This window comes from Mercenaria mercenaria, chromosome 6 (assembly GCF_021730395.1).
Source record: "Mercenaria mercenaria strain notata chromosome 6, MADL_Memer_1, whole genome shotgun sequence".
NCBI lineage: Eukaryota > Metazoa > Mollusca > Bivalvia > Venerida > Veneridae > Mercenaria > Mercenaria mercenaria.
Window position 1 is genome coordinate 53,279,592 of NC_069366.1, and position 72,089 is coordinate 53,351,680.

At 34.5% G+C, this 72,089-nt stretch overlaps 1 protein-coding gene across 1 annotated transcript; it reads right to left on the bottom strand.

Moving 5' to 3' along the window:
- Positions 1-35,446: 35,446 nt before the first annotated feature.
- LOC123548871 (uncharacterized) lies at positions 35,447-58,246 on the bottom strand. Its single transcript, XM_045336483.2, has 5 exons — positions 57,613-58,246; positions 43,709-43,867; positions 42,709-43,002; positions 42,092-42,170; positions 35,447-41,815 (listed from the first exon to the last, which is right to left on the bottom strand). Exons 1-5 carry the CDS (start codon positions 58,171-58,173, stop codon positions 38,487-38,489), a joined length of 4,422 nt encoding a protein of 1,473 aa, XP_045192418.2. The 5' UTR covers positions 58,174-58,246; the 3' UTR covers positions 35,447-38,486.
- Between the last annotated feature and the right edge of the window lie 13,843 nt (positions 58,247-72,089).

The following is a 72,089-nucleotide window of genomic DNA, read 5'->3' on the forward strand; positions in this document are numbered from 1 at the left end:
TGACTATGAACAGTGATGCCTGTCAAACTTGAGTCTATTTTATATAAAATTCTGTTTAAAATATTTATGGTTTTGCGTGCTAAAGTGTGGCACGTGGCCGTTATCTATTACCTATTGTAATCAGGGGTTGCATACACAATAAAATTTGAATAGCCGCGGAGCAGGGCTTTAATCAAATTTCAAATCAGTGAAGGAAAAAATGGATCCGATCTCGTAGAACTACCATAAGCATCATACGGGAAAGAGATTATTTGCAAATTATACAATGTTATATAAAGCAGAATATAACAGCGGGTAGATGTGATCATTCTCGAAAAAAGTAACACGGTCCTATTCATATAGATTCTACCCTACTTAATATTTATATAGATCAAACGCCCTACGGATTGCAACGATATTTTCAAATTGACGTCATTAAATGTATGTCGTGAAAATACACAAAAACTGTCATCCGAAACAAAATAGGTGCCTATGGGAAATCATCTTTTCAAAAATAAATTTTCCCCAATGCAGCTTTTACTGAAACTTCTCTGTCGGAAATATAAGCTACGTATATTAAATCAAATGTGTAAGTCCGTGTGTTTTTATATTTGCCTTAAATTGTTAGATCAGCGCTTTTCAAGCTGGTTTGGAGACACTATTTAGAACTATTTAATATTCTAACAATTTTAATATTATGTTTTATGTTTAGAAATATAATACTGTTGTCGTTTTCAGAACTCTACTCATGGGGTTTGCCATACAAGAAATTAATTTGAATCCGGGCTTTAGCCTATGTAATGCTAATACATTGTATGTCTTACTTCCGGTTTATCAAATTTTCAGAATAACCTTAACTGATAATGCCTTTTGTATGCATCAGGTTAGATTGTATTCCTTTTTTTCAATTAAGGTTTAATGTCTTACAGTTATAATATTTAATTAAAGTAATGAACTAACTAACCGTGTTTTACGCACTTTGTGATGGATATAATTATAAACAAAAACAACAGTACAATAACTACTCCAATCCACTATTTGCTTTTAAACTTTGTGTGCAGGACTTTTAATCGAATTTATCTTGTTATAAATCCTAAAATATTGTCTTCCCTAAGAAAGCTGTCAATCTGAACGCCATATGTCCATATGTTACACCATACACATTGGTTAATGTTAGCCACACATGTGCTCAGCCGTTCCTATATGATTTTGCAGATCTGTTTTAACTGGTCTACAGCCTCGCGGTAAAAGTTTTTAACTGCTGATTGTATGTATAGACCATATTTGTAGTTGAACAACATAGTGACTGCCTAAGAGACGTCTTTTAGGAAGCATACCTGCAATAATGGTAATTAAGAGTGTGGATGTTCTCCAACAAAGTCGTCAGTGTGGATGTTCTCATTTTAATAATTTTGTTTGTTTTGAATACAATATCGTCGGAAATCCTTGAAAACAGCAAAACACAACAATGGTTGAGTATTATGCTAGTCACTGGTATTTAACGTGCGTCAAATCTGTCTTCATTTCACGAAAATACGATCAAAACTCACTTTCTTAGACAAAAGTGTGGTACTGCTCATGCCCTCTTTGCCAACTGTTCGCGTTTTCGGGAAAAAACCAAGCTATACGTACAAGATGGAACACCACCGCAGAATAGTATACTCCAGGCCGGGTACGGTGCTCTTTATCTCGAGTCGAAATTTGCAGTAATAAAGAAGTTACAAGACTTTTCTTACCTGAATCGGCGTAAATTTGTGTGTGGTCAGCTCATTTGCGCTGGTTTTTGATGACGTTGCATTCTTGGTTTCCCCATCGTGGATCTGTACGTAAGACGATACGGTCTGATAATCGCTCACTAGCATCGAAGCCGTATAGACGAAAGCAAAGTGACAGTAATACACGCGACAAAAACCGGGTTTTACCCAGTGCTAAAAATAGACAATCTTTACCTGTCGGTCACTCAGAGCGTGACGGTCATGTGAACGAGCAGTCAGTCACCGACAGATTGTCACCTATGGAGGGCAATGCGGGACAGTAGGCCACCACATACCAGAGGGTACCGCTGAGATGTGCGCTACTGAACGTACAGGGACTAGTGACAAAAAGGACAAACAAACTATCATCTCCAGAACTTAAACGTGTTTTTGATACGCATGATATAGTGTTATTGACCGAATCTTGGGGAAATGATTTTACAAATTTTGATGTTGAAAATTTTGAGTATTTTGCTGTACATAGAACTGAAAATAAATCTACTGCCAAAAGGTCATCTAGTGGTGTAATAGTGTATATCAGAAACTCATTTGTCTCTTCAGATACATTAGTTTTTACAAGTTTTTACAAGTTACGATGATATATTATGTATAAAAATTAGTAAAGAGAAGCTTGGTTTAGAAACCGATTTATTTGTATGTCTATGCTATGTCATACCTGAAAATAGTACCAGACAATCTGTTGTGGACTCGCATACTTTTGATAGGTAATTAGATAAAATCACAGAATTAGACTCTAGCTCTGAAAATGGTATAAATTTTCTTCTCTGTGGAGATCTAAACTCACGTGTATCAGAGAGTGCAGATTTCGTTGTAGATGATACTGTATCAAATGTTGATGTATTGCCAGACGATTATTGTTCAGATAAATACTTGAAACGGGTGTCGCAAGACAAAGGTCATTTAAATGGAAATGGTTTATTATTGTTATTTGTGCAAACAAACTGGGCTCAGAATTATGAATGGACGCTTACAAAATGATGAAAACATTGGAAAATTTACATTTGTTGGATCCACGGGTTCTTCTGTTGTGGATTATGTTATAAGCACACCTAACATATTTGATTTTGTTGAATATTTTAATGTTGACGATCCAAATATTCTATCTGACCATTGTATGATTGATTTCACCTTTTGCTTTAATAAACCTATTCGTAAACAAGATATTGTAAACAACGAAAAGAGTTACGACAAAGTAAACGTTAAATACTCGTGGAACAAAGATAAAACACTCGTATATAAAGATATGCTAGAACAAAATTGTACTAAAAATAAACTAGATGATTTTAAGGCAAATGTCAGTAATGCAAAATGTAACTCAGATATTGATAATTGTATTGACCAATTTAGTAGCATACTCGACGGTGTAACCACGCCTTTGTTTAAACGCAATATTACCAATGCCAATAATAATTTTTATTCTGTACATAATGATAACAAATGGTATACCACCGAATGTGATGATAAGAGAAAAATGTTTTATAATGCATTGAACTGGTTTAGACAAGATAAGACAGAAGCAAATAGAGTGAATTCGGTAGCCAAACGTTCTGAGTATAAATGGTGCTTACGTAAGGCTAGATATGACTATGACAAAAAGAAAACTGATAAACTGATTGAATCTCGATTGCAGAATGCTAAATTATACTGGAAAATGTTAAAAGAGAGTGCAGGAGTTATGAAGTCAAATATACCTTTAAATGTATTTGAACAATACTTTAAGTCGGTGAATAACCCAGACGACAAATTTTTCACACCTGATGATGATATTTTTCATTTTATAGAACGTTATGAGAACAATGAATTTCGTATTATGTTCGATGAACTGAATATGCCTTTAAATATAGACGAACTTCTTAAATCTGTTAACCAACTGAACTCCAATAAAAGTGGAGGTCCTGACTTGTACCTAAATGAGTTTTTCATTCACGGTAAAAATACTCTTTTGCCGTATATAGTGTTGCTATTCAATAAAATTTTTGAAAATGGATACTTTCCAGACAGTTGGTCGGAAGGGTTTGTTGTTCCCTTACATAAAAAAGGAACGATGAATGATGTGAACAACTATAGGGGAATTACATTGCTTAGTTCACTTGGAAAATTATTTACTAGAGTTTTAAATAATCGTTTGTGTACATGGGCCGAACAATATGGAGTTTACATTGAAGCACAGGCTGGTTTTAGGTCAAAGATGGGTACAGCAGATAATGTTTTTGTTTTACATGGGCTCATAAATCATGTTATAAATACTGGAAAGCAATTATTTTTTGCTTTTATTGATTTTAGTAAAGCATTTGATTATGTTAATAGAGACTGTTTGTGGTCAAAATTAATCAAGTTAGGTATAAGAGGAAATATTCTGAACATAATGAGAGTAATGTATTCCAGTGTTAAATCAAGAGTTAAGTATATGAACCAGTTAAGTGATAGTTTCGAATGTCAATTAGGTGTAAGACAAGGGGAGTGTTTGTCTCCCTTTCTTTTTGCTATGTTTTTAAATGATATTGAAGATATGTATGCAACCAGTAATTTAGATGGTGTTGATGTTGACACTTTTAAAATGTTCTTGATTTTATATGCAGACGATATTGTAATGTTTGCTAATAGTAGAAATGAGCTTCAAAACAGTCTTAACATGCTATATGATTATTGTAACAAATGGAAATTGTTAGTGAATGCATCCAAAACAAAGATACTTAAATTTAGAAAAGGTGGTCGCCTACCAACAGATATTAGTTTTCACTATGGTGAACATAACATAGATATTGTTAACCGATTCGTATATCTTTGTGTTGTTTTTACAACAGCTGGTTGTTTTACAGACGCACAAAATACTCTAGCTGGTCAGACTTTAAAACAAGGGACAGGACGTGAAGTGGTTGCGCACTTGGTTCAAGCGAGCGAAATGGTTGCAAACTTACAAAATGGCGGATATTTTCTGAAATCATCGCGTGTTCGCTTGTTTTTTTAGGTAAGTGGGTTTCTATGGTATTTTGAACTCTATGGATATGTGCATGCATCAGTTCTATGTCTACGTCACACTCGGTTATGCGTTTCAGGGTTGTAGATTTCGAATTCTCGAAGTTATTGAAGTTATAAAATGGTCATGTCAATGTTTTGAAATTTGAATTGCGTCGTTTCTTGCCATTATTTACATTCTAATGATCAAACTAGCCTGTTTTGAGGCCCTTAAACGAGACAAAACAACTCATTGTGAAGAATTCTATAAACGTTTGGCTCTGCATGTTTTCGGGGTAGTGCTATACCCAAATAAATTTTGTTCAAGCTCTTTTTGTTGCAAACTTGTACTTCAAGCAATTTCTGTTGCAAACTTTTTTCTGAAAAAATAGTGTCCAACTCTCAGAGAATGTTTATTGTGCAACTCGTGTACATTTCTTTTCTGTTTAGGGTCGTACATTTTTATAGCATCAAATGGCCCTTTGATATTTTAATATAACTGTTGATAAAAAAACACCTTATCATGTTTCCATGAAACCTGGTAGGATAAGGGTTAGTTTTCCTACAGAATTTTAACCTCTTCCCTGTCTATAGATTCAGCTGTCTAGATTGCAAGCAGAAATAAAATTAAACTTTCGGAGACATTGTCTATAGGTACATTTTGTCTTTTGGATCTATACACACTATACAGACAACTACTTTAACATACAGTTGTTTTCTTTCAGATCTTTTCAGGTCTAGATGCTATGAACATCAGACGCTATTATGACCCGAGAGCATGAACACGAATCTTCATTAGTTGAACAAACTACGCTAACACGTTTATCAGACATAACCGTTAGGTAAGAGTTATTGGTATCAAAGACAATTTATAAAATTGTGTAAGCCTTTTAATATTATAGTACACACATGCAATGTTGGTTACCAACCAGTAATGAAAAGTAAATTAATGGCAGTGCCATAATACAGAAGACATATACGTATTGCTACAGAAATGAATGACAAGGACAAACATTGAAATGCCTTTTACTTGCAAAATTTATTTTAATTGTTAGAAACAAAACAAAAGCGTCAAGAGCAACAGTGTATAATGTTGAATGTTCAGTTCTTTATATTATATATTGTTACTTTTGCATTACAGTGCAACATATTAAACAATTTACCAGTGTTACTTTTTATTGCAGAGACCACGAGTTTAACCGAAGGAAAGGAAGCGTACCAAAGTATGGAACATTAAGAAAATTGAATGATATATCAAAGGGGTGTTCGACCAGTTTATTCACATTACAGAGTTGATGAGTCCACTAAGACTATATTTTGAGCGAACTCACAAATTAAAATACAGCGCAACAGTTACGCTGTATACAGTGGATTGAAATTGATAAACTATAACAAGAAAATGTTCGGCTGCGATTAAATCCGTCTTCTCTGAAAATGAACAAATATAATTATGATGTTTTCTGTTGATTGCCACCACAAATTTAAATGCCAACTCTACTGTTTTCAGTCTTGCCTTAATAAAGTTGCTTGTGTCCAAGATTACATCTTTTTGGATACCGTGCAACTTGGGTTTTGCCTTTTCCGAAGTTGTTTGTGGTACTTCTTCTTTCTGTTTAAAACCGTTCAATTTTCCAATCAGAAACTTTAAACGACAAAATTAAGCACGTGATAAAATGATGGGAACTACATTCATGTTTCAGCAGATGTTACACTGTAACAGAGATGAGAAAAACATTTTATCTCAGCTTTACTTTCATTGTACATCGTCCATGTGTTTTAGTGTTAGTATCGGATTATTTATTGTTTTGATACACAGTAGTATGACTTATAAGATATTCAAAGACGACGATTTATGTTTCAGAAACAAAATATGAACTATGCCCATGTCCGTAAAGGGGTATTTTACATGTACCACCAACACTCAATAGCCTTGATTCGTATTATGATCATGTTATATCGACACAAGATTGCGCAGGTGGATAAACAACTACTATAACTTCTAATGAGTTCAAAACATTTTGCATCAGAATCATATCTTAAGACTGGGATATATTTTTGTACATTTAATCTAGAAATGAAACATAACGTATGCATTAATGTCATTATGTTATTGCATCACTGTTGTATATAAATGTGTTGTTGTTTTTTCTATCAAAACTACATGTACTAATATTTTACGAAAAACAGTTTTTATGAACAAATCATGTATCCTGGTAGTTTGTTGTTTCATGTGAATGCGTTGAAGCACAAACTGTGAACGGGATTTCTTTTCGCAAATACCACATTCCAGAGGAGAATTCCCATCGCTGTCTCAGTCTTGCGTTTTTGCCTGAAAAATAAATTGAACAAGGAAATACAATACTGTAGATTTCAGATCGATTGAAATTAAAACATATGTTTGCTATATATTAGTTCGATTATAATATTTCTTTTATGTAAAATATCTTTAACAAATTTTCTGTCAGTTATAAATACAGGTCAATGAAGATGTGAACTTAAAATTGGGACTAAGAATTGAGACGAGAACTTTTCAGATCACCCGATTTGCATTAAGTAATTTCTTGGGCAAGATACACACAAGGCTAGTGCACACCATAGCAAAACATCGACCATATTACTTTTTTACTGATCTTCCAAAATCACTAAAAGCTAAAATTAAGTCTCTGTTTTGTGCCCAAACGTCGTTATACGTGATTAGAAATAGAATTATAAAATTTCGCGCTATCTGCTGCAACGTTGAGGAAATTTAAGATTTGCCTCTTCAACCAGTTGCACAATAAACATTCTCTGAGAGTTGGACACTTTTTTTTTTTCAGAAAAAGTTTGCAACAGAAATTGCTTGAAGTACAAGTTTGCAACAAAAACTAGCTTGAACAAGATTTATTTGGGTATAGCACTATCCCGAAAACATGCAGAGCCAAACGTTTATAGAATTCTTCACAATTAGTTGTTTTGTCTCGTTTAAGGGCCCCAAAACAGGCTAGTTTGATCATTAGAATGTTAAAAACGGCAGGAAACGACGCAATTCAAATTTCAAAACATGGACATGACCATTTTATACTTTCAATAACTTCGAGAATTCGAAATCTACAACACTGAAACGCAAAACCGAGTGTGACGTAGACATAGAACTGATGCATGCACATATCCATAGATTTCAAAATACCATAGAAACCCACTTACCTGATAAAAAAAAACAAGCGAACACGCGATGATTTCAGAAAATATCCGCCATTTTGTAAGTTTGCAACCATTTCGCTCGCTTGAACCAAGTGCGCAACCACTTCACGTCCTGCCCCTTGTAAAAGCTATCTTTAAAATGAACAAATATTTATATAAATTCACCAATATATCTATTAAACATAAGTTAGAATTATTCGATAAGCTTGTGTTGCCTATTCTTAGTTATTGTTCGGAAGTATGGGGTTTTCATCACGGAAAAACGTTAGAGAGAGTACACTTACAATTCTGCAAACGATTGTTAGGTGTTAAGAAAACTGCTCAAAATGATTTTGTTTATGGTGAATTAGGCAGAATGCCTCTACAAAACTTAAGATATTTTAATATAATTAAATTCTGGATCAAGATATTACATATATCTGATCACAAATATATCAGAAAAGTTTATAACATGTTATATAATGATGCATTGCAAAATCCAAATAGAAAAAACTGGTGTTTACTGGTAAAAAATCTACTATGTGAGCTTGGTTTTATTGATGCATGGTTGTTCCAAACGGTGGGAAATGTTGATATATTTCTATGTAATGTTAAACAAAGAATTAAAGACCAATTCGTCCAAAATTGGCAAGGTAGATTGAATGAGTCGTCTAGAGCACTCTTCTATAGACATATTGCTAATTTTCAATTTCAACCATACTTATGTTCAGTTGTCATTAAGAAATTTTGTGTTAGTATGTCACGCTTACGTATGTCATCACATAGATTATCTATTGAAACTGGCAGATGGAATCAGCCAAGTATACCTGTTAATGATCGTAAATGTTCAGAGTGTGATGCTTTAGAGGATGAATATCATTTTGTGATACAATGTAGATTATACAATGATTTAAGGAGACAATTAATACCACCTTATTACTGGAGATCTCCCAATATGTACAAGTTCATAGAACTGATAAATTCAGAAAATGCAAGAACGGTTAAGCGTCTAGCGTGCATTTAAAATAAGATCGAATGCATCATACAATGCCAGACAATAATAATAAAATGTTGACATATATCACTGATATATAGACTTATAAGGCTAGTTGAATGATATGTGCATTCCAAATATCTTGACAGAGCTTTAAATTATCAGTACATCGTATACATTTTTATTACACATTTTGGTTTGGTGCGTACCGTTTTTATTGTATGTAAATGGAAATAACCATTATTACCTTATTTATTCCAGTACATTACGTTATAACAAGTTATGCAATATCATAAATTTATATATGTCATATAGCAAACTATGCAGCAATTTAGTACATGATACTAAAGCTCGATTACATGCTGATCTATTTGTAACTTAGTTTTAAGTATTAATGTCCCATGCATGTTTCCGTATATGTGTAGGGGAAGTTTCTATACATCAACCATGTGATCACAATCCACTTGTCAACCTTTTTTTCGGACAAGATAGACATTAAAGTGGACACCGACACATTATTCTTATCAATATCTTAGTATATTAAACTAGCAAATGTTCCAAAACATTATGATGTTCCAGTGGCCAACCTTGAGCTATCCAAGGAAGACAACAGTGGATGCACAATTTGATCGCTATTTATTAATGGGAAAGACATTTATAATGCTAAAGTTTCTTTGTTGTTGTATAAAACCATCCCAAAATTAAATCGGTTGTGTAATTAGATAGATGTATAAAAATGCTATAATATATCCATGTAAGTGTATCATACCGGCAATGAAAGTGAATATTATGTTGTACAGGGGAACAGAATTTCAAGTCTCAGTCTGCTCATTCCCTCCCTTTGTATAATAATTGTATCACTTGATTCGCTATTGATTTGTGATATTTAGTATGGTCATGTTCTATAAAAAATGCTAGAATAACTATGCACGGTATATATATATATATGTAAACGTATGATTTTATTAGTAATGACAAGTGCAATTTATAATACGGTCTAAGGGAAACTATACGTTTTCTGTTGAGCTGATTTTTATTAATGACAGTGCTAGCTTTGATATAATTTTCTGCTATTGTCTTCATTAGCCATTGCTATTTCGTATTTTGGAAATATTATTACAACTTTGTATTTATATTGAACACTTCATGTGCAGTTGTACGCCATATTATCATGTAAATGTTGCCTCATGGGTCTTATGACCTTCTGGTTGTTTATAAAATAAACTCAAACTCTTGAAACTCTCTATTTCTAATCAGGTTTACAGTTAGGGATAACCCCTAAAGTTTACTGCATTTTATGCACTATTTCCTGCTTAGATAAATCGTGTTTCAGACGTTTTATAAAAAGTGCAATTATTTGTATAAGTAAATGGGGTTAAACCATCTGTCTATATTCATAAAGCTGTAAAATTAATTTGAATTTAGATATCAAATGACAAATCTCCCTCAAGTTACTGTACTACTGTATACTACTGTATAAAATGCAGCCGAACTTCTAGGGGAAAGAGGTTACCCAAAGTTGTCAGCTTTATTCAAGTATTGTTGACGATAAAGATTTGTATTTCCTTCTATATATTTTTGTAATCATAAGGACCATGATCAATTTGTTTCAACTATTTATGACCTTTCCAAAAATGTATAGCTCATGTGCTTTCTACAAAAAAAATAACATACGCCTTTGAATTTCAAAATGCTTTCACTTAATATATTAGATAAACTCTTTTTTTTAAAATAAATTTAATCTTAAATATAATCACATTTTAATTCATTTGTTAACAGAAATTATTAACCGCCATTAAAATTATAATAAAAGTCTTAATTCGGATAAAAGTCGTTTCCGGAAAATAAAATGTGAGGCATCATGTATCTTTAGTAAAATATAAGATATATTTTTAATATTTACCACTTACTGCAATGCCTGTTATGTTATTACTATCGGTCGGTAAGGTATTTGTGATACCTAAACAAGCACACATTTACTACTTCAGAACAACTACAAGCTATTGCTAAATGGCTCGACAACTGGAAAACATGGACATCGAAGAAAAATTAAATGAAATAGAAGAAACAGCAGGCGAACTGTACGACCTCTATAGAGAAAAACAGACGTATGCACCTTTGGTCACTTTCTGTAAACGTTTTGAGTCTTGTCGTGGTTTGTCTTTCGCCGTTTAAGAAGTTGTCGAGTTACTTGACATGTATAAATTACGTTGGCAATTCAGCCATGTTCTTAAGAGCGCTGCATCAGTGCAAAAAACAATACAAAATCAGTGAAAAGAAACGAAAGTGTGAAGAAACACTTGAAGATGTATACGTCCTGATGAAAAACGGATTTGGCATCAGTTATAAAGATGGCAATTTCCGTAGTGACGAATACCATGAAGTTAATCCAGGTAGACGTGTACCTTCGACAGATATTCCAGGAAAAAAAACAATTGGTTGTTAGTAATGGGCCAGCAAATGCTAAACGTTTATACTTTGATATTTCTTAAACAGCCTGTACATTTCCGATTACGTATTTCGGATGATGTAGGAAATGCTTCGAGATTTTGCAATAGTATTATTGTTTCAGTTTAAACAATTGAAAGGCTTACTATTGAAATATACCACCTCAAAAGAAGATTCAACTAAAGCTGTCGAAAATATTAATATGCGATCCTGCGTGATGGTTGGACGTCTGCGTTACACAAATAGCACAGTAAAATGCATGTATCTATTTCCAGTGCCTGGATATGAACACATTAAACTATTAAAACTAATACAAAAAGGTCTCGTGGAATCAAATTTGCCACATTCTTTGATCAAAGTTGAAAGCCTTGTTTCGGCTTTTGTATTGCTATTATATCCTGGCTTTCTGACCATGAACAATAAAATAAGCGCATTTAATCATGAAATTAATACAATTATTCAAAGTGCCAAACACTGTCTAGATGTCGCTAAAGTACAGAGTGATATAATCTTCAAAAGATATTTTCATTCTAGCAGAGCTAGGACAAAATTTTGCCACAAATGGTTCTGGTCTGCTTGAGAATTTATATAATATCCTTACTCAGAAAGGAAGTCTACAAAAAGCTGCTAATGTGGACATGGCGATAAAACCGGCCCAGAAAGAAAAACTTGTAAGCGATTTAACAGTGTTACTTGACAATGTCACACAAGCTTTAAGTATATCATCCAATCTGAAACAATGGTCCATTCAACTCAGTGCTCAAAATGCATCAAGGCTTTATTTGAATCAATGGACAACAAAACTATCAGCTCTAAAGGTAGATGAATTCCCTGTGAAATCTGCTGCAGAAAGTGCGATAAAGCATATAATGGAGGTAGAAAGTAAACGTAGCGCGATATGCGATTCTTTCTCTGACTCATGGACTGCATGCATCAATTTGGAATGGATACCATTGTGGCGAGATGCTGTTCAACGTTTTGGATCGGTATATAAAACATTAAAGATGACTATGTGCGCTTTAACCGAAGGGACTGAGGCAGTAGAAAATGCTTGTGAAAGTTTAGACAATCTGAGCGTAGACATGATTGATAATCATCTTACTGCGATGGCAGAAGAAACATTGAAAATCTATAGCAAAACAACGATTGAAATCAAAAAGTCCGACTATATTGAGGCACTAACCACTGGCAAAAGCGGAAAACCAGATACCTTTTTAAGTGAAGCACTGCTAACAATGGCAAAAATGCTAAAGACGTTGCACAGCAGGTAAATGCAAAATTACCATCGGTAGAACTCACCAGATTTGACAAATTTTACTGCTATTGCTTTTTACTAAACGAACAAATATCAGCTTGGTATCAGCATATTTAATATTTGTGTAGATTTACTTTCCTTGTTTAAGATCAGAAAATCAGAGTCAAAAGAATGAAGGAATCGCGAAAATAAGGACACCTCACGTATTCTTATGGCTTAAGGCTGATGTTTATATAAATGTACTCAAGATGAACTAAAGATGAAAGGTATATATAGAGGATATTTGTTTGTTTTGAGTGAATATGGAATATATCTCACTGAGAAGTGAGAAAATTTCAAATATTTTCACGAGCGCGTAGCGCGAGTAAAAATGTGAAAATTTTCTCACTTCGAGGTGAGATATATTCCATATTCACGAAAAACAAACAAATTTTCTTTTTATTTTATGCTCAATTACGTTGAGAAATGCATTTTGCAACTGTTTCAATCTCAGCGCGGGAAACAGACGCGCGTAAACAGACATGACGTCAGACGTGATATGACGTTATAAAGACGCATGCAACATAAAGTTCCATTTTGTTTTATATTTTGCTACATAACGGTATGAAATTCTCTTTAAGTAAAATAATTTGAATCGAGAAATATACTATAAAGAACAAAGTGCGACTATAATTTTCATCCTGTTTTAAGCAAATAATTTAAAATTCATACACAGTGTTTGAGTGCGCGGAGCTCATATCTCTCACAGTGTGAAAATATAGATTTCATATTTTCACAGTGTGAGCGATGAGATATGAAAATATTTAACTGATAGAATACAGTATTTCATTAGTTAGCATAAAATAAATGTATATTTTTAACATTCAATAATCTTAGGCTTGCAACGTAAATGGCGAAAGCATGACGTAATGAGTTTGTGTTTTAAGATTGTATTTTTTTTCAACACACTACTGTTTTAAGGAGGTAGGTTACCTTGTTACAAGGGTAAATTCAAATTAGTTGAACCGCAGCATCTTTTTGTATTTTGTGTAATATGAAGTTTTAACTGCTAAAATCTTAGTTTCGTTTGTCTCTGTCCCTTCAAGCTCATTTTTTATCCAGGTTTGAAGAACATGACCCTCCAAAGGTATTTCATATTGAAAGAAGAAGGAAAATACGGATATTTAACACTTTTCAGTGTATTTTAGTTTCATTGATATCCGTAGAAGTCAGCATAATCTATAATTTTACTAGTATGCACGTTAGCTTTCTAATATAAGCTTAAAATGTATATGTCGCGGGGCTCGTGTTTCCATGGTAACGCATTTTCTCTCATCTTTAAACAACTATGTATAAAAATAGGGGATTTTGACGGCTTCAGTGCCATTCTGTTGATGATGGAAATTTTGGGTAATATTATTAGCAAAATACCAAGCACTATACATGGTACTCTATTTTTCTTAAAGTTTAAAGTAACCATGGCAACAGAGATGTTTAAAATGGCTTATATCTTGCTTTTTGTCGTAATTTCTTATAAAATAATATTGAATAAGATTATCTTTCTAGTTGATGTAGCTTTAAAACATATTATTTCTAACGTAAGTTATATTTTCGTGTTATCTGCATTTATTCAAACAAATTTCTAAGCTTAGAATACTTACAGCAGTACCCCTCGTCTGGCATTTTTCATGGAAAAATCGTTCAGCATGCTACTATTATTCTCATGGATATTGTTGAAATAAAAATAAAAAGCCGAAGCTGTGTTTCTTAAATAGACTAGTGTCAACGCTTTTGAATTTTACATTTAGATACATAGGTCACGGGCTTCGTTTCCATGGTAACATCAATTCAATTCAAGAAACCACAATTTTCTTCTGAAATTTGAACAATTTTAGATCTTAGTTTTAGTATATAAGTAACAAATTATCAACGGAACCTGTAAAATAGGTATTACAAATCAAACTGCTAGATTTTTTATTTGAAAATGGCCGTAACAAGTAACCTCTCACCCAACTATATTCCAAATAACATTGGTTACCATCATCCATTTTCTTACATTCCGCATAACATTTCAATATAACTACATAAAAGAAGCAAAATATTGATTATTATTCAGAGCAAAAGGTTCATAAAAAATATTTCAGCAAATAATGGTTATTTGAAAAAAGTTTGAATAAAGAAAATGCACAGAATTACGTACTTTCAAGATAAAAGCTATTAATTTTGCGCGGTAACTGACACGTAACGTCATGACGTCAATGACGTCATTTTAAGGCAACATTGTTTTGAAGCCTTTCTGCGGCAATTTATTCATTATTTCTGCATTATTAAACCATAAAGCGTCAGATCGAAGACAGGTCTATGATTTGTTTTCAGAAGAATGAATATACAAACACATTTAGTTTGTCGTAAACGTCGTCGTAAATCGTCACGTTAGCGTCCGGTTGGACATGCGCACATACAAATATAAAGGTAACCTACCTCCTTAACGTATTCGATTAAACAGACTGCAGCAATTTGGACAGCCTTCTCTGCAACTTTAATCACTTTTGCTCCAAGGTATTTGGTATTATACAGACTTAATTAAACAGCAGATGCATAAAACAATTCCTGGTGTAATACCCGGATTCCTTTTTTACCATCAAAAGCATGACCTGTTGGTTCAGCTTAAATTTTATGTGCATGTTTCTGCGCAGCCGATACTATCTATGGAAAAACGAAGTGAAACAGAAACACATTCTATGAAATATTTTTTCAACACTAAAAATATATTCTTTACTATGAGTATTTTTATCTTAAAAAAGTTCGCAAAAGTGAATATGAAACAAGGAAGGTTTTTTTTTTCATTTGTACCATCATTGTAATGATATTGTAATACAAATATGACTATGATATAAAATAATATACATATATACATATACCTTATTTCGCTGTCTTCATTCTTGTTTTTGTTAGTATATATAAAAAAAAAGCAGAACATTATGAACATGTTGAAAAATCGCTAGTAGTTTTAGCAACAGTGAGTGTGTTCAAAACGATTTTTCACAAAAACAAGCTTGGTCACCATTAAATGCTATTAGCCTGTTCCCCACTCCACGCCCCCCCCCCACCCCTCCCCCGCAAATACCGCTTTCTTATATTGGTTTGGGTGGGCAACTGCAAAACAATTCAGAGAGGGAAAGATTGTCCTTTATAAATTTTGATATGTAAATACTACTTTTTTCAGGGAAGGACGAAAGCATCTCCTTCGATGAATACCCCAGGAATTAAGTAACGCACATCTATATTTCATTGTGATCATAAGATAATCCATTCAAAATTGCGGTACACGGTGATTGTCGTATTTCCATCATACTTAACATTTTCACTCGTCGCTTCGCCACTCGTGAAAATATTGCATATCGTGTTCACTCGATGATATAAAGGTCGATCTTACACTGAAACAAACAGATATCCTGTATCTATATAAATCAGACACATATTGGAAAATGAGACCCATCGTGAAAATCACCACAAAAGCCGATAATACGTTTGGCCAGGTAAATCGGCTGTCGAGACTATTCGCTAGTTTTCGGCCTACTCCGTGTTTCAGGCCGATGTCTAACCCTTCATCGCCAATGTACCGTTACATTAACACTTTTGATCATATGGATTTAGGGATATTGTTAAGTCTAATTTACAGTGATTGCAAAGATAGATTAGAAAATAGAAACCTAAATGGTAGTTGGTGGTTTAATCAGACTAGCATTTATAACGGTATTCTCAACAAACACATTATTATAAAACCAAACAATGACTTTCCAAAAGTAATTTCTACTTTCTTGCAATCAGATGGAAACTCGCTTTTATAATACTTTCTTTGATGTTCATGATTATGAAATAAAGATTTTAAGTAGTTTTTATGTAATCAAATAACTGCACATTTATTAAATATGTCGTGAGCGGTGTCCAACTAGCTTAGAATCTTATGCCAGCTCGAAGATCGAAATTCAACTTCATAACTTATCGAATTTTGATCCTAAGCTACACCTGAAGATCGAAAAAAAACTTCAAATTTCAAAATAGCTTTTAATTTCGGGCCAGCTCAATGATCGAAATTTATAATATTCCAAAAGCCAAATTTCGATCTCGTATTGAATGAACAGCCTGTTCCAAGATTGATATTGAAATGAAAAAGTCAAATATCGAGCAAGCAATTAGTGTCGAGCCATCTCGAAAATCGTACTTCAAATTTTGAAAAGCTGAATTTCAGTATAATACTGAAACTGCGATCTGCTCAAGATTCAAAGATTTAAAATTGTGCAAGATCAGATATATCGAAATTCAAGTTTTTATGCCTCCGGCATCTACTGATGCGGGAGGCATATAGTGATTGTCCTGTCCATACGAGGTTAACCAAATGGGACCGTTTCGTCTAGCATCAATACCCCTTACTAGAATGACTTGATACTAATGCAGATGTAACCTGTGACCATTCCTCATCTTCAGACATCACCTGACCTCAGTTTGACCTTGACCTTGAACTTGACCTCGTTTTGGACTTAGGTTGCTTTGTATCGACAAGGATGCCACCGGGGGCATCAAGCGTTTATTGAACACAGCTCCTTGTTAAAAATCTAAATAGATTATGTCCGGTATTATATTTCAAGCCTGCTCGAATTTTCAAAGCAATCGAATTTAAAACTGGTATTGAATGTGAAACTATCTTTTAAACAGCCAGCTTCCTGGAAAAACCAGTACTGGTGTCATATGAGAAGTCATGGTCTGACCCCTTTGGTGCTCGAACCAACGACCCCTAGGTTGAGCGGCCGACACATTATCCCCTGGACGACCGCTCCCCTCAAAATATTTGAATTTCGGTCATCCTGCTGGATCTTATTTCAATTCTGCCTCGAAATTCGACGAATTCTTTTTATTTTAATTTCGATTTCCGAGTCTGTGCGAAATTCAATGTAAGCGAAATTCAACATCATCCTTTCAAAATTTGAATTTTGATTTTCTACTTCTAACTTGCCCAAAATATGCCGCCTCAAATTTCAACGTTTCTTTTTTAAATTTTGAACTTCGATCCTCAAGCTGTTTAAAATTGACTATTGGCTGTAAACAAATCATATTATGGAGCGTCCACTAATTTATAAATCCGTACATGTGTACTGTTAAGCGGGTGAGAAGATATCAGTCTTTACCGTTAAGAAGCTTAAATTCCGTAAGAATTGACGGAAACATACGAGAATGTTCGAGTCTTTCCGATAAGGCAAAAAACATATACTCATCTGCAAAATGCTTAAAAAAGACCATTTTCTTCTTCACCTAGAAAAGTGAAATGAGTATGAAACAATAGCTAATTGAATATAGATTACTAAGTCGTTTGCAAAGGTCTTTAAGCGCACATAAGAGTCTATTTATTCTTTGTTAAACAGAAGAAATTTCAGCAAATTATCCATATTTTACTATGTTTCTAATTGTAGATAGACAGACATTAATTATACGCAAAAAAGACCATTTTCTTTTAAATTCATTTTAATAATAAAATATTCATAAGAAAGACAATGCATTGAATATTATCACATAGTTTGCAAAGCTAAAATACCTATAACACTTTTTCCATGAATTTAAATAAAGTAAAGGGCTCCTTCTTTGCGCTATATAAAATATTTTCACTCGTGTGAAAAATCGATGGGTCTAATTTTCCCATATGTGGATAAATAATGACGTCAGATCTGTCGTAGTCTTCTGTCTAATCGTCACAGATAAAGACCTCACGGATAAAGACCTTGCTCGCCAAACAGACGCGTGACCTTTAAATTGGTAAACTTGCACCCTATCTTTTAAGCTAGCGGAAAGGGCTATAATATTTGCACTTAAATTCAGATTAAAACTGAACCGATTTGACCTTTTGATAGCCCGTGTTTTTGTTTATGTTGGGTTTAACGTCACACGAACACAATATAGGTCATTTGGCGACTTTCCAGCTTTGACGGTGGAGGAAGACCTCAGGTGCCCCCGTCCATTATTTCCTTTGGTTGTCGGGTTACAGTTGTCTTACTTTTGAGGGAGAAATGTTGTGTTTTTTTTCTGTTTGATGGCTTAATACCTTAAGATTAGTCATGAGCAATGTCCTTTTGATATCTTTATTTGAAGAGTTACGTACGAGTTGCAGCTATCCCTGTCACTACTATACTCTATGAAGAATACACATGCTATTGCTGGTAGACCCGTCTAGTCGTATGAAGGAACAGTAAGCAAACAACTAGGATGCTGCTTAACTTGTTGACATTACAATTTGCTGAATGTTTAATTCAATTTTTATTGTATATTTACTTTTTAGTTCAGTGCTTAAACGCCGAAGTTACGCTCTGTATACATAGCAGTTTTACGTTGCCTTTGACTACGTACTTTACTCAAAAGATAATAGGTAAGGGTAGATTTCTCGGAAGCACAGAGCACCAAAAACACAGCCCCAGAGCCACGCATTTGCCAACAGCAAAAAGAACCTGTAATGGAAAAATATTTCAGACGAGTTGTTTCAAACATCCAACAAGTACTTATTAATTCATGCTAAATATTGATGGAGGGGAAGGAAATGGTAAAGGGCGAAATGGAGTCGGGGGGTGGGGAAGGAACCCGAAGGGGAAAGTTGAACAAGGACGAATATACAAGGGAATGTCATGTTCTTTAGAAACAGTCGCATTACAACGTAAACCACAGTAGCGCAGACACTCATGTACCAAAGATATACATACAACTACGATCAACTGAATAACATAGAAAAACGAACAAGCAACACATAAAGAAAACAGTAGGGCACCGTTAAAGACTCACAAGCATACAAACGCACCCACACAATTAGGAAAAAAACAATCAAGTAACGTCTTAGGATTCGGCTGCCAAACCAAAGGGGAGCCACGAAAACTTTCTAAAAGTAAAGGGGGAGAGGATACAAAAAGTAGCGTAAATGCAAGGGGAAGGAGCGGGCAATAAGGGGAGTCAGGCGGAGGAAAAACGCTTACAACAAACAAGAAAACATACGCAACAGACAATACAAGACAGACAAAACATGCCAACCTCGCACTTACCCTATTTTTAACAAGTTAAACAACACAATGTAAATAAAATCCCCGCTGAGAAAGGCTCTAACATTAGTGCAAAAATAACAGATAAATAAAGCAAAACATAAAATTAAGGTAAATTTAAGGTACAATGTATATTACACTAATGTACTTGTCTGAAGTCAGAGCACCAAGAGCCTAACTTTTAAGGGCACGACTAAGAAAACTGTAAGACAAAAATCAACTCCCTCCGTCTGTTGTATGTAGGATTTAGGAGAAAAGCATCATGGAGTCTTACACTTTATTAGTCATCGCACCATCAAATAGGAAAGCGTAGCAATTAACTGTAGAGGGGTCAATCACTAAACATGCACTGTGCTTCACGATTTTCGCATCGTATCCTCTTTAGACAAACTTTTTAACCAATTTTACAAATATTTTATATAGAAGTAAAGCTACAAACTACTTTGAAATCATTAACATTCTTGGGAGAAGGTTTTTCAAAGATTTTGTGGTTGCGTCTAGCCATGAAACTTAATCCCAACCAACAATCAAAATCTCAAATTAGGCAGGTGAGAAGATATCTGCTGGTACATGTACATAGGAACGTCCGCAAATAAGATATGGCACTGATTGACCAAAACATGCATATTTTAAAAGTTATTATACCGAATAATGCTTGAAATTTGTGCATTTCCTTAATGACGGGCAATATCTCAAAAACAAGCACTGAACATTGTATCCTTCCCGACGATTTCTGTTACCGCTTCGTAGTCGAAATGTATAATGTATGAATCACTGGTGTACACGTTTTGATTACCATAGTAAAATAGTTACTTAAAGGTCCAATACTAAGGAAAGTGAACATTTTAATTTCTTTTAAAAAGCACAGAAACTATTTCATTTTATTAGAAAATGAAAGTTGGTATGTAGAAATTCGAAATAAATCGCAGTATATGTACAATTATTTTTCTATGAAGTATGAAGAAAGTTAAAAAGACCTGGGGGGTCATTCTGCCGATTCATTGAAATTTCAACATAATACACATACATTTCTTTGAGTTCCAAAGACCTTCTGTAAATTTTGACCTGCCAATCTTCATTATTTAGTGTCTTGCAGAAGTCTATGCACTGGCTATGAAAAAAATTGCCAACTCACTTTCCCTTAGTAATGGACCTTTAACCATGCCGTCCCTTTATTTCAAACAAAGATTCTAACTACACAATAAATACAGCATTTGGCGACGAGGACACGGCGAAATATGAACCATTAACACATCGTTCGCACACAGCCATGGCAAATCTAGTTCGGTGTAGACGAGAACAAATCTAACGCAGGTCAGAAAGATGGGAAAAATGGCTCTCTCGCCTCGAAAATCTACTGGTAGGGATGAATATTACAAATGCAGACAGAAAACGAGCCATGCTGCTGCAGCATGCGGAAGAAAGAGTATATGATATATATGACGCCCAAAAGGTTGACACAGCAGCTGACAATGACAACACAAAACGGGCCTTGACAACTTATTTCTGTCCTAAAGTTAACACGCAAATGGATATCTATAAATTCCGCTTATACAAGCAGAAAGAAAATGAATCACTCGATGAATTTTCGACTGAATTGAGAACTCTGTCTAAGAACTGCGGATTTGCAGACACAGGTTCAGAAATCTTACTACAAATAATACAATATACTGTAAGTCTAACGTATTAATGCGTAGGGCTTTGAGAGAACCAGACAAGACATTATCCGACATACATTAAGTAGAACGCTGGAGCTTTCTGCTGAACAGGCCAGTTTGATGGAAAAAGATCAAGTCAAAGAAGTACAGAGACTGAATACACCTGATACTCAAATAGAACACGAGGCGCGTTTCGTGAAGGAAGACCTAGAGGTCGAGACCAGTACCCACTGAGAGATAGAACAGTGAAATATAGAAAATGTGTTGGTAACTTCCGCACAAAACCCAGTGTCCAGATTAAGGACACACTTGCCACTTTTGTCAGATACCAAACAATTTTATGAAAATGTGTCGAAAACGGAAAGAACACATTAACACAATAGAACAATCTCAAGCATCAGGAGGTGTTTATACAGAAGAACAGCCCCAAGGTTTGAAATCTGAATATGACAGTTCCGATGAAGGATACGCATATCAAATATGAGGAAAGGATTAAAGATCCCCAAGTGCAACATTAAGCTTAACGATAGGGACATAAAAGTGTTAATAGACACTGGTGCAAAAGTTAATATACTTGATGAAAGTGCTTATAGAAAGGTAGTAACTCCAAGGCTATTAACCAAACATATGCCGAAACTTCTCCCTTATGGTGGATGTATGCCTTTACAATTGCAAGGGGCATGTCAAATAACTGAAGAAAGAAAAACAACAATATAATAACATTAGCAAAATTCTATGTTGTTGAAGGAGATCATGGAACGTTTATCGAATATGACACTTCCCTTCAGCTGAAAATTATCGAGATTATTCAAATACTGTACAAAAATGAAGACAACTTTGGTGAAAAATATTCCGTAATTTATCAAGGAATAGGCAACTTAAAAGACAGAACAGTAAAGTTACACATCAACAAAAAATAATAAAAGATAATAGGTAAGGGTAGATTTATCGGAAGCACAGAGCATCAAAAACACAGCCCCAGAGCCACGCGTTTGCAAACAACAAAAAGAAGCTGTAATGGAAAAATATTTCAGACGGGTTGCTTCAAACATCCAACAAGTACATATTAATTCATGTTAAATATTGATGGAGGGGAAGGAAATAGTACAGGGCGAAATGGGGTCGGGGGAGGGGGGAGGAACCCGAAGGGGAAAGTTGAACAAAGACGCAAGGGAATGCCATGTTCTTTAGAAACAGTCGCACAACAACGTAAACCACAATAGCGCAGACACTCATGTACCAAAGATAAACGTACAACTACGATCAACTCAACTGAATAACGAACAAGTGATACATAATAAAACAGTAGGGCACCGTTATAGACTCACAAGCAAACAAACGCACCCACATAGGTAGGAAAAAAAACAATCAAGTAACGTCTTAGGATTCGGCTGCCAAAATAAAGGGGAGCCACGAAAACTTACTAAAAGTAAAGGGGGAGGGGACGCAAAAAGTAACGTAAAGCCAAGGGAAAGGAGCGGGCAATAACGGGGTTGAGGCGGAGGAAAACCGCTTACAACAAACAAGAAGACATACGCAACAGACAATACAAGACAGACAAAACAACCAGTTGAAAATAGGGGCACCGCCTTGGATCGGTCAGTAACCTATATAAAGGAAACCGGGGGTTTAAACACGTTTAGGGTATGCCAGCCTCGCAAACCAGTAGCACAAAGAAATCGCATGACCCCTTTTCATCTCAGAAGTAAGGTGGGAAAAGAACTTGACAAGCTAACGGACCAAGACATCATTGAAAAAGTTATTGATGAACCACGCCCTGGATATCTCCAATTGTTACCCCAACCAAGAAGAACCCAGACAAAATACGGTTATGTGTGGATATGAGAGAGACCAACAAGATAATTCAAAGAGAAAGACGCCTAATGCCAACAATTGATGAAATTCTGAATGAATTAAATGGATCGAAAATCTTCAGTAAACTTGATCTCCGGTCTGGATATCACCAGCTAGTCTTACATCTGGAATCCAGATATATAACTACTTTCATACTTTCAATACACACAATAGAATATATAGGTACAAAAGGCTAAACTTTGGCATATCGTCGTCGAAAAGATACAGGTCATACAAGACATTGCTGGTGCAAACATATTTCTGACGACATAATTTTATATGGTAAAAGGCAAGAAGAGCATGACAAAACGCTTAATGAAGTATCTAAAAGTCTTCATGACAACGGTTTCACCTTGAATAAATAAAAATGTTAAATCAACATGAGCTCCATAACATTCCTTGGTGTGGAATTCAGCGGAGATGGAATTTCTCTAGATCAAGAGAAAGTGAAATCTATACATAAAATTGAACCACTTATAACTGTGTCCGAACTTTCCTATGTGTGACAAGCTACTGCTCAAGGTTTATAAAGGATTATACTACTATCACAGAATCACTAAGATATTTAACAAAGACAGATTCAGTACGGGAATGCAAAAAAGAACAGGAACATGCGTTCAAAGAACTAAAAAAAGAACTTTCTAGCGACACGGTAATGTGTTCTTTTGACGCGCAGAAAGACATAGAACTCATAACGGACGCAAGTCCCGTTGGTCTTTCGGGCATCCTAATGCAGGAAAATAAAGTTTGTCGCATACGCGAGTCATGCTCTATCTTCAACAGAGAGCCGGTGCAGTCAAACAGAAAGAGAAGCTCTAGGTATTGTCTTGGCGTGTGAGCACTTCAATATTTATCTTCGAGGAGAATACTTCATAGTCGTAACAGACGATAAGCCACTAGAGACAATATGGCTGAAGAAACAACCACCTCTTTTAATTAATAATTGTCTACAAACCTGGGAAAGACAATCCTTCGGATTACATGTCACGCCACCCAATAAGACTAGAAACGCATCAGTCTAATGTTGCAAAAGAATATGTGAATTTCATTGCCAACACAGCGCTTGTGAAATCAATGACACTTGATGAAGTTAAAGCGGGTACGAGCAGTGATAAAACTCAAGCAATTGAATATACAAGAACGGGAAGATGGTTTGAAATGAAATCACTCAGTGATCATGACGTAAGTGTGGAAGACTTGACTCAGTTGAAAAAAATTAATAATGAACAAACAATACACTCGGACAATATCTTGTTACGAGATGACAAAATTGTTCTTCCGAAATGTCTATATAAAAAAGCTACATATATTCGACACGAAAGTCATCAAGGGATTACAAAGATAAAATCATTCATGAGGTCGAAGAAGTGGCTTCCGAAAATAAATGAATACATTGAAAATAGTATTGAAGCATGCCTACCTTGTCAAGCAAACACAAACAGTAGGAGATATGAACCGCTTAAAATATCGGAACTACCGTATAATCCATGGACGGTCTTAAGCGCTTTTACCTACGGGCGAGTACCTCTTAGTTGTGACAGACGAATATTCGCGCTATCCCGTCGTTGAAATTGTTCCATCTATTTCAGCAAACAGACTGATTCAAATATTTGATAAAATTCTGTCAGAAAACAGTAAAAACGGACAATCTAAGTCCTTAACTCTGTTAATTTCAGACAGTTTGCTAGCTATTGTGGATTTGAGCACAGGAGAATTACTCCAAGATGGCCAAGAGCCAATGCCCAAGCAGAATCTTACAATAAACCACTGATGGAATGTATTATATCAAATCACATTGAACAGAAAAACTGGAAACAAGAAACGTTTTCTAAGACAGTACAGAGCAACACCGCACAAATCCACTAGCTTTACTCCATTTAAAGATGTTTTTCACAATTATTTCTAGCGGACAGATTTTTCTATAACATTGCACATTTATAGACTAGTGTAGATAAAAAATAAAAATGATATATCCGTGCTTCTTTTTTCAATATTCAAAGTTTATTACGAACACCAAATTGGTATTTTTGTCTGAAGAAACAATACATACATGCCACAATAAAACAAGTGCAAATAGCTGTTTGCTTAAAAATTAACTCTGATGTTACTGTTTTTGCATCACAATTAATGAAACCACTATAACTATGCATAAAATTTCAACATATAGATATATTAACATAGAAAAAATACTCTTGAGATATGTCGAAAGTATCTGAAACTGAGAAAAACACAAAGTATTTCCTAAAGATGTGAAAAATCTAGCGGACAGAATTTTACCAAATTTTGGATTATGTAAGGTAGAACTAGGACAAAAAATTCTTAACCAAAAAAATAATATCAACCCGTGCTTGTTTTCAAGAAAAATGTTCACTCCATCCACAAAAGCATTTTTTCATTACCCCACCCACCTAAAAATTATGAACTTTTTTTTTCTTATACAACAAAATGCACATGTTATAAACAGTTTCATAATTAATTTTCTTACTCACATACTGAATAATAATCCTTTAAGGTTTCATGCCTCTAGGTCAAATACTTTTTGAGATACGTGCTACACAAGCTTTCATGCCATTTACATATATATTTGACTAAGTAAAGGGACATAAATCTGGTTTTACTGTAGGGTGAAACCTCAAATAAAACCCCTGGTGCACAACCTCGCATGCTGATTTAAATTCTTGTACGGTTTCATGACTCTAGGCCGTATACTTTTTGAGGTACATGCGACACAAATTTTTAGACCCTTTATGTACATTTTGACTGTCAATGGCCATAACTCTGGTCTTACTTCGTGAAATCCGAAATGGGGCACAAAATGTATAAAGACACTTTTAGCAAAATATAATAGGTAAGGGTAGATTTCACGGAAGCACAGAGCACCAAAAACACAGCCCCAGAACCACGCATATACATAGTAGGCCCACAACAAAAAGAAGCTGTATTGGAAAAATATTTCAGACGAGTTGCTTCAAACATCCAACAAGTACATTTTAAATTATGTTAAATATTGATGGAGGGGAAGGAAACGGCAAGGGGCGAAATGGGGTCGGGGTGGGAAGGGGGGGGGGGGGGTCCGAACGGGAAAGCCGAACAAGGACTAACACACAAGGGAACGCCATGTACCCTGAAAAACAGTCGCACCGCAACTTAAACCACAACACCATAGACACTCATGTACCAAAGATAAACACACAACTACGATCAACTAAACACCATAGAAAAACGAACAAGCAACACATAAGAAAACAGCAGGGCACCGCCATAGACTCACAAGCATACAAACGCACCCACACACGCAGGAAAAACAACCAAGCACCGTCCTGGGATAGGCTGCCAAAACAAAAGGGGAGCCACGAAAACTTACAAAAAGCAAAAGGGGAGGGGATACAAAAAGTAGCGCAAATGCAAGGGAAAAGAGAGGGCAACAGGGGGAGTTGGGCGGAGGAAAAACGCTTACAACAAACATACGCAACAGACAATACACACAAGTCACATTTGAACTTGAATGAGATAGATCTGCGTTAAGATTTTTTGGAATTTTATTGACTGCAAGTCGATTGAATCATTACTCGACGAAATAGTTTAACTCGGCTGTCCACAATGTTTTCGATTCGAGCAAGATGATTTCTTGGACACGAACTTCCTACGACGACTCCGCCCATAAAATACAATCATTTCAAAAGGTGAAATATGCCCGACCTATATTTTCAGTATATAAGGTAACTTGTGCACAAATGCGTAGCATATCTGAAAATTATGCACTTTCGGCGACGAATCGTTAAATTTGCTTACAATGGTTATCGCTTGCTGCGCGATTGAGTCGCGCACAAAATATTGTAATGAACTCCTTTAAATTGATGTTTCAACGAGAACCAAATACACGGCTGCCAGAAATCCAGCTTCAAAAATCTGAGAAGTCAATTCAGGAAATGATCAGTCAGAAGGATGAACGGTCGAAATCTACAAGCAAAAATTACAGTGTCCGCAAGAACAATGCGATTGAATGAGATCTTGATGTAGGAGATACGGTACTGGTTGAGAATGAAAATATGTCTAAATACTATATATAGACATCGAAATATCTCCCAGAGCCAATAATTATTGAACAACGAAAAGGAAACATGATTGTTGCTGCAAATGACACAAAAACCGTTACAAGAAACTTATCAAGTTTCAAAAAAGTTGAGCAAAATATTGGTGAAGAAGTTACTGTGACACAGGAAATACCAAATTCGGATAATATACCAAATACCGACAGAGTGCAAGAGGAAATATCCAGTTCGTGAAAAACGCGCAACAGTATACTTTAAAGACTAGGTTACTTACTAGAATGTTGTTTCATAGGTTACAAGGGCATAATAATCCATTAAAAGCAACAACAATAAAAAAGTGTTCTGTTCCGTTAAAGGGAAAGTGTAATTAATCAGAAATAACTTTTGACAGAATGAGTTGTCTCTCTTAGATATAATACAATACACTGGGAAAAAAGAGGTGTGTTTTAGTTGATTATATTGCGTTTCCTTTCAACCGTAATTTACATGCTTTCGTTTCAGTCTTAATAGTTTGTGTTTTAATTATATTCTAGTCACTATTTGAACTATACAGAATGCCAAATGTACAATCTAGCCATTTCCACTTTGACTCAAACAGAGACAATCTAAAGACTGGATGCTGGAAAACATTACATTAACAATACTACTTTTAATATACATAAGTATGTTTGCTTTATTCATGATATCACAATCTTTAGATTTTTCATTTATCTTAGGAAATGTTGTATCCTTTCCGACGATATCTGTTACCGCTTCGTAGTCTTAAATGTATAATGTATGAATCACCGGTGTACATGTCTTGATTACCGTAGTAAAGTAGTAAAGTAGTTACTAAACCATGTCGTCCTTTTATTTCAAACTAAGCTTCTAAATACACAATAAATACAGCAAGCACAGGGACATATACACTTCATTTCACCATATTGTAGGTCATATGTTTATCAACGACTGTGACGACTGTGCGAGTTTCGTTAAGATCTATATTGTAAAAAAATCTGTTCGGGAAAATTTTATCAAAATTGTGATTTTCACATGGAGTTCAAATATGAAAACCTTTATGGGGTCCAAATTTTTCAAATCAGTCGAGCAAGAAATCAAACACACGTCCCTTTGGGTATTTGTATTTGCCCACTTTCTATGTATATTCTAAACCTTTGAAAAATCACGGGTTTAATCAAATTCTACATTGTAGAAAAACCTGTGATTCTAACATGCTGAACTACCTCAAAACAAATTGTTCATAACATATAACATCGACAGAGCTTATATATGTACTATTATACATATAATAGTAGAATAATACTTGTTTTGTTGAGAGAATAAACTATGAGTGAAAACAAAAATTCACACCAAATATCTTGCTAATTATGACTCTCCGTTTTAATGAGTACGGTGTTCTCATAATCTAAGCAATATTTTGATAATATTAGATGTATATAAATGTGTAGCATGTTCCAGTCACATGCATGGGAGCTGTCTGATAAGCCAATGAGGTTAGCAAAGATCAGGGACGATTTTATACGTCTCAACCTGGCAAAATATAGGCAATGTTAAACTTGCACATGATTTACTGCTTGTTGTTACGACATTTTACAAGTTTGTGCAGACTTTGTGCAAATAAGTGATATATTGGATGATAGTAAATACCTTAATCAGGTCCGGTTTTAATATGAACACTGTTTTTCATCAGGAGCCTTTTGAGTTGAAGTGTTCGGAGCAGTTCGTGATCAGACAGTGCAAATAGCACGGCATTCTCCTATGAGAGAGGTTTTTTTTTTGCATTTTGAACAATGTTTGGTATTTAAAAGCCCATAACGCCGACTGGCTTTGATTTTGTTTTGTTTTAGAATCAAAGACATAATTCAGTCAGAGAATGTCCCTCCAAGTATTTCAGAGGCAGGGGTTATAGCGCCTTGATAAAGTCAAAGACCTTCCGCAAGTCAGTTGGTTGGGTTTCACATGACGACCTGAGCAAGATTCGCACCTAAAGAAAGGTTGATCAAGTGATTCGAAATCAAGGATTTTAACCACTCTGTTACGTAACCGACTTAGATTATTCTGTGACTGTGGTGATTATGTCGATGACGGTGAGGCAAAACACTTGAGGACCTGAGATAGCCCGTGACGTCGTGACGGTATGCGTAAACTCAGCTTTGCTTATCTACATGATATTTTTCCATAACAAACTGTAGTAGTTTTACGAACAGTTTCCATTTAATTGGTTCGAAATACTTTATAATATTATCTATTATGAGTGGCATGTCTTAAAGCCTAACTTTATCATGAACATTTAAGTTTACAAATTGTTTTCTTACATTATTAACGATTATACGGTAGTATGCTTAGGATACACACTTCTCTTTAAATGAATCATCGCAAGCGCGACAAATGCCCTTGGGGTTTACGACAATAGTTAAAATACAGCGTTTAAATACTTAATTTGTCCGCTTGTCATAGAGATGGCCTGTCAAAATTTAGTACAGGTTTATCAAAGTCACATAATCAGTCTTTTGGTAGCACTCTAATAGCCAGTATTGTTAATGATTCTTCATGGAACCTTTGTTTAGAAATTGTCAACTTTGTTTTATTTGTGGTCTATGATATGGCCACTTGTGTTTTCCATGTGCATTTTTATAACTCGTGTAGCTTTAAAATCATGCGATCTATCTAGAACTATCACGGCATTCTTTTTTAAGGCTCAAACTATCCGAGTACGAGCACTCGTATTATCATCTCTTTTGCACGACATAATGTTTAACCAATCTATCTAGAACCATCTCAACATTCTTGTTTTGTGCTCAAATTATCAGGAGCAGTCGATTTATTATTCTAGTGCACGATATAATGTATTAAGGACTCGACTTATTATTTTGATCACTCAGCTACTTATTCTGAGCCCTCCAGCGATCAACATCTTATCTCGAGCTCACATTAGAAACAAATGACTCGTAAAATACTATAGAATATTGATCAAATAACAAACTTTAACTGTTTGTGATGGTGAAAACAAAAATGAGCCACAGGATGCTACTCCTAATTTCAGTAAATAGCTTAGCTATCAAAAAAGAGAGTTTTAAATTTATACTTTATATTTAGGTCTGATGCCTTTTATGTATACAGATATACTCTAAATTGCACATTATAAATATCATTGCACTGTAGGTATGTATATGTTTAGGTTAGCGTGGCCCTTATAAACAGGGACCCTCACCGCTGTATTCATGAATCTTGCAACATCAAGTCGTAATAATGAAATGAATGAACTAGCACGCAGAAAAGTGCTATTCAAATATTCCAAATTAAAATGAAAACACAAAGTCACCGCATCCGAATGTTCAGATGAAATAAAGATAACATGTATACATGTAATATATGTAAAATTCTCATCTCAGAGCATTGCACATTATAAATATCATTGCACTGTAGGTACGTGTCAAGGAACAATATGATTTATGGGACTTTTACAAAATAATGGCATAAATCTTATGGAGAGCAATGGCATTTATATACAACACAAATCACTGCAGGTGTTCGTATTGTTAATCAAAATAAAACTTGTTGATACTCCTTCATAAACCAAAAATAACATTTGAGGAGATTAAACAAACACTCGAATCTTAAATTTATTTACACAATCTAGTCCGCAGTACTACAGCTTTGGCAGTTTTACAGTACCCTGTTAGACAGAGTATGTTTTAACTGTTCTGTTTCTAAAAATAATGTTAGAAGTACTTTGATATTGATTAATTTATATTGAACAAGATGTAACATTGCTAAATGATAACTTATTCTGGTTAGGTAAAAAGGAACAATAAATGTTTGTTTGGTTATTGTTTTCGTTTCTTCCACTTAGGGCTTGATCTAATAAAGACAAGTGTGCAGAAAAATACCAGGCGGATCGTGCATTTCAGAGTAATTTTATATATAGTCCTTAAAAGTTTGTTGCTTTCACTTTTCATTACCTCTCATTTTATCATATTAACAGACTATCTTCGACCGGTTTAACAATAATTTTGTTCGAATGCGTCCATTACTTCCTCGGATTATTCTCATTTATTGTACTTTACAAATCATGCAAGTCACATAACAAGCAATATATAAACATCGTTTCCAAAGACCTTTATATAAATACGTCCTGTAAATAATGTTTAGAAACATTATGTCGACGTCGCTGCATGTCATGTCATGCAATCAAGAGAAGTTACCATGAATACTTCTTTGGTTTTGACTCTGTACTAGGATAATTTCTGAAAGTTGGAATTTCCTCCAACAGCATGCGTTGACGGCAGTCTGTGATACCTTATGAAACTATTTCAAGTTAAGTACAGTCTGCGGTCCGTGACAAATCTTCCGCTATCAGTAAAACTACAAATAGATCGGAGTAAACGTTTTTGATTAGGCGTAAAAAAAATTGTTTGTTTCCGGTATCCCGACCTACCCTAAATTTTGGCCCGACCCTAAATGTTTTTATGGCCTTGGAGAATTTTTTTTTCAACTTTTTAACAAAAAGTTGCAAAACTGCATTTTTTATGCTTTAAACATGGCCAGTGATGTTAGAAATCAACTTACTGATGCTCTAAAGGCATAACCCCCTTATTTGTATTCATTTTTTGACACAAAAATAATTTCTGAAAAGTCTCCCTTAATAAAAAAAAATTCCAAAAAAAAAATTTTTTCCGACCTACCTACCCAAATTTTTTATGAAAATGTTACCGGAAACAAAGAATTTTTTTAGGCCTTATTAGTTGAGATGCATAAATGTTTCTGTGTGATACGAAAACTGTCGTCCACAATTACCATGTCTATATAGCGTCTTGACAGAAACAGACTCCTATAACAGCTGACAACTCCAAATGAGTAAATTTACATGTTTGTTGGGTTTATTCATCCGGAACGTTGGCCCGTAATCTTAAAATTATTACATTATGGGCGCATTCGGCATACAAGCCCGTGTAACTCTGACCAGATCACCCGAGTTCACCTGAGTGACACGAGTAACAATTGTTGTCCGAACGCTTTATCGAGTAACTGAAAATGATGGAGAACGTTACCTATATGCTAACAGTTCAAAAGCTTCTGAGCTGTAACAATAATAAAGAATGGTTGCTACTTTTGACATATAATAACTTAATTTTCCAAGCTAAACTGCTGATCAGACGAGACATTATCCCTCGGTCGTATCAGAAATTATGCTGAATTAGTGGACTTTATGTTTTATGTATGTGATATAGTGCTGTTACATTGCCGCTGCGTGTATCTTACATAATGTTTGCATTTTCAATGACAATACAATAAGTGATTTTTGTGAAGAACCTAATCTAGATATGTTTGATGGCCATTATGAGGACAGACAATCTGTTAGAGATGAACTGGTACGACCTCTGTCAGAGTGAAAAATCAGACTGGATTATTATCAATCGACTTTTCAGATTCTAGGATCAAGTAACACTTGGAAAAAATGTTCAGCCCATATTGTTTAATAGACTAGAAATTTCTATTTTATGTTAATTCATACTTTAAATTATTCCTGAAGCAAGAGCTACAACTTATATTAATCCTCTTATGTCTACACATGACTCTACTACCCAGAACCATTTCAAATTAAAAGGGTGTTTGGTATAATTATTTCGTTTTTTTTTATTGTTCTGACTGAAAGAAGGTTTGTCGGCAAGTAGGGAGGTAGAATATTTTACTTATAACTTCAACATTAATGTGTGGCTTCTTTTGTGGATTATGTGGTCTTATCACTCATTTTGTGTTCTAAAGACTAAATGTTTTTTCTAAAAGTTGTCCCATGTTAACCTAGAAAGAAAACTTACAAGCTTTAAGAATCAGATCGAGAACCCTCGAAATATGCTTGACAATGATGTTACTGTAAGAAGAGGATTTCTCAACCACTGTCCTATTCAGCAGTATTTACAGATGGGGGCATGAATGCCAAAAAGAGCATTTCAAAGTTATTCTACATTTAGAAGAAAGTAAAAGGTTTTAAAAGAACAATGACAGCTCGCTGCACTATTCGAACGCAACTGTCGATATGAATGATTTTCGATTCTCGAACTGAAATAATGATTCAAGGATTATTTGACTTGATTTTATGATCTCGCTTTAAACCCCTGAATAGATATAAGAAGTTTACAACCTAGTACCGCCCTTAGACAAGAGCAACTTGATGGTAAAATTTTAACCGTCATTTTCTTACTACAAAAAAGGACGTAACTTTGCCAAAATTAAAGTAAGTGTTATGAAACTTGATGCTTTTACCTGGCTTTACAACCCTGAAGACATGTGAGAAATGTTAACCCAATGCTCCCATTAGTTTTGGAGATATCAACTTGCATTCAAACAGAACAATATCTATGCACAAGAAAGAGGGCATAACTTGTCCAAAATTAAGGTTATGGGAATTGATGCTTTGACCTTCCTTAACATCACTGGAGACATGTAGGGAAGTTTCAATCCAATATCTGCATTAGTTGCCAAGATAGTACCTTGCATGCAAAACTTTAACCAGCTTTTTCTAAGTTTAAACAGTGGGGCATAACTTGGCCAAAGTTCAAGTAAGAGTTATGGGAGTTGATGACATGTCCTTTACAACATGGAAGACATGTGTGAAGTTTCAATCCAGTTCTGCATTAGTTTAAAAAAACTTGCATGCAAACATTTAACTCTAAAAAGCGGACTGACTCAAGGAAGAGTTACGAGGCTTGTGGTATGTTGATATGACCTTAATTTAGAGACCCGAAGAAATGTGTGAAGTTTTAACCAAACATCTGCATTAGTTTGGATACACTAACTTGCATGTAAAACTTTAAATTGCATTTTCTAAGTCCAAAAGGGATATAATTTTGTCAAAATACATATAAGAGTAATGGGACTTGATCATCTGCGGTTAAAAAGTAAAAATATGTTTCAAAGCAATATGTCTATAAATGAGACCCATAATTTACGTAAGATTCGATCAAGAGTTATCTAACTTGATTATTTTGGTAGATCTGATGAGCGCAAAGACTTGTTTGAAGTTTCAATTCAATATCATCTGTGGTTATTGAGATAAAGCCTTGATAGTAACTGCACCCAAACTTTTACAAGTGTATCAAAGACGCCTTGTTTAAAGTGTTAATGCTTTCGGATACGATCACCCGACTTTCCCAGCTACAGGAGGTGGGTAGAATTCGGGTGACACAACAACTATCGCCCGGGTTACACGAGTTATACTCGAGTTATACCCAGGGTGACTCGGGTTAGCTCGAGTAAGTATGCCGAACGTGCCCAATGTATAGCAATTGGACAGTAGCTAAATCCGTGCAAACAGGAGAAAAGACTCATTGTAGCCAGTATTTCATATATAAAGTTATCACCAATTTTAGAACTGTTAATTTTAATCGATGGAGAGCAAGATAGAATGATCCTGTAATAGTAATCTTAAAACTTTCTAAGATAATACAGCATTATTTCATTTCTACAAAGCACAAACTTCAGTGTGATGTGTGTCGTATCTGATAAATTACGACCACCATTTTCATGCGTACAATATTTATTTTATCTGTTTGTAAAATTTATCAGGTAAGGACATGATGATTTACTAACCTAATAGAATTACGTTTATGTGGCAATACCTCAGCCACACTGATTTGGAAATAATAAGCACAGAATAAAAAATCAAAGCCCAGAAAGGACTGATAGTCAGTGCTTATTGAGTGACATTTCGTCGTGCCTAGACCTGTCATGATATGAAGAATGTCGGTAGATAATGCTACATGCCATATATGTAAGCTTTGTGCATTGTGGTTCAAGACAAGAAGATTGTTAAAGGTTTTCCTTACACATCTCTATGTAAAATTAAGTTTGCCCAAGGATAGGGCAAATTTAAACCCTAATCCCTAACCCTAACCCTAGAGCGGAGTGATTCCGAATATTTCGAATGTGAATATAAAGTTCATAATTATTCTAGAAACCGTTGCTACATATTTTTGTTGTTTAAAACAGTAGTCCTCAATTGCTCACACACTCACACAATACCAGAATATTCGTGTGGTGCGGTCAAATAGAAATACTGGAAGGACGCCAGGTTGAAACTTGGTAGCTGATTTAGAGCTATAGCCAGTTGCTTAAGCATTGACTAATAGAGTTTGCTTTAGGTAAAAGCACATATCTCTCTTCATCGCTTCAAATAAATGGACGGGTGAAGATATATGAAATGACAGGTCAGATCACATAGACATAAGCTGGTAGACAGATAAACAGAAAAGTTGAACAGTAAAATGTTTGTTATACAAATTTATTTTCAAGTCAGAAAGATAAATCATAAAACTCAAACATACAGTAATAAATTTACATACCGAGATTTGTATACGTATCTATTGTAAAACAGGCGTTACAGCCAAATACACTGTATGACAATAACAATTATCATGGCTAAATGAAAAGCACACAACTCCGCAATAAAAAGAATAAACAGTCTGGCCTCACAAATAGTCTTACTTACATAAATCATTTAGCCATATATATTCAAGATGTGATCAACATTAGTCAGGACATTATGTTTTATTCTAACATGGCTCGATTTGATTTCCAGTTAAACAAAGAAGAAAATCAAGCTCTGTATACTCTGCGATAAACAACGGTTGACGCGCGGACCAGTAAGAGAGCATTATGACGTCAATTATGACGTCGAATTGCCGCATGACGTCCGATACATTACTCCTCGCGTAAATGAAGCCCAACATCATATTTATTAAACTATATCAATGAGCATGTCAGAATGAAAATAATCAAGGCCTTCTTGTGATTTATCGTCTAATTTACCACGGTTCATCATTCAGATGCTTCAGTGTTCAATTCCTACGCATCTGAACGATGAACCGTGGTAAATCAGACGATAAACCACTTGAAGGCCTTGATTATTTGTTAATTAACAGAGGATATGTGACGAAATATAACATTTTATGCAATTATTAAGGCACGCAACTCTTGATAAATATGTTCGATCTAGCCCTATATTATATCATGACTAACATTTTGTAGGAATATACACGGACACTTTGGGTGTGGAACACTTGCACACATTCCCACCCCAACACGCTCCAACTACTTCCTTTTTATTGTAATTGAATATCCAGTCACTAATCGTACAAAAGAGGTATCCGAACTATCTTTAAAATCATCACTCACGAGCTTAGGTACTAATAAGATAAAAAAAATCTCTAGAAAGTATTCGTACACCCATCCAGAAAATCATCTCGTATTTTACATTTTTACAACATTGACATATATTTCTGTTGGTGTTCAATGCAGCCATATTTCTAACGAAACAAATTAATTTGAAGGGATTTGATAGAGGGTCGAGCTATGAGTAACTGAATTAATGTTTTTAATAAACAAACAAGCACAAAAGGCCATATAACTGATGAGTGATTGAATGAATATATGTCGTCTATAGATAATTGTTATCATACATGTACAAAAGTGGATTCATTATATTATATATGTATTTACATACTACAAAAGACGGGTTAAATATTGACTAAACAAGAGCACCGCCTTGCAGGTGCAAACGCTCATCTGATCTTTTTGTCTCTGTATGATAGAAATATTGTCCTACCCATGATTTCTAAGTTCAAAAGGGGCCAAAATTCTTGCAAAAAGCAATGTGGAGTTACGATACTTGCTGTGCAGAATAAGCTTTACAAGGCAAATATCTGCTCCAAGTTCTGAAGCAATGGCTTCGATAGTTTAGGAGAAAATTGTCCTAAACACAAAACTTAACCAAGAAATCTGACATTTTCTAAGTCCAAAAGGGCCATAATTCTTGCAAAATGGTGTTATGTTTGTTGCTGTACAGAGTAAGCTATTGATGGTGAACAAGTGTTGCAAGTTTCAAAGCAATAGCTTTGACAGTTTAGGAGAAAAGCTGACCTAAACACAAAACTTAACCAAGAAATCTGAATTTTTAAGTTCTAAAGGGGCCACAATTCTTGCAAAAAGCAGAATGGAGTACGTTCTTGATGTACAGAGTTAGATATCGACGGTAAACAAGTGTTGCAAGTTTCAAAGCAATAGATTTGATAGTTTAGAAGTTAAGTTGACCTAAACATAAAACTTAACCAAGAAATCTGATATTTTCTAAGTCCAAAAGGGGCCATAATTTTTGCAAAAAGCAAGAATGAGTTTATTTTCTTGCTGTACATAGTCAGCTATTGATGGTAAACAAGAGTTGCAAGTTTCAAAGGAAAACCTTTGATAATTTAGGAGAAAAGCTGACCTAAACACAAAACTTAACTAGGCAACGCCGAAGCCGATCAAGTGATGACAGTAACTCATCTTTTTATTTTCAAAAATTCAGATGAGTTAAAAATTATAAGAAGATTTTATATGTATTAACACGTTCTTAATGCATGAATGAAATACTGATCAAACGAGTGAGCGAATGAATGAATGAATGAATAAATGAATAGTTTTCAACTTAACAATACAGCTGAAAATAATGTACCTGCTATCAGCTTAACCCTATGGTGTCAAGTATTTGCCACCATTCTGTCAGGGGCTAATCCCGTGGCAAAGGAAACAAGTATTCCAGGTCTTTAAAATACCTTACAAACAGCTCTTTGCCTTTTTCTGACTTTTTCGCAAAAATGCGACCATATATTGTCCTATTCGAATGAACTTTACCATCTGGACGTGCTGGATTCATTTCCTGAATAACATCTTGTCTCCTTCGTGTAAAGCCTTCATATATGAACACATTAAATGAAATCGTCACTTCTACAAATTTCTCCGTTTTTTCTAGCTCATGTAAATGCTATTTTTGACCTTGAAATTTCTGAAGAGTTACAGATAGCCTAACATTTGCCGTCCTTACGTGGCAAATTGCGTAGCACCTCTTATATCACCCACTGTATGTTTTAGGTCTACCTTTAATCAGTTTGTCTTTAGCAGATTTGTCACAATGAAGCCAATTGGTTGTTCCTTCTCTTATTTCTTAAATTTTTAGCGTAAGAAGCAATGTCAAGAAAAGTTTGCGTTTCTGAGTTAAGGTATACACATGAAAATGCATGCCTTGGTATTGTATTCATACGATGTTTCAAGTTGTATTGTGGAATGTATTTTGAAGAACTTTAGCTTTGTATCATAATAGCACTTTAATGAAGATTTTTCCATTTGATTAATAATTGTTTAAACTGTCGTTCGCATTTTGTTTGCATGGCTGATATAACAAATTCCTTATGCAATTTATATTTTACATATTCCTGTACGTTTCATGATACATCCTTTTTCAGCGTTTGGATATCTCTGCAACAGTTTTTTACCTTTTCAGTTTAAAACTGAACTCCCATTCCGGCTCTGGTATTACTTCAAAATTTGCAGACCTACTTTTTACGTACCCAACAGCAGTCGTGGCGTAACTTTTTGATATCACATCCATAGACTTTGTTCGAACAGTAACAGATTGCTTCAGTTTAATAAGACTGTCTACAAAGTCACACCATATAGACTGAGTCATTGTGACTACCCAAAGTTCGATAAAGTTCAAATTTTCCATGTCTGGCGATACAGACAATGCTGCAATATTTACATTACCTAATTTGAACCTCTGAAGACGTTTGAATGTTTGTGTTAGTGAATTCATTTGTTTTGTATAAAATGCTTTCGAGGATAGAGCTTCTACCTTAAGCTCTCTCAAAACTGTAGCATTCATCATACCACCTGGCAATTCACTCCCATGCTTAGAAATGTAAAAGTCAAGTCTTTCCAGGCTAGCTGTGCTCAGTCTGTAGGGATAGATACATTTGTCCCAAACATGAACACTTTGTAAATATTTGTATTTCAACAGATCGACCTTGTGACCTGAACATGTACTTTTGCTACATTCAATGCGACATAGTTCAAGTATCCTTAATGATATCGATTGTGTCAAGAGTGATGAAATTTCTGAGCATTGTTCGTGCGAAAATCTGCAATGACGAATTATGCAAGATGCAGCTTCATTACCAACTACGCCAATGACACTGATGTGTACACAGTTTTGTAGACAAAGTGTGTCAAAATGTTGCTGCGCAGATAAATCAATACTGTGTCCTTCGCATTTAACATCGTCACAATGTAGATTGTCTACTTCTAGTTTTTTCAAAGATACGACTTGTGTCAAATTGGTTGATAATTCTTTGAATTGGGCGTGTGATAGACGGCATCGGCGAAGTCCACATGATTCTAGTTTACAGGAACTAGAAATGTTGACACCTAGGTAATTACAATCTCCCAGTGTAAAAGCGTGCAGTTTTTCACTTCCAGGTAAGTCAATTTGGTGACCTTTACATCCACTCCGATCACAACTTATATCTTCCAGTGTAAGGTCTTCTAAAACTACTGCTTGTGCAAACGATGATGAAAGCAGCTTAAAGTGTTCATGTGGAAAAAACAAACCTCGGATTCTGATTGAGCTGAGGAAAGTAGTATCCTCATCCCTGGAAATTGAAATGAGTTTACACTTATCTAAGGCAACGTTCCGTAGTTTTTCATGACTGGACAAGTCAATGCTGAGATCTTCATTGCAAAGGATGAGTTGTACCAAAGAATCTGCTTTTGTCAGTTCTGGAGATACTTTTTGTCCATATTTAACATTCTCTTTGTTTTTAATGGCAAGCGTTTGTATGCGATTGAGCATTGCAATCACTTCCATTACGTCATCGTTTAGACAATGCCTGTCGATGTACAAACTTTGTACAGCCTCGGGAAGAATATGTCGGACCAAGTTTAAATTAATGTCTTCTTGAATTATGATATCACAAACTCTTATCTCCGGAAGTTCCTCTGAATTTGGAAAAAGGCATTCTGATAACAAATTTGATGAAAGTTGTTGTATTTTATTTGTTTGCTCCATTAAGTCTGGCTCCACATTTTGCCCGTCTTCTAGCTTCATGATATACTCATTCCTCTGTCCGTCCTTTAGTACTTTTTTATTGATTTCTTTAGATATATCTGTTATCAAGACAGGATCTAAACCACAAATCATGGTCAAAATGTTTGACAACTGGAGCACATTTTCCATAGCACTACATCTTTCGATTTTTTTTTTTTTTTTTTTTTTTTTTGGATTTAACGTCGCACCGACACATGATAGGTCATATGGCGACTTTCCGGCTTTTAATGGTGGAGGAAGACCCCAGGTGCCCCTCCGTGCATTTCTTTTGAATAGTTTATGTAATATTGCTTCACGTGATTTTGGCTGAATTTCGTACTTTTGATGGTGACTTAATATATATACGGCGACGAAAAAATCACGAAATGAAATGTGAGTGAATGAAAAATTTGTTTTCTCGACAACAGGATCGGGACAGTTCTGTTGCACAATGAGCCCACAGCTCAAAGATCTTAATAATATGTATTTTGGTACATCACATTCTTTTAATATTGCAAACCCAAACATTAAAGACGGCGTGGCCGAAGCTATTGTCCGAAATGCTAGCTTTCCTAGCATCCAGACTAGTACCTCGTTTTTTACGTACCTGCCAAGACCTGAAAGACACATCGGTAAGCGAAGGTGTTTTACATCTTCTGGAACATGTTTCAAATCTTCTTGTCCCGGCTCTTTTTCCTCAAACCAGGCAAATATTATGTTCACAATATTAGTGTATATGTCACTAACTGACCTATCAATTTTTCTGCCGTTGCAGTACATCCATAATACTTGTTGTAGCAACAAAGGTGTTTTTTCTGGATGTGGAAAGTTTGATGCTTTAAGTTCTTGTATAAAATTCTCTGTTGTTGTTGCGACATCTAACCCTTTGTGAATTGCTTTCTTCATATAACGTAGAGTCATAAGTTTTATCTCACTTTTGTCTATTCCAACAAGATTGATTTTACGATCATATTCCGTATATTTCATATTTAATATACCAAGGGCTGATGGTCGAGATGTTGTTATGATTGTTGCATTTTGTACATTACCAGAAATTGGTAATCCGTGTGCGGCATGTCTAGGAAAATGACCTCGTGGAGCAGGCGGGGTCCACTCATCTAGTCCATCAATAATGATTAAACATCTTTCAGATTCTCTTATGAATAGGTCCTCAATCAGTCTGTCAATTGTAATCCGTCTGTCATTTTCTTTACCACGTAATGTATGTCTGACCATGCTCTGAAGGTCAGCAACATTTCCTGGAGTATAGCACATAGGAACGTAAAACAAGAATTCATACCTACTCAATTCGTGTAGATTAATGTCTGAGTTTTCATCTTTATTTATGTGTTCGCTACTTGAATTATCTGACATGGCGTTACACCATGTATGGATCATCATTTTGCAAAATGCGCTCTTTCCTGCTCCAACCTCACCTAAAATGTAAATATTTTTCAGTTGACCATGACGTATTTGGAATGGTTTGCTGCCAAGTTGATTCTCTCCCGAATTCTCATTTGTTTCGTCTTCAGTTGCACAAAATATTTCATGATAACTTTGAACATGTCTTTCTTCAATGTCACTCTCTGGAAGCCTTTCAGGTGTTCCTTGGATAAACATCTTTGGAGGGACATAAACCTCACTTATATTGGTGTTGTTTTCTCGGGTTATAAGAGGAGATACCCAGGTTTTTACTTGATCTTTTTGATAAAGTGCTATAAGCAAACTTTGTAGCTCTGAAATTGATATTATGTTATATTTTAACATGCATGTAGTATATAAAGTGTTGAATATCTAATACAGTAAGCTGTAACTTGAAAATTTGTCACTAAATAAACTGTATCTCCTTTTATCTTGTTTTGTTTTGGTTACAACTTTAGCCGTCTAACCACATAACATCGATTCGAAATACATTTTATTTTTAAAACATGAAACTGATAAACATTAAGAAACAAAGACTACAATATAGCTAGATTTATCATAAAGGGTCTTACTAATACATTGATTGATACCTTGCTTTTGAGTAATGTACTCCAAATTTTGCTGCTGTGTCAATCGAGCATGTTCTAGACTTTCTAACTCATCAAGGCGCTAAAATGTAAAAGAGTATTTGAAGACATATAAACTTTGTGTAAGATAGTATTATTAACTGTTATAAAGTTGGTACTGAATGATGAAATATTTAAACAAAAGTATCAGTCTCTTTCTATTTGTATGCCTCAGCAGGGAGAACACATGACTGCCATACCAGATATCGCTGGTTTGATCCCGCGCAAGGCAGATATTCTCCGTAGGGATTTAAATACACTTAAAGTATTCCAATGGTGACCATAACTTTATGCTTTTTTTATATCATAACATAACAAAAATATAATTATTTTGGGTTAACGCGATTTCAACATTATTTCGGGTATTTACCTGTAAGTGGTGACAGGTTAATCTACAAAAAGGTATTAATAACTTCTATCCGTCGGTCAAAAGGAACGTATTCGTAGTTTTCGGCAAGATACTAATACTCTCCTCTCATGAATCAAAGATAATTGACATTTAAATGCGTGATCCTCAGCATCCCATCCTTACTGGATGTTCTGATAAAAAAAGGGTGAACACAAAACAAAGCAATAGATACCTTTCGCATCAAACTCAGATCAATTTTAATCTTGGTGGTATCTATTTCAAGATGTTTGACCTTTTTGCAAAGCTGATCGTACTTTTTTTCTAATGACTGTAAAGGTCCATCAAAGATTTGCTGTGCTTTTTCATCTAAAGTGTTCGAGGCATTTTCACTTTGAGACTTGATATCGAGCGTCGTATTTCGAATTAGTTCATTTAATTCTTCCGTTCTCTTATTGATAGAATTCATGGCTTCCCTGAACACTTCTGCTTCATTCTGTGTCGTTATACATATGTCATCCCTCATCAGCTGGATACAATAAACGATTTATATTACTTCACGAAACATTATTATTTCACTTTAAACGCAACATATTGCTGTACACATAGTTATGTAGCTCAATAAAATGTTTAGAACCATAGCAATGTCGCAAAATTTCAAAGAACCCTATCATCACAAGGAAAACATATTTTTTCAGCTTTATTGATACATGTACTGTGAAACGGAATTCTGTTGCAAAATATAAAGTGTTGTGAATATTTCGCGTTTCATAATATTAAACACTTTCAACTAGTTTTTTAGTTCGACTGATTATTATTGGAAGAAAAAATATGTAACTTCATTTTAAATCAAAACAAAGAAGCAGAAAACATTTTTAATCTTCTTAAGGGTGATATTTTCTCTTGCTATGTCAAAAGTGTATCTTTCTGATTAGTTATCTGTACGAGTCATACTTTATTTAGCCAAAGATGAATTTGACCGGTTGCATTACTGCCACCAGGCCTTTATACGAAGATGACCTTGACCGGTTGCATTACCGCCACAATGCCTTTAGCCGAAGTTGCTTTACCGCCACAAGGCTTTTAGCCAACGATGAATGTGACTAGTTGCGTTACTGCCGCAAGGCCAAAACATTTCTGTAGAAGACCTTCATTGCTCGACATCGATAACTGATGTATACTGTATGCGCTGAAAGGCATAGTGACATAAACTAAAGAGATAAAAGAGTGTTTACCTGCTCAAGGTTCTTTACAGCTTTTTGCGAATCAAGTTTTGCTTTGAGTTCTTTCTGGTCTTCTAATAAGGCTTTAATACCATCTGTAATTTCTATCAGTTCGTTCTTCATAAGTTCCATTGAAGAAGAATGAAATATCTTATTTCTTCCACGTAGGGCCTGCAGTTAATAAATAAAGTATTCATTTAAAATGGGTGTTAATAAAATTATGAAGGAAGTATATTTAACATTCTAAGTATGTTTGGCAGTTAGTTAAAAAAAGGAAGTCAATTGTTTTCATGCAGACACCATACTAAGAGTTCTTCGTGTACTTTGTTTTTGGTCATTTACACGTGCACTGATAACCAGTAAATGTAAACAGTAGATTTTTTATGTAGGAATGAATTAATGAATGACACGCGATCTTAGTCACTATGCTGACTGACAACGAATGCTAATGATTTCGTGTGATTCGGGGAGGCATTTCGTTTGTTCTTGTAATTTCCTAACGATTGAAATAAACTGGAGAAATCATTGTTGGAGTTTGTTCAAAGCTCCCTGTCCTCGTCGTTCACCTGTTAGTGGCCCATTCGACGTTTTGATGTCTAAATGTGAAATAATCAATAACTGCAAGTATAATTGCATAAGTTGCTGCAATAGAAAATAACATCTACACTGTGAATAAATCTGTCAACGTGCAAGTAATGTCTTCTTAAATTTTAACGTCAAGCGGCCACTCGATCGTGTTTAGAATAAACATCATTTCGTTTAGTGCAGTTATATCTGATCAGAAACGAAGATGTTGTTACAAGAACATCTAGAAATATAAGTAAAATATGAAATTGTGCAAGAACTTGGGAAATATGGACAGAAACGTTTAGTTTAAATTACTGTAAAAAACATGAGCTTTAGGTGACCTTTCTTCAAAGATAGCTTAAACATCCATTAGCATTAATTTTGTAAACTTAACTTTACGGCTTAGTACACCCTTAGTTATTTCCAGAGAAAACAAGAAATGTTGTCGGACAGAAAAGCTCGACTATTCAACAGCCTTGTCATTTGAATGAATATAAAATTCGAAGAACGGACATAGTTTTGTAAAAAAAATTAAAAAAAGCAAAACAGAATTATGAAACTTGCACAGTGCAAGTCAGTTTATCACAGTTTGGCAATTGTGTAAAGTTTCAATCCATTCCCATTAGCGACCATTGAGATATCAGAGACAATCCGTTTCAATACCATACAAATTGTCGACTAGTTTTAAAGTTATGTCATATGTCTACGTATTTTGTGAAATACCCAAGTGTACATGTAATTTTCTTTTTTAAACACCAGCTCATTTTAAACTGATATATGTACTGAAATATCGCATTATTTTTGAAGGGACAGTAATTTTGAGAAAATACATGAGGGCCATGATAGCCCTATATCGCTCACCGGAGTTTAATTGCTTGCTTGAACAAATTTCTTTTTTGAACAATCTTGGTAGAAGACCACTAGATGATGTTACATACCAAATATCAAAGCTCTAGGCCTAGTGGTTTTGGACAAGAAGATTTTATAAGTTTTTCCCTATACATAAATCTATGTAAACCATCTGTCCCCCTTCCCCCCCCCCCCCCCCCCCCCCAGGGGATAATTGAACAAACTTGGTAAAGGACCATTAGATGATGCCACATACCAAATATCAAAGCCCTAGCTACTGTGGTTTTGGACAAGAAGATTTTTAAAGTTTTTCCTTTCGGTTGCCATGGCAACCAGAGTTCTGTATGGAATTCATTTCTTTGATTAATTTTCAATGAGGATTATGCAAGGAACATTCCTGTGAAGTTTCATCAAAGTTGGACGGTTGGTTTAGGCTGGGAGGTGTTGACGGCGACGGACGACGTCGGACGCCGGACAATCACTGACCACAAAGGCTCACCCTTGAGCACTTAGTGCTCAGGTGAGCTAACAAAGACACATCCACTAATGTAACATCGGAGAATTTCAGCTGAACAAACTAGGGATACTATCTGCAATGACCGAAATATTTATGATTTTGCTTCTAATTTTAAGTAAGTGAGACTATAGAAAAGAAGAAAAATGTTGAGGGTAAATAGAAAATTAAGAACGAGAACTAAAGAACAAGAACATTCAATGGAGCCTATTACCCTTAAACGCTAGGGATCGCACTCGTGTGGTACATAGTCATTGTGTTACGCTATTTTGTTTGTGACTTACCGCATGTTCCTTTGACATCTCCGAACACCAAACATAAATGCTAAGTCCGTGGAGTAAAAAATGAGTAGTGTTCAAAGAAACATGAGGAAGAATTGACCTCATGACCGATATTGCAGAAAATCGATATCAGGGGAGACAACAGCTATTTGGTATTGGTAACATATATTGGTAACAGGTGACCGGTATTGCGGTGTCGATATCTACTGCCTCCGGGTATTGTCACCTGGATGTTTATTTCAATATCAAGTGTAATAAAAGAGAAGGTTTTTCATAAGATAATTAAACAAGCTTGAATTATCACTGGAGTTACAAATTATGGAAAAGGTTTTTTCATTAGAAATAAAAGAAGTCATTTTTATCAAAAGAATGTTTAATATGTAATTTTCTGAACCATAGCATTTTTAACATGTTATTTTATAATAATTAAATTAATTTTTATATCAATAGACCATATCTATCAGCAATGAAAACCATATTTTCATATAAAATTATGTTCATACATTTTCTTATATAAGAAGAATGTATATTTTAACATGTTTTCGAAAAACAATGTAACAAATCGGCTGAACATTGCTATCTGTAAACCATTTAGATTCAAGTTAAAGGCAAATATCGATGAAGTCTTTTTTTTTTTTTTTTTTTTTTTTCATTTTCAACCAAATCTGAAATGTAAATGACCCTTAATCTCTAGAAAAAAGGAGGTTCGTACCCATAGACACATCCTGTTATATTTATATAGCACTAGCATTGATATTTTTACGGCGTCTCCCATCTATAAAATACGCATTCTTGTCCAAAAAAAGGAAAACAAAACAAAGACAAATATCAAACAGGGAAGTCACAAAATACTAATAAACTTGACGAATATATTTTAAAATTGTCTGATTGATATGTATTATACCTGCTGCCACTACCACGTCCATTCTTATGTCACAAAAATACATACGTAAGTTATTTTGTTGTTTGTTTTTTTTAAACAGCTGTTTACAATTTATAATTACACAGGTGTAGGTTTTGAATTATTTTATTCTGAAATGGTTGAACATCACACGTATATCAATCCAGTAATTCTTAACATATAGACAAAATAGGAAGTTTAATGAATCGAAAAGTATGGTATGTTTGTAAAATTTAAAAAAAAAAAAAAAAAGATAGTGGCAATCAGCGTGGTACAGGTATTTTGCCGTATTCAAGCAGACATTATTCATTTTTATATAACTACACATATTCCACCAATATATGAAGACTGTTTGCAAAATAAAAAATATGAAAAAGATTAAAATCGCATGATAATTTTACCTTGTAATTACAAAAAAAAAATACCCGTATTAAATTCAAAACGCAATTACAGCCTTATCAGTGTTATAAACGTCTGTGTTGATTTAACGTTCCTTATTTAGAGGTAATTGGCAAGTTTTATTACAGGTCCAATAAAAAGGATTTATGCGTGATGCATACAACATTTTATTACTTCTATAAATTATCATTCAATAGGATTACAGTATAGAAATTTGTTTCATGTAAAATTATCTTGAATTGAACATGTACAACAATTTATGAAAGTAAGTTAATCACGACGACATTTATGATAACTGAAAAGATCATGAAACCAGGTAAAATTTTCACGAAAACAAAACTATATCATTAAGTTACTGAAGTAAAATTCAATTCTGTTTTAAATGCAGATATTATTAACATTGCAAAAACATTCTTGTACACAAAAAATGCTCCGGACATAATTTCCAGCTTTAATTTGATCAAGGCGGACCTTGAATTTATTTACTAAAAATTATTAAGTAAAATATATACAAAAAATTCTGTAGTTTACCTTTTTACGACAGTTTGCATTTGTGATCCAAGGGTCGATAGTCGATAGGAAAGCTATCTCTTTTAATGTTTAATTGACATAATTGGCATAATTGACACTTGATATTTAAATGTATATGAAATAAGGTGAGAACAACAACATAAGAAGAAATGCGCATCTCTTTCTTTTTAGAACCGAAATATTAAAATGCAATATTTATCTTATATTGTTAATTTGTGATATTAACATAAAATGAATTACTCGCGAAGTAAAATTACATTAAATGATTAAATCATTACTTTAACCTTTTGATCACAATACCGCATGTTCACACGGCATACTATAATATCGTCTGCTTATGACGCTACAACAACAACTGCGCGCTGAAGTTAGTTTTTCTTCGAAATTAGTGGAAATAAACCGTCTGAGAACGAATCAAATTTTTATTTCACAAAAATGAAATAAATATCATTCAAAAGATAAATTCAATGAGAGTAGGAAAGTTCTTGCACCTAAGCTTTCATATCAATGGTTTTGTACAAAAAATGCTTTAAAGAAACGCATATATGAGATTTTTGCACATTTTATATGGAAACAAAGAAGGGAAAAAATGACGAAATGATGGCATCAAACTTCATGCGAAGAACGAATCAAAAATTAAGATAAAATTTAATTTAAAAAAACCTTGTGATGAATCAAATGTTGAACTTTGGTAATATGTTTGCACCTAAGGTTTCTTATTTTTAGTAATTTTGTTATTAAGTAAAATGTGTACATGCCCTTCTTATTTCTATATAGAAAATCTGACCGCTATCGATTAGTGGCCGGAGGAATATTCTTCGGTATGCCGAGTATGACACATAATAAGAAAATAAACAAACATTTATGTCTGTTTACCACGAGTTATCGTTCAATGCCTTTGATATTCAAACACTCGTGCTAAATTATTGTTTTCATGACCATGAGACTGGAGTCAAAAGAATTTTCATCAGCAGTACTTAGTCATTTTAGAAGAAATTAAGACTTTCTGGCTCTTCGCTCACTGGAATAAAAGGGTCATCAGTCCCATAGGTAGAAATATAGTCATAAAAACACTAGCTTTACCAAAAATCAATCACCTTATTATGAGTTTGTCAAATCCAAATAATGATATCATAAAAACTTTGCAAAATTCTTTTTACAATGTATATATTTTTATGGAATGGCCAGGATAAGGTAAAACGAAATACTATTATTCAGTCCTATGAAAATGAAGGTATAACAAGAGGGTCATGATGAACCTGGATCGCTCACCTGAGTAATATGAGCTTCATGTTTCAAATGTCAAACTGATAATAAAATATTAAGAAAGTCAGTAGGTCACATTCATGGTCAATGAAATTCAGTTTTACGATTTGTGTGCAAAACTGTGTATGTCATCAAAATTTCAAGGCTGAATCTTAAAAAACAAGAAAGTAGGTCAGTAGGTCAAGGTCACAGTCAAGTGACATCATATTACTTGGGGTCATCAGGTAATTATCATTAAACAGTCTTGGAAATAGGATCAGATGATTTTTTAAGTATTTTTCCTATATAACTCACATAATAACTAAGTGACCCCGGGGCGGGATCTCTTTTAACCCCAGGGGCATAATTTGAACAATTTTGGTAGAGGACTACTAGACAATGCGTCATACCAAATATCAAAAGCCTAGGTCGTATGGTTTAAGACAAGAAGATTTTTAAAGCTTTTTCCTATATAAGTCTATATAAAACTTGGGACCCCCTGGGCAGGGCCTCTTTTCACCCAAGAGGTACAATTTGAACAATTTTGGTTGAGGACCATAAGACAATGCTACAAACAAAATATCAAAGGTCTAAGTCTTGTGGTTTCAGACAAGAACATTTTTAAACTTTTTTTCCTATATAAGTCTATGTAAAACTTGGGACCCCCGGGGCGGGGCCACATTTGACCCTAGGGGGATAATTTGAACAGTCTTGGTAGAGAACCACTAGATGATGCTACATACCAAATATCAAAGCCCTAGGCCATGTGGTTTTTACAAGAAGATTTTCAAAGTTTTTCCTGTATAAATCTATATAAACCATTTGACCCCCGGGGCGGGGCCAAATTTGATCCTAGGGGGATAATTTGAACAATCTTGGTAGAGGACCACTAGATGATGCTACATAGCAAATATCAAAGCCCTAGGCCATGTGGTTTTGTACTAGAAGATTTTTAAAGTTTTCCCTATATAAGTCTAAATAAACCATGTGACCCCCGGGGCAGGGCCATATTCGACCCTAGGGGGATAATTTGAACAATTTTGGTAGAGGACTACTAAATGATGCTACCTACCAGATATCAAAGCCCTAGACCCTGTGGTTTTGGACAAGAAGATTTTTAAAGTTTTTCCTTTCGGTTGCCATGGCAACCAGAGTTCTGCATGAAATTCAATTCTTTGAACAATTTTGAAAGGAAGTCACCCAAGGATCATTCCTGTGAAGTTTGGTGTAATTCTGCCCAGTGGTTTTTAAGAAGATTTTTTAGAAATTGTTGACGGACGACGCACGACGGACGACGGACATCAAGCGGTCACAATAGCTAACCTTGTCACTTCGTGACAGGTGAGCTAAAAATGATAGAGTTGGATACTTTTCATTACCGCTTTAAAACTGACTTGGCTTCGCAGATATATGAGATATGGCTACAAATTTTAAACTTATTACAGATATCTACCCTTTTCTTCAAACTTATAGTAAATATGGAATGAATTTTATGAATAATAAATTGAACACTGTTAGAAATTACTTTTGGTATGATGTCTTTAAAGGAATCATACGAATAAATGATCAATACCCAAAAATCTGGAGTGATTTTTGTACACTGCCAGTATTTTAAAATTGGTGGTGCTAGTTTTCACTATCCCTTGTTTATAAGGATAGAAATGGAATTATTTTGTTATATAATGATTTTATTGATAAATATTAAATCAGAACAATTGTTTTACAATACCAAAGTATTATCGCATCAATAAGAGATTTCATTGACAAGGTTAGATTTCCACATTATGCAAAAAGGGAAACCTCATCCTTTACAACCATTGTCACAAGTAGGTTACAGCATATAGCATATAGTATATGAAATATTCTATAAGTAGGTGATTACATGCAGTAAAAATAATTAATAGTCAAATAAAAAGATGTAGAAAAATCTATGCTTCCCTACTTGCCAGGCCAAAAATAATCCTCTCTTCAAGAAGAAAATGGACTGATAAATTAAATTTAAATGCGCTTTTTAACTGCATATATATATATATACATTCCCTTTCATTGTAACTAAAGATACAAAGTTGCAATGGTTTCAATTCAGACTGAATCATAGAATCATTGCAACAAATTACTCTCTCCAAAAAATGAGTTTAAGAAATGATTCTTTATGTTCTTTCTGTAATACAGAAACTGAAACTTTACAACTTTTATTTTATGAGTGCTGTTATAGTAACTTATACTGGACTGAGGTCAAAAGATGGATAAAAGAAACTTGTCCGAATATTTCCACTGAATGGTCAAAGACAGATATTATTCTAGGTAACGAAAAATTTAGCATTGCATAATTAATATATTACTAAATGCGAAATTTATTATATATCAATGTCGAACTAGAAACATTTCCAAGCTTTCAATTGTTCAAAACACAAATGGAAAGCTATTGAAACTTGAACATTTTAACGCAAAAAAAAAACAAATTAAACAAATTCAATGTGAAATGGAGTGATTGTTTATCTCTGCTTTCACTAGACAACTAATCTTTCTTTTGTATAGCTCGTTTCTGAATCTCCCCAGTGCTTCACCACCAACCCCTACTTTGTTTCTGTCCCTTCTCCCCCCTCCCTTTTTTCCTTAAACAAGAAAGATGAATAACTGTATTTTGATTAGCTTATTATGCTTGTAGGAATTATTTCCCTTTATTTAGCTCAATAGTAGTTATTATACTTTGGTATTGCTTTGACCCTTGATTCCGCCTTTGAGACCAGTGTAGATCTTGATTGGCCTGCACATCAGTGCAGTCTGATCAAGATCTGCGCTGTTTTTCGCCTATTGGTAAGTATTTTTTGGTAAACATCTTTTAATCTCTCGATAGTACTGTCCGAATTGAAGGACAGACAAATTCTTTAAAGAAATCTAACATGGCAAGGGTCAGGGCTTTATATAAGTTTTAGATAACACAAATTTTTCAAATAACTCAGTATGTAATCACCTACTTATAGAATATTTCATATACTATATGCTATATGCTGTAACCTACTTGTGACAAATAAAAAAAAATACATGTATATTCAATGCACGGGTTAATACTCTATACGAATTATTGTTCCATGTCGACCTGTTATTGATAACTCTAGACTGACTGATAGACCCATGAACACAAATCGTTATAGAGTTTGTAATGAATATGCACAAATTCAAGATGGCGGCGCCTTACTGGTAATTGGATGCCATTGACTGTACCATTGAATCAATTACCTGTTCAGTCAAGTGTGAAATGTCAACCATAAGTGTTCCTTCTCAAGAGAAGGACAAGTCAAATGGTTTATCGCGGCCAGAAATTTGTACAAACCGGACAGAAGTTGCGAAATTGTCATTTGTGCAGGAAAGAAGCGTTTACCATAATGTCCAGTACTGGACAGGTATAGTGACCATGCACGGACACAGCCAATTTTCTCAGAGGGGGTCCGATCCCCTGCCCCCCCCCCCACCCTGGAAATTTTGAAATTTAGCACTTAATTTTTTGCATTCTGGGACAGTTTTATGGACTTACCTGTTAAATTTGGGAAAATGATAAAATCAAGCTTTCTTGAAGGTAAAATTCTTAGTTTCTTTTAGATAAATAATATTAATTATGTCGGGGTCGTATGTAGCAGCAGCCGCATAAACTTTACATGCAGTCCTAATGCGCCCCCCCCCCCCCCCCCCCCCCCCCCCCCCCCCCGCGCATGATGATATATCATGCTTTCTGTTTATGCAGGTAAACTTGTGTTTGGTTAAATTTCAACAGAGCACAATTGTCTGAACAGTGTGCAAACTCATTACTGTTTTTTCAGGCAAGGGTGGAAAAAAAGTGGTAGACAATAAAAGCAGTAACAGTTTTATTAATAAAAAAAAACAATGAGACAAACATTTCCAACATCTTTGGACGGTTCAAAAATCCTATGTTAAACATACGATAAAGCCCGACACGCGTGAAAATGTTCCGAATGTAAATCGGGTGAAGTAGACGCTCTATGTATAGAGTTAGATTATGCGTCTAGATTGATTAAACTGGGCGAGTCTACTTACTTATTACTTGAGGATGAAAAAAAAACGTGTTTTTTAAATATTGCTCTTAAACAAGGGTGGCGATTGAACTACTAAAAGTACAACAACAGTTAATTCACAACAAATCGTACGGTATGTTTTATAATCAGTAGAAGCTAGTCGTATTTATGCTTATGAGACCTGTTTCAGCCATAAGTAAAGAATTCACAGGTCCATCATGAAATATTTTCCCCAGCGCGCATATACTTGTCCTATTCAATATGATCGGCCGCGATCAATCAATAGTATGTCTCATTTCTTAGAGGCATTTAAATTGCAATGATTTACTGACTTGAGGTTAAAAATACATGTGTGCAGTTTTATCTTATTCTCGCGTAAATCAGTCATGATTGTAGTACACCCTATCTCTACATTGACAGTATTAATATAGTATCATTGTATAACCTGATAAATGTAGATAAATGCGAGTATTTGAAGACGGATTTTTTTTCGCTTCAAGTTTATGCAATTTTTTGTATCTTATTCTCACAGTGCTCAAGGTCGAACACTGAAGATTAATGACCTTTCAATATACTGTTACCAAATGGCACAGATACGGTACATAAAATGCTAAATGTTGTGTTGAAATTTTAAGAAAAGGATAGTCTATTGTCGATACCATTCATACCAAATAATTCACCATCATCAACAGACATTTTATAAGACAAAACTATTTTAAGGATGCTCGCTACAGTTTCGTTTTTTTTTGTTGTTGTTTTTTCTCAATAATAGATTTTGATGAAATGTTTTGTATTAAAAGATCATGTTATGATGTATTGAAAAATGAAATAAAAAATACTAGGTCACAAGCTTCGTTTCAATTTAATTTGCCCTTAGATATGGTGCTATTTTTAACATCATTTCTACAACAAAATTTCTATAATCCTAAAATATATTTCAGTAAAGTACAATAATCAGCATAAATTTAAATCTTAGCATTTTTATAACGGAAAACAATATATCTATTTGAAACATGCTCAGAGAAATCAAAAGAAAATGATTTTGTAAAGAAAGGAATACTTGTTCAGCAGACCCAAGGGCTAGTTTTGCATATTTTTGTCAATTTTAAGTTGGTACTTCTGCTATTTATCGAGTTTCACATAATAGAATTTAATCAAACGCTGCACATACCTTTGGTTATGTCTACCTAATCTAAAACAAAAAGAAAATTGATAGGTCACCATATTAGATTTCGCTAAAATCAAATCACAACGAGGTGGGGTGTGGCGGGCATTTATACAACACAGGTTGGTACGAAATACTCTTTCAGTGGTTGAGCAAATGACTAAGAGATATATCAAATTATCAAACGGCAGAATTCTTAATAAGCGGATTTTAAGGTGTTTCTGAAGCATTTTGATGTCATAGAACGATGTAAGTTTCCGCCTTTCTCCTAACAAAACCTTTAGTTTACGAATACGGATGTACGGTATGGGTACGGTACGGGATTAGAAACAGCGGTGACTCAATGCAGTGTTGGAGCGCCGGTATAAATTACAGACTCCAGTATATGTCGGATTAAAGCAATTTGAACTAAAAGTACTTTAAATGTATATATTTTGTAACCATGATGATACTTACCCTAACCTTTAGTCAGTATATTATACATATTATACATTAAATGCATGCGAACATACAATAATTTGCGAATTTTTGCCGTACGCGACATTAGATAATCACTTCCGGGCATGCGCAGAAGACCGCTCCAACTCTGCAATGAGCTACAGGTTATGACACACTAAATAGTTATTGTTCTTTATTCTGTATAAAATTGACCTATTTCCAACGAACACGTGTGTTATAAGGTTGTTTACATTTCTATGAATGAAATTAAAAAAAACTACCAAAATTTAAAGTATAGGCCCACAATGAAATAAAATCAGGAACTTGCTTAAATAAAACATGAAAATGCCATTTTAAGTGGAAAATGCTTTTTTTCCCTTTCCGCCACCATCTGACTAGTCCGCTTGATTACGTATTTAGTACTATTATATCCATAGGAAAAACTGAATTTCTTTTATAGTGTGAGTTTCATTCATTTAGTAGCAGTAACTTTATTGCATGAAACAATACCAGGTTTTAGCATGATAAACTCAGTTTTCAAGGCTTCGCGGCATTTTCAGTACCGCGTTTCACTGTGACGACAATTTAACTCCAAAACAGTTACCGCGACATTCTCCTAGTTGGAGCTTATTTTTTCTTCTATCTTTTACTAAAATTTGCAAGCAAATAACACATAAACACTGTTAAATATACAAACACTAATGTCTAATAGCTATGTATGGGTAATATTTAGGCTCTGAAGATGCACTGTTTGGAAAAATGTAAATCCGAAACAGTGAAAATGTGATGGATATTTTGGGGCAAATATTTTCGATTTTTGCAGCAAATTGCAATAGAATATTCATTTGTTATTGATGATAGAGTAATAAATAAATTTGCTAATTTTTCTATATAAAATTAACAAAATTTTGAGAGCTGTAACACATAGCCAGGCCCAGTTTTAAAACAAATTACTAGCCTAATGTTTAGAAATGACTTATAAACTACAAGAAGAGGGTCATTATGTCCCTGGATCGCTCATCTGAGTAATATGAGCCACATGTTCCAAATGGCAAGTGATGCTAAAATATTAAGAAGGTAGGTAAGTTGGTCACGTGCATGGTAAATGAAAGTCAGTTTTAAGATCGGTGTTCAAAACTGTACATGTCATCCAAATTTCAAGGCTGTATCTTAAACAAAACATTAAAGTAGGTCAGTAGGTTAAGGTCACAGTCAAGTGATCCATAATCGCTTAAGGGTCATCAGGTTTTATAATATAGCAGTTTAGGAAGTATGATCTGATAGTTTTTGAAGTTTTTTTCCTATATAACTCATGATTATAACAAGTGACCCCCAGGGCGGGGCCTTTTTTCACCCCAGGGGCATAATTTGAACAAACTTGTTTCACCAGGCAATGCTACATATCAAATATCAAAAGCCTAGGCCTTAAACTTTCAGACAAGAAGATCTTTATTTTGTTTTCCTATATAAGTCTATGTTAAGCGTGGTACCCCCAGAGCAGGTCCTCTTTTTCACCCTAGGGACATAATTTTGAATAATTTTGGTAGAGAAACACTAGGATAGGCAACATACTTAATATCAAAAGCCTAGGCTTTGCAGTTTTATGCAAGAAGATTTTTAAATTTTCTTTTCCTATATAAGTCAATGTAAAATTTGAGACGCCCGGGGCAGGGCCTCTTTTCAGGGCTTTACGCCTTGTGATTTTGGACAAGAAGATTTTTAAAGATTTTGCTTTGGTTTGCCATGGCAAAAAATTCTTTGAGAACTTTTGAAAGGGGACCACCCAAGGATCATTCTTGTGAAGTTTGGTGTAATTCTTCCCAGTGGTTTACAAGAAGATTTTTTAGAAAATGTTGACGGACGCACGACAGACGTTGCACGGCACACGACAGACGACGGACATTGAGCGGTCACAAAAGCTTACCATGAGCCTTTGTCTCAGGTGAGCTAAAAACACACCACGAAAATTAGAGATCATGTATCTTCTAAGACAGAGTGTTTGTCTAAAATGTCAACTCTATGGTTTCTTCCAAACTAAAAGCTAAAATGTGGGTATGAATACATATGTGCAATAATAATTTTGCAAACGCCACCAAAATGTCAAGTATACCTCTACAATGAAAAAAAAACTGGAACTGGCTTACATAAAATATTAAAATGCGACTTTATCTGGGAAGATTTAGGATATTTTCTTTTAGCCATCTGACTAGTCCCGAAGTGCTGTTTGATTACATTTTAATACTATTATACCTAATCTTCCTAGCGAACAAGTCTAGTGCTATACCTTTCAGGTTGCATTCCATATATGACTTTTCATTTCAAGGTTTTTGATGCTCATATAAAAGGGCTAAATTCGATACTGAGGACAGTTAGAAAAATGTAGTATTTAGTAAATTCTTGTTTGATTATTCCGCACAAGAAGTCACAAATATGTGAGAAAGAAATCGTAACTTTGATCAATTGCAGTACATATCCGTTTCAGTATAACTTTGATGTAGAATAGAATAAGGAACTTAGTTTGAGCATCGGATGCTATACTACAAATATATATAGAATGACTTGAATGACAACCCCAAAAATGTACACAATAACGTATACAAAAAATTGAATTATCTATTTCAAAGATACATAATTTATAGTAGTACTATAGCATATGTTGTAACATAATCTGAAAACCATCCATTAACTTTTAGACAGAAACCCAATACTAAACTATGATATGAATACACCATAATACTTACAAGACGATTGTGCAAATCTTTCAACCTCATATTTTGACCTAATGGTCGTGATATTTCTACGCATACCTTTCATAATACTTAGAAACCGAGGAAAAAATGAATAACACATTCAATTATATTCGAGGTCTATATATCGATATTGTTTAAATTTGTCATTAGTTTTAACGTTTGAAATAGTTTTTAGAAAATGGTTCGAATTCAACACTATGATGAAATAAACTGCATGATATCCTAACTAATGGTTTTAGTCTTACCTTATAGAAAACATCACTGCCGTTAATGTGACATGCCAGATGAGAGTGCAGCATTTTGTTGTTAATGAACACGTGCAAAAGTCCAGTAATATCAATATCACTGGCAGTCTTCTTGTCGAGGTAACCCGGAGCATTGATGAAACATTTTGCAACCTCCCAGGAATTACTACACCAGTCACTTAGGTGTGTGTTTTTCCAGTTAGGTGCTGGCGGAGTTGAACCATGGCATCGAAGTATTTCGTCAAACATTTCATCACAAATATTTTCTGGGCAAGCTTGTGTATTGGCAAACAGACAATTGCATCTAGTCTGACTCCACTGACATTGAGCTTTTCCTGTTCTACGATCTTTAACTCTTCCATGTTTTGGCTTCAAGGTTTGAAGACTGCAGGTGCAAACATTTCTTGGGTTGTACTTTACCAGTTGAAGCAATCTGGTATGTTCCTGCTGAACAGCTTCGTCAGCAAAATTTTCTATACCATCTTTCAGATATTTGTATGCTAACCCTCCTTTCACCCAGTTCCTGTACAATGGTTTCCTAATGTGATGCTGATGATTCATTATGCAAATTCCTTTACACGTGATTCCTCTTCATATTTAAGTATAAAGACCTTTTGTTTCCTTTTGTTTCCATTTTTCTGAAACAAGAGTGTCATATGGTTTATCGTGATAAACGTAATAAAACTGTCTCATATTATGGAGAATACTTGTGTACATTACATTTTTATTTATTATTATTATCATTATTATTATTGTTATTATTATTTGTATCAAGAAATTAACTCTTTAACAGAAAATACAATTGCAAACTACAGTGCATTTAATACATACCTTGCCATATTGATCTATCAAGTAACTAATGAGACTATATTAAACTACTGGAAAACTTCGCAAGTAACGAGGAAGTTAAAAAAACACGACATTCAACGAAATAGGTATAAAGGGTTTTACCTTGAACGAATTTATGTGCATGCGCTTGATGTTTGCACAACCTGATCTTTCGACGATAAAAATCGTTATAATTTTGACGTGTTTGACTGTTTACAGTTTAAGGTTTTCCTGAAACAATAATATTTCTATGAATTAGTAATATTTGAATAATAGGAAATTTTAAATAGAACACATGATTTTAAAAAATTAATGTGAAATTGGAAGAAGCAAACCATCTATAGTGAAGAAATAATTAAACAGACTCAAGATTTCTTTTCTTAAAATATAAGTATAACTACTTGGTACTCGTTTTATGTTGATTAATATAACAGTAGTATCAGCGTGATCTGCTTGGTACTCAAGCTTATGCATACGTTTGAAAGACAAACTAAATTTGTCAAAACAAAGTTGTTAGATTCGAACATTTCCTGGGTCCGAGGGAAAGTGTCAAAACAAAGTTGTTAGATTCGTACATTCCCTGGGTCCGAGGAAAAGTGGCAAAACAAAATTGTTAGATTCGTACATTCCCTGGGACCGGGGGAAAGTTTTAAAACACAGTTGTTAGATTCGTGCATACGTTTGGTCCGAGGGAAAGTCTCAAAACAAAGTTATTAGACATCCCTTGGATCCGAAGTGAATGAAGTGCTTATTTAGCAGATATGACTCTACTTAAGTATCAAAAAAAAGAGAAAAAATTACGTTTTAACCACATGCATAAAATGGTAAATGGAAGTTACTACTGTTTGCAGATCAAATTACCCTTTCGTCTTTTCTTAAATCGATAAACTTGTACCTTTACAGCGATGCTGGAGCTATTTTTGGATCCCGTCTATACAGGTAACTCCGCCTTTCCGATACGAGTAAAAATTACTGAATGAACTTGTTTACATAGCAAGGGGCAGGACGTGAAGTGGTTGCACACTTGGTTCAAGCGAGCAAATGGTTGCAAACTTACAAAATGGCGAATATTTTCTGAAATCATCGCGTGTTCGCTTGTTTTTTATCAGGTAAGAGGGTTTCTATGGTATTTTGAACTCTATGGATATGTGCATGCATCAGTTCTATGTCTACGTCACACTCGGTTTTGCGTTTCAGGGTTGTAGATTTCGAATTCTCGAAGTTATTGAAGTTATAAAATGGTCATGTTCATGTTTTGATATTTGAACTGCGTCGTTTCTTGCCGATTTTAACATTCTAATGATCAAACTAGCCTGTTTTGGGGCCCTTAAACGAGACAAAACAACTAATTGTGAAGAATTCTATAAACGTTTGGCTCTGCATGTTTTCGAGAAATAAATCTTGTTCAAGCTCTTTTTAGTTGCAAACTTGTACTTCAAGCAATTTCTATTGCAAACTTTTTTCTGAAAAAATAGTGTCCAACTATTAGAGAATGTTTATTGTGCAACTCGTGTACATTTCTTTTCTGTTTAGGGTCGTACATTTTTATAGCATCAAATGGCCCTTTGCTATTTTAATATAACTTTTGATAAAAAAAACCTTATCATGTTTTCATGAAACTTATTAGGATTAGGGTAAGTGTTCATACATAATTTTAACATCTTCCTTGATTATAGATTCAGCTGTCTAGATTGCAAGCAGAAATAAAATTAAACTTTCGGAGACATTGTCTATAGGTACATTTTGACTTTTGGATATTGTCCATCTACACACACTATACAGACAACGACTTTAACATGCAGTTGTTTTCTTTCAGATCTTTTCAGGTCTAGATGCTATGAACATCAGACGCTATTATGACCCGAGAGCATGAACATGCATCTTCATTATTTGAACAAACTACTCTAACACGTATATCAGAAATGACCGTTAGGTAAGTGTTATTGGTATCAAAGATAATTTATAAAATTTTGTAAGCATATTCTTATTTTCTATTCCTATTCTGAACCAACAATTTTAGCAACCTAAAGTCAGATACACTTTTTTGCGTAATATTACAGTACACACAATGTTGGGTACCAACCAGTAATGAAAAGTAAATTAATTGCAGTGCCATAATACAGAAGACATATACGTATTGCTACAGAAATGAATGACAAGGACAAACATAAATGCCGTCTACTTGCAAAATTTATTTTAATTGTTAGAAACAAAACAAAAGCGTCAAGTGCAACAGTGTATAATGTTGAATTTTCAGTTCTTTATATTATATATTATTAATTTTGCATTACATTGCAATATATTACACAAATTACCAGTGTTACTTTTTATTGCAGAGACCACGAGTTTAACCGAAGGAAAGGAAGCTTACCAAAGTATGGAACATTAAGAAAATTGAATGATATATCAAGAGGTGTTCGACCAGTTAAGTCACATTACAGAGTTCACGATTCCACTAAGACCATATTTTGAGCGAACTCACAATTTAGAATACAGCGCAACAGTTACGCTGTATACAGTGGATTGAAATTGATAAACTATAACAAGAAAATGTTCGGCTGCGATTAAATCCGTCTTCTCTGAAAATGAACAACCATAATTATGATGTTTTCTGTTGATTGCCACCACAAATTTAAATGCCAACTTTACTGTTTTCAAGTTTGCCTTAATAAAGTTGCTTGTGTCCAAGATTACATCTTTTTGGATACCGTGCAACTTGGGTTTTACCTTTCCGAAGTTGTTTGTGGTACTTCTTCTTTCTGTTTAAAACCATTCAATTTTCCAATCAGAAACTTTAAACGACAAAATTAAGCACGTAATAAAATGATGGGAACTACATTCATGTTTCAGCAGATGTTACACTGTAACATAGATGAGTTAAACATTTTATCTCAGTTTTACTCTCATTGTACATCGTCCATGTGTTTTAGTGTTAGTGTCGAATTATTTATTGTTTTGATACACAGTAGTATGACTTATAAGATATTCAAAGACGACGATTTATGTCAGAAACATAATATGAACTATGCCGCATGTCCGTAAAGGGGTATTTACATGTATCTTATCACCAACACTCAATAGCCTTGTATTATGATCATGTTATATCGAAACAAGCGCAGGTGGATAAACAACTACTATAACTTCTAATGAGTTGAAAACATTTTGCATCATAATCATATCTTAACACTTGGATATATTTTTGTACATTTAATCTAGAAATGAAACGTGACGTATGCATTTATGTCATTATGTTATTACATCAATGTTGTATATAAATGTGTTGTGTTTTTTTTTCTATCAAAACTACATGTACTAATATTTTAAGAAAGACAGTTTGTATGAACAAATCATGTATCCTGGTAGTTTGTTGTTTCATATGACGACAAATGCGTTGAAGCACAGACCGTGAACGGGATTTCTTTTCGCAAATATCACATTCCAGGAGAATTCCCATCGCTGTCTCAGTCTTGCGTTTTTGCCTGAAAAATAAATTGAACAAGGAAATACAATACTGTAAATTTCAGAAGGATTGAAATTAAAACATAAGTTTGCTATATATTAGCTCGATTATAATATTTCTTTTATGTAAAATATCTTTAACAAATTTTCTGTCAATTATAAATACTGGTCAATGGAGATGGGAACTTAGAATTGGGACTAAGAATTGAGACGAGAACTTGTCAGATTACCCGGTTTGCATTAAGTAATTTCTTGGGCAAGATACACACAAGGCTAGTGCACACCATAGCAAAACGTCGACCATATTATTTCAGTGATCTTCCAAAATCACAAAAAGCTAAAAATAAGTCTCTGTTTTGTTCCCAAACGTCGTTATACGTGATTAGAAATAGAATTATGAAATTTCGCGCTATCTGCTGCAACTCTAAGGAAATTTATGATTTGCCTCTTCAACCAGTTGAACAATAAACATTCTCTGAGAATTGGACACTATTTTTTCAGAAAAAGTTTGCAACAGAAATTGCTTGACATACAAGTTTGCAACAAAAACTAGCTTGAACAAGATTTATTTGGGTATAGCACTATCCCGAAAACTTGCAGAGCCAAACGTTTATAGAATTCTTCACAATAAGTTGTTTTGTCTTGTTTAAGGGCCCCAAAACAGGCTAGTTTGATCATTAGAATGTTAAAAACGGCAAGAAACGACGCAATTCAAATTTCAAAACATGAGCATGACCATTTGATAATTTCAATAACTTCGAGAATTCGAAATCTACAACCCTGAAATGCAAAACCGAGTGTGACGTAGACATAGAACTGATGCATGCACATATCAATAGAGTTCAAAGTACCATAGAAACCCACTTACCTAATAAAAAAACAAGCGAACACGCGATGATTTCAGAAAATATCCGCCATTTTGAAAGTTTGCAACCATTTCGCTCGCTTGAACCAAGTGTGCAACCACTTCACGTCCTGCCCCTTGCCTAGGATCGCTTCAAATTAGTTAGACTAAGACTCACATATTCCGTAAGAAATTGCCGACTTTTTTCAATTAAGGAAGCATGGTCGGTTCCGGGAATCGAATTTATGCCCTTCAATCAACGATGAGCGAATCCAACAACTCGAGTCAGTTACGTTTTATAATTATTGTTAAAAATTTAAACACGAGGTACATTATTTAAAAGTATGCAGCAAAAGGTACTGAAATTTAGGCAGAAAAAGGACTGTAATGTACAAGAGGATGTCTTTTTTTCATATCCACGCTACCTAAATGTAGTTTGCATTGTGGCAAGATTCATTTAAATTTTAAATGAAGATTAGTTCTACTACATCTGTTACAATCCAGTTAGACTACAATCCAGTTAAACACCTTCTCGGTCAGGCAGCCTATACAGTTACGAGTAGTTTTCTCCACTCAAAGAAATTGTCATCGCCAGTTTTGGGTTTAAATGCTGATATTGTTGCGAATATAAGATAAATTCAAATAAAACTTACATGTAGTCCAAATAATTTTACTCAAGAGTTGAATATCGTTATATTTTTTGGCTGGTTGATATCCCCTTTAGGTAGACAACGTAATATATCAAAATATAAAATCGATCTTCCCGAGGTCTCATTATTTAGCTATAGACTAATCAAAAGTGGGATTCAATTCCTCATTAATTTATGTAAAGTTAACATAATTCACCTTAACACGATTAACGTTACATGACGGTGTACTGTTATTCATCCTCAATTATTTTGGTCCTTTTAGAGTGACCGTCACAAATACATGTATACAACAAACTAAACGTCGAATTATTTTGACTTATGTGAGTCTATAACTGGTTCTTTCCATGAACGAAGACAAGGCTTATCAACTGCCTGTATGTAAATAACTGAAATAGAAGATCTAGTATTTAAACGATTTCAAATAAATAGGCCTAGTAGATAAATTCACATACAACACGGGGGAGGAACTGTTACGCGAGACTCGGTTGTGGAGGATATCATGTTACAGATTTAGGATGCTACTGTTACAGTATTCCTGGATAACGTTACAACATTCGGAGGATAATAATCGCTGTCGGTGTTTTGTTTGCCAAAGAAATAGTAAAGATGTATCTCTTTTTTGCAAAAGTAAACAATGTTTTTCTAGATCAATGGTATGTGCGTCTGTTGAGACATGGTTTAACACGTGAAACACAGTATATTGATGTCTATCAAACGTTTAATGACAAAATCCGAAATTTTGATAGAAAATTATCTTAAAAAAAGTTGATTAAAATATGTTTCAACCATATTTTATGCTCATTTACATCGATAAAGACCCTATTTAGGCATGCTGTTATAATACGAGGTAGAAAAATCAATGTGGGTCTAATTTTTCGTGGTTTTATAGAATGTTACAGTTGTGGGGTGCTTCTTCTGGATGTGTTACAGATTTAGGATGATACCTTTTGACAATATGCAATACCAGGATAGCAAATGAGATTAAATATCATGAATTATGCGGAATATTTGTAAGATGAAACAAATATATTATACCAAGTGCATTTTTTTCTAATTTCGAAATTCTAAATCTGATTCAACAGCTATATATAATAAAATGATATATAAACATTTTCAATGGAAAGCTAGCGTTCTATATCCAATGTATATGATACCATAATCACCAATTCGCATTGAATCGTCCTTTGCACTTTAATAAGCTGTTCTTTCATAAACAGTACCTGTTTATGCTACATGTACATTAAAAGAAAATATCCTCTCGGAATCGGTAACGGAGAACTTAAGAAATTAATTGGCTTTTCTCACGACAACTCACACATGTGCAATAAAACTTTATTTCAAATAATAAAAGATTCTTTTTTTGTTAAACTGTGATGTATACGTGTTTACTGTTAGAACAGCCATCGAATTATAGTCTGCTTGCAGGCGCGTAGCTGCCTACAAGCAGAAAGCATCTGCGCAATGAAGATTTGGCAAGCATGCACAATCAAATAGGCTAATCTGAAGCAATGAATCTGTTTGTTCACAGTTAGGAGCCTATATCATTTAACAGAAGATTTTATACGCAATTCATAGTTAAAATGTATAATGTTTTAGGATTTTCATCTAAAAATATACGGTCTTTGTCTTTGTGTGTATAACGGTGTCAAGGGCTTTTCAGGACTGTGCGCCATTTGAAGGCATGTCTCAGGACTGTATGCATTGCGTAAACGCGAACACGAGCACATTAAATTCGGGTTGTTCAAAAATTAGGAGTTACCTTATAAACATAGTAACTCGCTCTCTTTTTAGATTTGAACGAAAGTAATTAATCTAAGTGAATATAAATAAATACACACTTAAAACATTTTTCGATTTCGCTCCGCGATAACTTTGATGATTTATTTAAAGGTTATGAAAAACATTTAACAGCCGATGTATTTAGAGATTGTTCAAACGATCGGTCGGTTTGCATGGAAAAGGGATGGGAGATTTGCTCTGCATAACTTGTATCATCAACTGTTCATCATATGTGATTCTTGACATATCACAACCGATATCTTCTCCCGTTAGGTGGACTTTCCTGTGTTTTTAAACGTCGTTACAGCAACGCCACTCTAGTACATGTCTGACTGCCTCAAATGACAAAATAAATGTTGTTTAGCAGTATTTACATCTAACAACAGAATCTTGAAGAAGGAAACAGTATCATCCTAAATCTGTAACACATTCAGAAGCAGCACCCCACAACTGTAACATATCCTGCTAAACTGCAACATTCTATAAAACCACGAAATATTAGACCAGCAGTAATTTTTCTACCTCGTATTATAAGTTCATGCCTGAAGAGGGTTTTAATCAATGCAAATTGCATGAAATAGGTTGGAATATCTTTTAATCAATTTCTTTTTGATATTTTTCTATCAAAATTTCGAATTTTGTCATAAAACGCTTGATTGACATCAATATACTGTGTTTCGTAGGTTAAGCCATGTCTCAACAGACGTGCATATCACTGATCTAGAAAAACAATTTTTATTTTTGGAAAAAGAGATACATCTTTACCACATCTTTGGCAAACAAAATACCGACAGCTATTATTATCCTCCGAATGCTGTAACGTTATCCAGGAATACTGTAACAGAAGCATCCTAAATCTGTAACATGATATCCTCCACAACTGAGTCTCGTGTAACAGTTCCTCCCCCGTGTACAAGTAGAAGCTAAACCCCACCAAAAAATAAATAAAAAACTAAATCTATAATCATGGAGCTGGATTTGCGATAGTTAAGCTACGGAAGACTCTGCAGAAGTTTGAATATCAAATAAATCAGTTTTATGGATATGACAATTAGATCTACAAGTGTTGGGTAACTGGAAGGTTCAATGATATTTTTCTATAAAACCATATATCTTGTATGGATGGAAATTTCGTCGATAATAATTGTCATAACAAACAAAAAACGCTGTTTTCATTTGAACGTAGTTGAAATATTCAACATTCTACTTTTAAAACAAATCCATTATCACCTTATTGCACTTTACAATGTATGCAAGTAGAGTCAGAGCGCGCGCTTTGTGTGACGTAAAGATAAAGAAAAAAAAGTTTTACGACAAGGTGAATGAATAATTTCTTGCGGATGAGGCGGGGTTAACCTGTCAGGATACTCCAAAAATAGCTTCAGCTTCACAGTTTTTGTGACGTAAATGTACAACTCTATCGATCTGAAAAATGTTGAAAGAGCAATTTGATCTGCAAACAGTAGTAACAATCTTATATGAAAGATTGTTGTGCTCCTGCCACTAGAGCCACACAGTTTAATTTTCAAACTGCTATGTGCAACGGTAAAGAGAATGCTTTTTATTATATTGCTGTTAAGGACTGGAAATCACTGCCCAATGACATGCAAAAGCTATTGAATATCATTTGTGTTGCATGTCATTTAGTAAAAATGCCAAGATGGTATAAATATCGGTATAGATAGGTTAATTGCTTTGTACAGAGAAATATGCGAGAGTTTCGTAGCAGAAATACTACAAGACATTATTCCCCTAAAGAACGAGTGGATGCGATGCAAAGATAATAACCTTTTTAATACAAACGTATCTACACAATAATATTATATATAAATATTATAAATGTGTTCAATAGCCTGGTTTAAATTGACAAAACTGACGTAAATGAAAGAAAAATAATGCAACGACACAGATCAAAGAAGCAATTCGTCGTCTCAACTTGTATTTTCCAAAAACCATTATCTCTCTACTACTCCATTTTTCTAATTTTTTCATTCATTTTATTCCTACACAAAATAATTTCTAACGCTTCCTCAATATTTTTGACAAAATCTTTTATATAACTAAAGGTCCTTTCTTTTTAGAAAAAATCTTATTATCTCAACATAGGTTGTTTGTGCTGTTCTATTGCGGTCGTAAAAAGTCCCTCTGTACTTTCAATCAAAGTTGTTATATTTCAATCTCCTCGTTCAGCACAGCATTTGAGTTGTTTTAGTGTATTGTTTAAATTTCCAGCTTGAACATTTTGGCGTGGGTTGTTCCAGTACTCCGGCTTTAATAGCTTTGGATAATGTTAAATTACGTTTTGGAATTGATGCATGCTTTCGATAGTTTTAGTGATATGCAGGATCCATAACCTCAGATCCCATCAGATTCCCTCTCTGTTTTCTCGTATAGGGCTAACCCATTATCTTAACTGGGATCCGTACGCCGCTTTTTATGGAATTAAACTCAGTATAATTGAAGTTTCCATATTTACCGCCTTATCAATGCACCTGCGGATGTTTCTAAACTGTTGTTCTGCTCAGCCCAGGACTAGAGGGCGTCGATGGTAGCAATCCTTTCCACTATCGTTCATGAACAGGCTCAATCAAACAAAGCTTGCAAGATTTCCATTTATGTCGTGTTTGGCGACCTGTTGAGTTTCCACTTTCCTATTCTAAGAGTAACAAGATTTAGCTTACTAAAAGGTTCCTTCTAGCGCATATAAAATATTCTTTTTAAGGGATATTGTTTTAGCATAATGTTACAAATGTTTAATAATGCAATGAGAAAAATATGTGCTGTCATTATTGGTGCAAACTTAATTAAGAACTAATTTAAGTATTAACAGTTTTATCATAACCCAAAATTGTTTTTTTAATATAAGCAAGTGCAGTACATATTCTGCTATTTGGAAGCATTTGTCTTGCAGTCTGTGTTCCGGATATTTTCATCACGCGACTACACCAGCGAGTATACCTGCACACTTAACACAAAGAAATTTAATACATGCATTTACGATCCGAAAAACAAATCAGGAAGAGTAAAAAAAGTACGCAAAAGAAAGCACCTGCAAACCGAAACGTTAGAAGCTAAAAAAATCACGTGACCAGGGACAATTTCATTACGTAAATTTTTTTTTTGGCGGAAGTCTATTTTTAGATGATGCATATTCATATTCATTTCATTAATCTCGATTCTTTACTATAATATATTCAATTGAGCAGTTACATGATTTAAACTTTATTATTGTGTCTTGTTGTTCTGTTATTTTAGTAGTTGTATTGCACTATAAAGACTGAAATAAAGATTGATTATGCGTAAACACATAATGGGCTAGAGGCTATTTGTAATGAATATGCATGAGTCCAAGATGGCGGCGCCCTACGGGAAATCGGATTCGTTTGATGAGATACCCTTGCATCCATTACATGCTCAGTCAAGTGTGACATGTTCACCATAAGTGTTCTCTTGAGAAGGAACAATAATTAACATCACAACGAGACAAAGTAAATGATTTAAAAGTATTATATCTACAAACGTGATACAAATTTACAAAATTGTAGATGTATTTGAAGCCAATGTCAAAACATGAAAATAGCAAATTCGCCAATAATAACAAAATACACTTTCGTTTATTTATGTACAAAAACCAAGAATACAGTAACGTTAGCAATCGACATGCACTCTAATAGGACTAATATATTCAATCATCGATGGAACTATGTCCTTACTACTCTCAGAATGCCATTGGCTAAATTCACGATACCCTTGGCTGTCTGTATACTGAGCTAAAACATATTTTGAGCAAACTATATTTTTCAGGTTTTGACTCTAAAAATAGGAGTTTATCACCATGACAGACCCAGCAGAAAGGGAGCACTCTTAAGGAAAGAAGGAAGAGATTGTTGAAAATGCAACCAAAATCGTGAACACTTCTGAAAACGAATGGAATATAATTGTTTCTTTGTTTGTGGCAAGCTGGCTGTTATGTTCTAGAAGTAATGTCTGCATCATTCAAAAGTATGTCACGATGCCTTCGTTATGCAAAATACTCCGTGTCTGTATTAGTAGTTTGGCTCATCGTGTTTGAATTTAGACTCTAAAATCCTGAAGAAACAAGTTACAAAAATGGTAATTGGGGAGAGTAATGAGAGAGAGATTGATCCTAGCTCGGAATTCGAAACAGCAAGTGATTCATATGAAGAAGAACGCCGAGTAGAATATAAACAGTAGAGTGGCAGACTTTTGAGCAAGCTGGCTCTGTATGAAATTAAAATATACTTTTGTATAATGGTGTTTCAATATGTTTTATGTTTGTATACACCGTTTCCAACGAGCTGGCATAAACACAAACCTCTTCCGTCCGGCATCATGATTAGGTCCCAGAGAATGATGAACATTTGCAGTGAAACTGGGTTATTAGATTTTAATGGGACAGTTGACTATAAAAGATATGGTTAAGAAAATTGAAACTTTCGAAGAAGAAATTCAAGACAAATGTAAAAAGCGTTGAGCAACATGTACTAGTAACCGGTACGGTTTAAAGCGTCGTATGTAAAATCTTTGAATTAGACAGTAATGTAGAAATGCCAATTCGAGAAAAATTACAAAAAGGATATGTGAAATCCAAATTAAAAGAGCACTATATATTACACAGCAGTTCCGATTCAAGGGATATACAAAGATATAGACCGAAGCGTTAGCGTTTTGTTGCTGAGATTATAACAAGCATTTGATGATGAAATTAAATATAGTTTTTGAACTTGCAAAACAGCTTTTAGAAATAACATTTCTACAGAAAGAATTTTTCTCATCTCCTGAATACGTTGACCTGATAAATTCCATTGTTACTCTTGCCAAAATCACACCGACTTTTCTAATGCTGTTAAACGTACGTATCAAGAAGTCGTTGTTTTGCGCGAAACTACAAAATATTGTGAAAACGGACAATGTTTTAAATTTGCAAATGATCTATCAAGCTTAATAGATAATGTTCATGCGGCTCTGAAAGCTTTAAGCCAAATAAAAAAGACCGTCGTCTCGATTCATGAAAGTAAGAATGTCTTACTTCGTTTGCATTATCTTTCTAACGATATATCTGCCCTTGCAACTTGGCAATTTTGCTTGAATCTTCAGCAAGGAATGCTATAAATCACATAAGCAATGCTGAAAACATCAGGAGTGACGCCTACGAAAATTCTATTTCCGGCTGGTTTACAAGTTATTTTGTTCAGAACCAACCTATCAATTTGTTTTGGATACACACTTGGCGCACCCATGTTCAGAATACACAAAACTTCTTTCAAAAGCATGAAATAATGTACAGAAAATGAGATGACGGCATTGGATGATATCATTAAATTTTCAGAAGAACTTCACCCAAACATAGATATTTTTAAGGCTGGAATAAGAGAAATCGCCAGTGGCAGTTTGCAAAATTATAGTATGTCCGCAAAGACAGTGAAAAAGGCAAGACTAACAAGTACTTTGATTGGCCAAAAAAGAGAAGATTTTCGGATATTGCTATAGATGATTATTTTGAAGACATTCTCACTAAAGCAGAAGAACTGGTTACTAACTTACCTGGAAAACTGAAGGTACCTTCTCTGGGACTTAATATCTTCGAGAAATTAGCTGCTATATTGATGTGCTCAGTCAATAGAGCTTGCTATTAGTCTGCTAAATATCGTGGTTGACTTCATATTTTTGTATGTTCAGGGGTCATGTTCCCTTTTTTAAACATATGTGGGTTGAAAGAAACATACTGCAGGAACTCCTTCCTTTGTACAGCCGGTTATTTAAAATAGACATTGATGTTTGCAAACGTGTCAAATATTACAACACTGAACAGCATTTGTTATTGTTATAATATGTCAACTTGTTAGTGCAGGTCTGATATATAGATCAGCATTTTTCAGTGAAATTTTCAGATAACTTTTTCCTAAAACTTGTTAATGGCCTCATATCACGGCCAGTAAAACTTGCCACGTCACTTGAAATACCATCTATAAAACGTTTACTGTCAAATGATAATTGCGAAATGTGGAACACTACATGCCGGTTGCTTAATGATAAGTCCTTATACAATTAAAGAAGATGATATATCAGAGGATAAATGAATCGTTTAAATAGACATTAGCCTTCATTACATAACTTTGGCTCTCATAAAACTGTTTTCTGAACATTTCAGAGTAAAAATGATTGAATATATCAGAGGATAAATGAATCTTTTAAATAGCCATTAGCCTTCATTACATAACTTTGGCTCCCATAAAACCTTTTTTTGCCAATTTTAGAGTGAAAATGATTCAGTTCCATGTCACCAGGACTGATAAAACAAGTCATTGCTTCAAATCAGACTGGTAGAACATTTTAATTGTAAGAAAGTTACATTCATTAGTCAGGCTTACAGAGATACGAATCATTAACGCATGAAGTAAAAAATGACAATTTTCATTTGGCAATAAGCATTAGCTATTTGACATTGAGCATGTGGCATTTAGCATTAGATATCTCGTCTTGACCGCGGGAAGAAAGAGGATGAAGGCTTTCGGAAGAGCCTCACACTTGCTATAATCAATGAAGACTATCCTCCGGAATCATGGACTCATGTCTACACAGACTGATCAGCCACATGCGCCGTCATAGATGAAGGAGCAGGAGTTTTCATTCAGTACCCATCTGGCAAGAGAGAAACACAAACACTGCAGCAATTACAAGGCAGAGACTGAAGCACTCATGAAGGCCGTCTCAATGGTTGAAGACTCGGCAGAAAAAAGCTACTCAGTCGTCTTTCACACAGATGCACTGTCTGTCATAGAAGCTCTGATCAACAATAAAGCTCCGCAGCTAGCCAGGAGAATGCAGAGCCTGAGTATAACCTGCAAAGTAGCACTTCAGTGGATTCCGTCCCATTGTGGACTTGCAGGCAATGA

What these genes read in the sequence shown, in the direction of transcription:
- LOC123548871 (XM_045336483.2), bottom strand. Translation starts at nt 58,173, where the DNA reads ATGAATCATCAGCATCACATTAGGAAACCATTGTACAGGAACTGGGTG. An exon ending in GCAGTGATGTTTTCTATAAG is followed by an intron (nt 43,868 to 57,612) that starts GTAAGACTAAAA and finishes TATTAACTGCAG; the next exon opens with GCCCTACGTGGAAGAAATAA. An exon ending in GTACATTACTCAAAAGCAAG is followed by an intron (nt 41,816 to 42,091) that starts GTATCAATCAAT and finishes TATCAATTTCAG; the next exon opens with AGCTACAAAGTTTGCTTATA.